Source organism: Cladophialophora yegresii, assembly GCF_000585515.1.
Source record: "Cladophialophora yegresii CBS 114405 chromosome Unknown aczIN-supercont1.1, whole genome shotgun sequence".
NCBI classification, from domain to species: Eukaryota; Fungi; Ascomycota; class Eurotiomycetes; order Chaetothyriales; family Herpotrichiellaceae; genus Cladophialophora; species Cladophialophora yegresii.
This window is the reverse complement of record NW_006913045.1, coordinates 1,283,480-1,349,652: the sequence shown is the minus strand read 5'-3', so window position 1 is coordinate 1,349,652 and position 66,173 is coordinate 1,283,480. Positions and strand designations below refer to the sequence as shown.

General features: G+C 54.2%; 24 protein-coding genes across 24 annotated transcripts in view; 12 read left to right on the top strand and 12 right to left on the bottom strand.

The window, feature by feature from the left end:
- Window positions 1-2,095: 2,095 nt before the first annotated feature.
- Window positions 2,096-4,568, bottom strand: A1O7_00484 (serine/threonine protein kinase; the record flags this gene model as incomplete). The annotated part of the gene is made up of 3 exons (XM_007754525.1): window positions 2,096-3,392; window positions 3,451-4,333; window positions 4,385-4,568. The coding sequence occupies 3 exons, from the start codon at window positions 4,566-4,568 to the stop codon at window positions 2,096-2,098; spliced, it is 2,364 nt and encodes a 787-aa protein (XP_007752715.1).
- Window positions 4,569-4,902: 334 nt separating this feature from the next.
- A1O7_00483 (uncharacterized protein) lies at window positions 4,903-6,340 on the top strand (the record flags this gene model as incomplete). Its single annotated transcript, XM_007754524.1, has 2 exons — window positions 4,903-5,227; window positions 5,466-6,340. The coding sequence occupies 2 exons, from the start codon at window positions 4,903-4,905 to the stop codon at window positions 6,338-6,340; spliced, it is 1,200 nt and encodes a 399-aa protein (XP_007752714.1).
- A 395-nt stretch (window positions 6,341-6,735) lies between these two features.
- Window positions 6,736-8,520, bottom strand: A1O7_00482 (uncharacterized protein; the record flags this gene model as incomplete). The annotated part of the gene is made up of 1 exon (XM_007754523.1): window positions 6,736-8,520. The coding sequence occupies one exon, from the start codon at window positions 8,518-8,520 to the stop codon at window positions 6,736-6,738; it is 1,785 nt and encodes a 594-aa protein (XP_007752713.1).
- A 3,368-nt stretch (window positions 8,521-11,888) lies between these two features.
- Window positions 11,889-13,133, top strand: A1O7_00481 (uncharacterized protein; the record flags this gene model as incomplete). Its single annotated transcript, XM_007754522.1, has 1 exon — window positions 11,889-13,133. One exon carries the CDS (start codon window positions 11,889-11,891, stop codon window positions 13,131-13,133), a length of 1,245 nt encoding a protein of 414 aa, XP_007752712.1.
- Window positions 13,134-13,260: 127 nt separating this feature from the next.
- A1O7_00480 (uncharacterized protein) lies at window positions 13,261-14,145 on the bottom strand (the record flags this gene model as incomplete). The annotated part of the gene is made up of 1 exon (XM_007754521.1): window positions 13,261-14,145. The coding sequence occupies one exon, from the start codon at window positions 14,143-14,145 to the stop codon at window positions 13,261-13,263; it is 885 nt and encodes a 294-aa protein (XP_007752711.1).
- A 571-nt stretch (window positions 14,146-14,716) lies between these two features.
- On the top strand, window positions 14,717-17,315 carry A1O7_00479 (uncharacterized protein; the record flags this gene model as incomplete). The annotated part of the gene is made up of 2 exons (XM_007754520.1): window positions 14,717-14,723; window positions 14,779-17,315. The coding sequence occupies 2 exons, from the start codon at window positions 14,717-14,719 to the stop codon at window positions 17,313-17,315; spliced, it is 2,544 nt and encodes an 847-aa protein (XP_007752710.1).
- A 697-nt stretch (window positions 17,316-18,012) lies between these two features.
- On the bottom strand, window positions 18,013-19,545 carry A1O7_00478 (uncharacterized protein; the record flags this gene model as incomplete). The annotated part of the gene is made up of 1 exon (XM_007754519.1): window positions 18,013-19,545. The coding sequence occupies one exon, from the start codon at window positions 19,543-19,545 to the stop codon at window positions 18,013-18,015; it is 1,533 nt and encodes a 510-aa protein (XP_007752709.1).
- Window positions 19,546-19,840: 295 nt separating this feature from the next.
- On the top strand, window positions 19,841-20,763 carry A1O7_00477 (proteasome subunit alpha type-4; the record flags this gene model as incomplete). Its single annotated transcript, XM_007754518.1, has 4 exons — window positions 19,841-19,864; window positions 19,926-20,110; window positions 20,165-20,583; window positions 20,636-20,763. 4 exons carry the CDS (start codon window positions 19,841-19,843, stop codon window positions 20,761-20,763), a joined length of 756 nt encoding a protein of 251 aa, XP_007752708.1.
- A 1,761-nt stretch (window positions 20,764-22,524) lies between these two features.
- A1O7_00476 (uncharacterized protein) lies at window positions 22,525-22,722 on the top strand (the record flags this gene model as incomplete). The annotated part of the gene is made up of 1 exon (XM_007754517.1): window positions 22,525-22,722. The coding sequence occupies one exon, from the start codon at window positions 22,525-22,527 to the stop codon at window positions 22,720-22,722; it is 198 nt and encodes a 65-aa protein (XP_007752707.1).
- Window positions 22,723-25,141: 2,419 nt separating this feature from the next.
- A1O7_00475 (uncharacterized protein) lies at window positions 25,142-25,924 on the bottom strand (the record flags this gene model as incomplete). Its single annotated transcript, XM_007754516.1, has 1 exon — window positions 25,142-25,924. One exon carries the CDS (start codon window positions 25,922-25,924, stop codon window positions 25,142-25,144), a length of 783 nt encoding a protein of 260 aa, XP_007752706.1.
- A 3,252-nt stretch (window positions 25,925-29,176) lies between these two features.
- A1O7_00474 (uncharacterized protein) lies at window positions 29,177-30,280 on the bottom strand (the record flags this gene model as incomplete). Its single annotated transcript, XM_007754515.1, has 1 exon — window positions 29,177-30,280. The coding sequence occupies one exon, from the start codon at window positions 30,278-30,280 to the stop codon at window positions 29,177-29,179; it is 1,104 nt and encodes a 367-aa protein (XP_007752705.1).
- A 1,190-nt stretch (window positions 30,281-31,470) lies between these two features.
- Window positions 31,471-32,591, bottom strand: A1O7_00473 (uncharacterized protein; the record flags this gene model as incomplete). The annotated part of the gene is made up of 2 exons (XM_007754514.1): window positions 31,471-31,899; window positions 31,953-32,591. The coding sequence occupies 2 exons, from the start codon at window positions 32,589-32,591 to the stop codon at window positions 31,471-31,473; spliced, it is 1,068 nt and encodes a 355-aa protein (XP_007752704.1).
- Window positions 32,592-33,681: 1,090 nt separating this feature from the next.
- Window positions 33,682-34,800, bottom strand: A1O7_00472 (uncharacterized protein; the record flags this gene model as incomplete). Its single annotated transcript, XM_007754513.1, has 2 exons — window positions 33,682-34,324; window positions 34,376-34,800. 2 exons carry the CDS (start codon window positions 34,798-34,800, stop codon window positions 33,682-33,684), a joined length of 1,068 nt encoding a protein of 355 aa, XP_007752703.1.
- A 770-nt stretch (window positions 34,801-35,570) lies between these two features.
- On the bottom strand, window positions 35,571-37,778 carry A1O7_00471 (uncharacterized protein; the record flags this gene model as incomplete). The annotated part of the gene is made up of 1 exon (XM_007754512.1): window positions 35,571-37,778. One exon carries the CDS (start codon window positions 37,776-37,778, stop codon window positions 35,571-35,573), a length of 2,208 nt encoding a protein of 735 aa, XP_007752702.1.
- Window positions 37,779-38,141: 363 nt separating this feature from the next.
- On the top strand, window positions 38,142-39,593 carry A1O7_00470 (adenylosuccinate lyase; the record flags this gene model as incomplete). Its single annotated transcript, XM_007754511.1, has 1 exon — window positions 38,142-39,593. One exon carries the CDS (start codon window positions 38,142-38,144, stop codon window positions 39,591-39,593), a length of 1,452 nt encoding a protein of 483 aa, XP_007752701.1.
- Window positions 39,594-39,762: 169 nt separating this feature from the next.
- A1O7_00469 (uncharacterized protein) lies at window positions 39,763-40,470 on the bottom strand (the record flags this gene model as incomplete). Its single annotated transcript, XM_007754510.1, has 1 exon — window positions 39,763-40,470. The coding sequence occupies one exon, from the start codon at window positions 40,468-40,470 to the stop codon at window positions 39,763-39,765; it is 708 nt and encodes a 235-aa protein (XP_007752700.1).
- A 243-nt stretch (window positions 40,471-40,713) lies between these two features.
- On the top strand, window positions 40,714-41,733 carry A1O7_00468 (uncharacterized protein; the record flags this gene model as incomplete). The annotated part of the gene is made up of 2 exons (XM_007754509.1): window positions 40,714-40,830; window positions 40,882-41,733. 2 exons carry the CDS (start codon window positions 40,714-40,716, stop codon window positions 41,731-41,733), a joined length of 969 nt encoding a protein of 322 aa, XP_007752699.1.
- A 1,814-nt stretch (window positions 41,734-43,547) lies between these two features.
- Window positions 43,548-45,180, top strand: A1O7_00467 (uncharacterized protein; the record flags this gene model as incomplete). The annotated part of the gene is made up of 3 exons (XM_007754508.1): window positions 43,548-44,719; window positions 44,776-44,881; window positions 44,953-45,180. 3 exons carry the CDS (start codon window positions 43,548-43,550, stop codon window positions 45,178-45,180), a joined length of 1,506 nt encoding a protein of 501 aa, XP_007752698.1.
- A 419-nt stretch (window positions 45,181-45,599) lies between these two features.
- A1O7_00466 (uncharacterized protein) lies at window positions 45,600-46,460 on the top strand (the record flags this gene model as incomplete). Its single annotated transcript, XM_007754507.1, has 3 exons — window positions 45,600-45,612; window positions 45,676-45,888; window positions 45,943-46,460. The coding sequence occupies 3 exons, from the start codon at window positions 45,600-45,602 to the stop codon at window positions 46,458-46,460; spliced, it is 744 nt and encodes a 247-aa protein (XP_007752697.1).
- Window positions 46,461-48,507: 2,047 nt separating this feature from the next.
- On the top strand, window positions 48,508-49,464 carry A1O7_00465 (uncharacterized protein; the record flags this gene model as incomplete). Its single annotated transcript, XM_007754506.1, has 1 exon — window positions 48,508-49,464. The coding sequence occupies one exon, from the start codon at window positions 48,508-48,510 to the stop codon at window positions 49,462-49,464; it is 957 nt and encodes a 318-aa protein (XP_007752696.1).
- Window positions 49,465-50,065: 601 nt separating this feature from the next.
- Window positions 50,066-51,613, bottom strand: A1O7_00464 (alanine transaminase; the record flags this gene model as incomplete). Its single annotated transcript, XM_007754505.1, has 2 exons — window positions 50,066-50,320; window positions 50,390-51,613. 2 exons carry the CDS (start codon window positions 51,611-51,613, stop codon window positions 50,066-50,068), a joined length of 1,479 nt encoding a protein of 492 aa, XP_007752695.1.
- An 854-nt stretch (window positions 51,614-52,467) lies between these two features.
- Window positions 52,468-53,964, bottom strand: A1O7_00463 (26S proteasome regulatory subunit N7; the record flags this gene model as incomplete). Its single annotated transcript, XM_007754504.1, has 2 exons — window positions 52,468-53,448; window positions 53,500-53,964. The coding sequence occupies 2 exons, from the start codon at window positions 53,962-53,964 to the stop codon at window positions 52,468-52,470; spliced, it is 1,446 nt and encodes a 481-aa protein (XP_007752694.1).
- Window positions 53,965-55,188: 1,224 nt separating this feature from the next.
- Window positions 55,189-56,128, top strand: A1O7_00462 (uncharacterized protein). The gene has a single exon (XM_007754503.1). It carries the CDS (start codon window positions 55,201-55,203, stop codon window positions 55,588-55,590), a length of 390 nt encoding a protein of 129 aa, XP_007752693.1. The 5' UTR covers window positions 55,189-55,200; the 3' UTR covers window positions 55,591-56,128.
- A 10,012-nt stretch (window positions 56,129-66,140) lies between these two features.
- The window catches only part of A1O7_00461 (uncharacterized protein), a gene marked incomplete at both ends in the record, with an annotated part of 1,079 nt that continues 1,046 nt past the window's right edge, over window positions 66,141-66,173 (top strand). Inside the window, one exon of the mRNA XM_007754502.1 lies at window positions 66,141-66,173. This exon is cut by the window's right edge and continues 427 nt beyond it. Within this exon, the coding sequence (XP_007752692.1) occupies window positions 66,141-66,173 (33 nt within the window).

The window sequence follows — 66,173 nt, the reverse complement described above, 5'->3', positions numbered from 1 at the left end:
ATCTTTACTCAGGATGCCCCTGCCCCTGCTTGGGCGGGTACGCCTTCCCCTGCACCTCGACCAACGGCTTGCACGTACACCAGCTCTCTTCCGGTATCGAGTCCATCACGCCGGGGATGTGTCGTCCGCAACCCCACCACGTTATCTTCTCTGCGCGGATTGATGCCAAGTTAGTGAGTGTTTGTTTGGTGGTTCCTGCTTTGGAGGCATAGGAGGGGCATACCGTGCGAAGAGATGGGGAAAGGACGAAAGCATGACTTAGGGCAAACATCATTGGCATGAACATGGGAGGGCAATGGGGATAGTGAAATACTGTTCGAGATCTTGGGACATGACATGACAGCACCGACTTACGACAGGTAGGACATATCCTTTGCATGCACATCTCTTCGTCTCTCTGTGGCCCCAGCGGTATGTGATATGTGATGTTTGGGGTGCGAGGCGGAAGGCGGAAGAGGGAGGTGATGGATACAGCGCTGTAGCAGGGATCAGGAGGACGACTAGCGACGGCGACGGCGATGGATGAGGGATTTTCTCGTTCACTCGAGTATTGTCTTAATAATCTTGTTGTGAGGCGCTGTCTCTGGCACTGGACCAGGTCCCGCGACGTGGACTCGCGGCGTATATCAACGATACTCTGCGACGACGCTCTGCAACGATTGATGATCGGATCGCTTTGTAATGTCAACGCTGGTCCCTGTCACAAACGGCGAGGGATATATATACATATATATACTCAGCCCGCTCGGGGACCGCGTCTTTGACGCAAGGGAGCAGTGACCGTGTCATGATGAAACACGCCGACGCCGTCTGAGCAGCGGGCTTCAAAACATCAAAGAAAGACAGTGCAGGACGTGATTCGCTAGAGAAACATCACCTGTTGCACGGAAGACTATGTCTTGGCGGGCTGGGGCGCGGGTGAAGGAAGATTATCTACGTAGAGCCCGAGGTCGCCGAGGGGTGGGCGATCGAAGTGGACCGGCTGCATCAACCCGCTTCTCGATTTGCAATCAGAGGCAGGAAATTGTCCAAGTGTGGTGCTGAATCTGCTCTACATAGCCGAGTACGAATCTCGTGGCTTGCCTTGCAGTTGTAGAAGTATGGATGTCGTGGGTCATGGATATCGTGATTGGCAAGCACACGCCGTCCGCGTCCATGCGCATCCTCCATTGCTCATGCACAAGTCGCAATAAGGACATAGGTAACTGCACCTCGTAGGCATGCCGATGATGTTCGTTGTGCGTAGGTCGAGAGTTGAACGCCGTGGCGGTCGGTGACATGCTGCGTCTTCTCCGCGATAATGCTCGAGAGTTCAAGGCGTCAGAAGCACCACATCCCGATCCAAGAGAGAGTCAGTGCTGCAATCAGCATGTCCGATCGCTTTGTCCGTGCAACTCCGTTGATGTTCTGATTCGAGTAGACGCACGCCCACCCCGAGACAGTCCCCGTCGCGCCATTGATACTCCCTCCGCAGCTCAGTGGCCGTAGCGGCGGCTCGGAAGCCCCATTGAGCATACATTTCTGCGTAGTCCAGTCGGCTGAATTGAGCGAAAGCATCCAACCTATGGGACAGCACGTTGCCCAGGCTGTGCCATCACCGTTCTGCTGATAAATGAAGCAGAAGTTCGCTTCGCACAACGAATTCGTCGATGGATTGGGACAGGATGCTTGTCGTGCGTCGAGGGGTCGCGAAACAGCTCTCTCACTGAGAAGATTCATCTGAGATATCGGCTCCGTGGCATTGTAGTGCTGAATTGCTGCTGCGGAAGTAGTCGGATTCCTATCCACGCATTCGGCGATTGGATTCGCCGATACGGCGGGCGCGAGAAACAAGATCGCTAATTGGAGCACGCAGTACCAACGGGCCATGGCGACACGATGCGTTGCTTGATGGAGCGCGCGAGTCTCTACGACGCCAGGCAACAAATGCGATGGATACTGTGAGCCAGTGAGAGATATGGCCTCGACGTTGGCGGGTTATATGCGGCTGACAACCGTGAGGTGGTGGGTGTCGGTAACGGAGGCTGCTGAGTAAGGTACGTGTGGCGCTGGGATTGGTTCGCCAAACCAGCAACCCTCCCTCCCGCCTCTGTTGTCACCTGAGCCTGTTGAGCCTGTCCTGGATGTCGCGGACGTGTGGTGATACTGCTTCTGACGATTTCAATGTCAGTACTGCCGCCTCTTGGGCAATCGGAAGTACCTCCTCCAATGTGCGTCCTCTCGCAAGGCCGGCGATGGCCACACCCAACACTGTGTCTCCGACGCCGTTCACTGACACAATATGGTCCTGTTCCACTTCCATGAATGGGGGAATCAATCGCATGTACAAGCCGCCAAGATCACTGTCGCCGGAGAAGTTTCTCGATAACACATATGGCGCGTTTTCTGGTCGCGAAAGCCTTTCATCCCCATGCCGCAACAGGCACGTCAGTAGACACCCTCGGCGCCCAAGTTTTGTCACCAGGTTCGGGATGAACGGGAGAAGCTGTATGCACTGCTGCGGAATGCCCTGTTCAACCAGTTCTCGCCCAGCGACGGAAACCAACCGTTCCTGGGATCCCGCGCCAGAGAGACCTAACCTGTCGATGACGCTCCACCATTCCGCTGACTCAAACATCATGGCATCTCTAGCAGCATTGTACAATGCTGACAGTTCAAGATGGTTGGGGGATGCAAGGCTGACCACATGGTCCGGTACAACCTTTGCGCTCGTGACGAAGTGGTTGTCCTTGTGAAAGAGCCGTGCTGCCTTTGCGATGGAGACCGGCTCGAATGCAACGAGTGCTCCGTGAGCCTTTGCCGCTGAGAATACCGAGGACAGAATGCTGGGGGACCAGTTCGCATCGACGACTACCCACCTCGGTTTGCTTTGTTCCATCTTCGCCGTCCAGTAGCCAGGTGCCTCCAATTCAGGACGAGCAAAGATTGACATATCTGCCATTGCAACCACAAGGTCTTTGTTGGTGTCGTTTATTGCAACGTATTGAGCAGTCCTGGCACCATCAACGGTTGGAAGTTGCCGAATAGCTGTTGTTTGTAGACCGCACTTCGTGACATGGTCGAGAAGAGAGGAGCCAGCTAGATCGTCCGCCACTGCGCTGGCCAGAACAACCTTTGCACCCGCCAAGTGAGCAGCTACAGCCACATTGCGTCCAACGCCACCAGGTGACTGTGATATGCTGGACGGATTCGAGGTGTGCGGAACAGGGGAGGTGGATTGTGCGGTGACGTGAAATGGCTGGTGGTCGCACATTGTGTCACTTGCCAACGCCCCAGCCACAAGTACGTCCACAGGCTGAGCTGACTGGCTCTCCGTGCTTGGAGTTGAAGTTGACTCCCGTGCCGACGAGCTGGAAGAGCTTTGGGGTATGAAGAGCTTGCCGCTGTCCTCTCTGCGAGCCGTTAGCAGATCCTCTTAACGCGCTGTGCCCAAAGCCTAACATGGCTCACCGCTGAGGTGTAGCTCCGTCGCGCTTTTCGAGTTTCGCAAGTTCTACCGCGACTTTGGTGCCGCGGATAACATTGGCTTCGACCAATGCCGTATTAGCCTTGACACTTCCTCCATTACTCAGTTCCCTGATACGTTTCAAGATGTACGGAGTATTGGCACTTCCACCAATGCCTTTCTGCTCCGCTTCAGAAACCGCCTCCGTGATGATAAAATCGATCTCTTCCCTGAACATCGCTGAATGCTCCGGAACAGGATTCGCGAAGAGCAGACCAGAATTTACGCCAAGCACAGACTGTGCGTAGATGATGGCAGCTGCATCTGCTTCGTCGAGAATAGTCTTGGGGCTCCTGACGCCACTGTCTCGCGAGAAGAAGGCCGGAAAGTCGACGTCGCCTTGCCTGCCATCCGCAAAAGTGCCCACACCTACTCCTTGCGTCTCAAGATACTCCAATGTGCGCGGGATGTCCAAGAAACTCTTGCAACCACTGGATATCACTGTGACGGGCGTTCGTCCAAGCTCGGTCAGATCCGCTGAGATGTCCATGGAGTTCTCTGCTCCTCTGTGGACGCCACCAAGGCCACCCGTAGCAAAGACTTTGATGCCCGCCAGGTGGGCTAGCACCATTGTCCCAGCAATGGTTGTCCCTCCATTGAGCGTATGTCCTCTTAAGCCCAGCCCACCAATGAAGCCAAGGTCCCGTCTGGAGATCTTCCAGGTATTCTTGTGCCCGGCAGCAGAGACCAGGTTTATCAGTTCATCGGCGCCCATTCCCACTAGAGCTTTGCCCCCAAGGATACCGATAGTCGCAGGTACGCCGCCATTCACGCGGACTAAGGACTCGAGGCGCGAGGAGAGGGCGACATTCTCGGGATACGGATAGCCTGGTAAGCGATGAGCCTTCCAGGGTATTCGAAGAAGGCTTCATGCCATACCGTGTGTGTATATCGTCGTCTCCAGCGCAACGACCGGCTTCCCCGTTGCGAGAGCATCTTGTACTTCTTCTGATACGCGGAAGAGCCTGTCTCGGCCGGTGACAATCGTCCGTTTCTGGCGGGAACGTTGTGTCAATCTTCGAAAATACGGATTCAACGACAATGCCCTTCTGTGTAAAGCCATTAATCACTTGCCGCGAGACAGGCACGAGCTTCGCGTTCTCAATGGACAGGAGAAAAGGACGGTCCTCATACTGTACGCTACTGGATAACTCGTACGGTGAGCTCCAAACAACCCGAGCCTGATGGTGTCCGATTGGCTCGTTCCGTGCAACACGAGGCCGACGAGGCTGAACGGCATATCCCGCTCCTACGTCATAACGTCGACGAGTCTCGCAAACTGGTCGCCAACTTCAAGAGGGCATTCGTCCCAGATTTCCCGTCCTTTTCTTCTCTTCTCCAGCTCAGTATCCCTGTGCGCAGCACACAGCTATACTGGTACCCTCGGGTGATTCGTGATGGTCCGAATAGACGTTGGAGGCTTTCCTAACATCAATATCGCTACCACAGATGGCAAGGTCGACATTGGCAAAACCAAGCAACAGATCCGCCAGAGGATGCGAGGAGGCGGCAGATCTGTGCATCTGAGCTGGAACACGACGACCCCGCGCCTTGTCCTGACAAGTGACACTGACGACTTCGACCCGACCATCATATCCCATTTCCAGCAGGAAGGCTTCCAGCTCAGTTACCTCGAGTACGATGGGAACAAGCAGGATTACATGGCCAAACTGCAGCATTTGCAGGACCCCCTAGAGCTGGGGGAGAAATATGCCATAGTAGGTAAGTGGGTTTGATGAAGCCGAGCGATCATTCATTGTAGGTTTTGAGCTCGATGTCGGCACGGCAAGGCATTGTCTGGCACGGGTATTGTTCTCTTCCGGCCGGGGACAGGAGTACAATACCATGCATGACCTTCCCGTCGCAATTCTTTCAGCTCAACTGCTATAAGACAATGCACGCAAGTCAAGCTCCAGCAAGCATGCATTCTCGGACTGACTAACTAACTGGTTGGCGGCAGCATACGGTGACGCCGCGACTCTCGTGTTGGAAGCATGCATGAGACCCATGCCGAAGCTCGTCGCCGTCGTGGCCTACTACCCGGGCCACCCGCCCCGCTCGACAACCAATTTCCCTCCAACGCTTCACGTGCAAATTCACCTGGCCGCCACCCAGAAATGGGACACCCGCTGGCCCTCGTATCGCTATGAAAACACCGAGCCCGGCTTCGCGGAGCACGACCTCGAAGAATTCGACAAGATTGGCGCCTCGCTAGCTTGGTCAAGAACCCTCTCCATCCTCCGCACGGCCTTCGACATCGACGGCCCCGACCTCGAGGCCATCTGGGTCAACCACACGCGGCTCGAATTTGCAGAGAAGGACGCGGACAAGACCATGGCCACCATGGTCGCGCAGCCCTACGTGAACCATGTACCCACGATGACAGGCGGGATCGGGTACGATCAGCTGCGCAGATTCTACGCCGACTTCTTCATCCCGAACAACCCGCCTGACATGAGGATCCGGCTCCTCAGCCGGACTGTGGGCGTTGATCGCATTGTGGACGAGATGTTCGTCTCGTTTACGCACACGACGGAGATTTCCTGGATGTTGCCGGGCGTGCCGCCCACGAACAAGAAGGTGGAAGTCGTGCTGGTCAGTGTGGTTTGCATCCGAGGCGGCAAGCTCTACCGCGAGCATATCCACTGGGATCAGGCGACCGTGCTGGTGCAGGTCGGGCTGCTGGATCCGAAGTACATACCCAAGACGTTCAAGACCGCTGAGCAAGGTAGGGAAGAGGAAGTCGAGAGGCTGCCTGTCTGTGGGAGGGAGGCCGCCAGGAAGGTGTTGGAAGAGGACAGCTCGCAGAGCAATGAATTGATTCCTGACTGGTGAGTCGTCGAAGACGCGAGAAACCAGGACTATCGAGATATTCCAAGGCTGTTATAGTAGACCTGGATATGGACTCGGTGGAGATACCGCAACAGGCGAATGGGATTCTTATAATGCAGTTAATACCACATTACGTGCCAACAAGTGCTCGTAGCAAAGATGTCTCTATAAAGCCCCCAGTAAATCATGGAAAGGATCGTGGTCACAATGACGGCTGCAAGCCACTCAAAGCCCTGTAGCAGCTAGTTCATAACAATATATAGCATGCACCACTTGCAGCTCAGACTAACAAGTGGTAAATCGCGCTCGAACGCAGGACCTAGAAACACAAGTTCACGCAGTGAAATCATACCGAAGTCAGCGGATGGAATACAGCAGGCCCCGGATCAAGCGCTTGTTCACGCCTGTCCGTGCTCCGTGGGGTCGTAGACCTCGCGGCTGCCCCAGATCCGCCTTACCAGCGCCTCCTCTGGTGAGAGCCCGAACTGCTCGTCATCCTGAGCACCATCGAGACCACTATTGCGCTGTGATGGTGTGACTTCAATGTCGTCATGGCTGCTCTGTCGCTGGAAATGCACTCTACCCCCACGGCCCCTGCTGTTCGACCTTGAAGCCAAGGGAGACGACCTCTGCTCCTCAAAACTTCGACTGACTCCTACCCTTGTGTGCCCATTGACAGTGGTGGCACTGGGTCCCCGCCGACTCGGCGGCCTACTTTTGGAGGCAGTTCCGGCGGATGCGGCCATGCCAATGTCTGGGGGTAGGACATTTTTGTCCTTCAATCTGTTCAGGCTTTCTATCATAGGACTTCTGAATCTCCTGACTACCATGAACTGCTTCATAGCGGTCTCGTAGTCTTGCTTGACGGCTTTGATCTCTCCAGCCAGAGAGCGGTTGCGGTTTCTCGATGCTGCTCGGCTGTGCAGCGAGGTCGCCGACGCCATGGGGACACCCATCCCGGGTGCAAGGGGAGCGGTAGGCGTTGCAGGTCCAGCTCTGGAGATCTCCCGTTTCTGCAGGTCAAGTTTTTGCTGCGTCCTGGACTGCATCTGTGATATCCTTGCTTTATGAAGGGTCTTCGTCTTCTCCGGCGACTCCGACGGTTGTGGCTTGTAGTTGGAGAGAAAATTGGATGGTGAGTCTCCGTCTGACTCGTCGACGATCTGACGGAAGGTGCTTGCTGGTGTATCTGTCTGTAGGAAATGTGAGACTCCACCCTCCACCGAGGAGGATGTCAGGACTGGGCCAGACACAGTGCTAGGGGATACACCTGTGTGTTTTCCTGTTGTGCCGGCATTTGCATTCGAAGAAGCAGCGTCTGCATGCGAAATGTGGGTAAAGGATCGTGTCGAGTCACTCCGCACCAGTTGACTTGGTCCAACATGCGCTGATACTGTGGACATAGCCGGAGGGGCGCGTGAAGAACGAGGGTATTGTTGAATCAATGCAGGGTCAGCCGGGTTCTGTCCTTGCGACATCACAAGCACGTTTTTTAAATTCGGTGCAGACCGATTCTTATTCTTTAGAGACGGTTGGGGAGGGGACGAAGTCCTCTGCTGGCGATGAATCTCCTGTGCTGCATGCTGCGGAGGCGCTGGGTCCCCATTGGGGGTGTGTGCTCTTACGGGTGTAGAGGTCTTCGAATTGCTTCTAGTCAACTCGGGGGATTGAGTGGTTGAATCTTCCCATTCTCCTTCCTCTTCATCGTCCGACGATCGGTCTCCAAGCTGGAATACTCCATCCTTAGCTTCCTTGCTTTTCTGCTTTACTGCCGGTGTAAGACCAATCTTTTTGAGAGCTGCGTGGGAGACGTTTCGAGGCAATGCCGTGGCTGAATGGTTCTTCCGCAGATTGCCGAACGACGTATTCTTTGCCAAAGCAACGTGGGAGCTGTTGTGTTTCACCAGCGGCGTCCTCGGGCTATGAGGTGGCGTGGTACCCCCCGACTTCTTTCTCTGATGGTGTCTTTGGGCATCAGCGTTGATGCTGGCTGTAGATTGTACTTTGCCCAACTTGCTAAGTCCTTTGCCATGAGATACATTTCTAGAGTGCCGAGTGACCGCATGCGGGCGGTGGACCTTATGAACGGTTGTTTGTCTGCCCGGTGAACTCTGAGACTGTACAGAGGAGTTGCGTTCGGTCAGTGAGGGACGCTTGATCGGAGAGGGGGATGCGGAAGGCATTGTGTCGAGCCCATCGATTGCAAGGTCGGGAGAGGATAGATAGTTACTGTTGCTGTGGTTGTAAGGTTAGTTTCCCATATCAAGTGTTGATGGAAAGTTGAATGTGAGGTAATTGTGAGAGGAGCACGAGCGCAGTTGTTCCTCTCGTGAAGATCGAGGATCGACCTGTTGGAGATGCTCTCGCCGTTGCCGACGGCGGCTGAACTTTTGCCTACCAATCAATGGCGGCAATTGTTAACCTAACGGGCAACTTCCTGTCAAATGACTTTCGGATCAGCGAATAATGGCTACCGTGACATGGCAGTGAATGATTTGGAATGCAATCGGATCGGCTATTCAAGGGAGTGGCTGCTTGCTCAAGAGACCGATGCTTTCAGCTTCAGCTGAGCACCTGGTTTTATCCGTCCGGTTGCACCTCCACGAGGCGACCTCAGGCTTTCTACACTATCGAGCTCTGTTCGCGTTGCTGCTCGCGACGCGGTAGGGGTAGAAGGAAAACTCCATTCACTGTCCAGTTTCCGCACATGTGATGTACCGAGGGCCTTGTTAAAGTTGAGAAAACCAAGTATTCGCTTCCTTATGCTCTATCCAACTGACACTCTTCAACTCTCAGCCACTTCACCACGCTCCAGCGCGACCGCCAATACGTCCCAGGCTAAATCGTGACCTCTTACAGTGCTCCTCGACGGTTTCAACTGCCTGATGACTTTGGTGAGTGGTTCTGCTCGTAGCAACGCGAGGACATCTGCAAAATGTGACATCCAACAACAGGAACTTGGACGAGATGAGGCGCTCTGGCTCATCACACCGCCGCAACAGGGCACCCAAAGACGCTACCCTTCAGATCACTAGAATTGGTAGAGGACGAGGTATGATAACAATGCTTGATATGTGAGCTGACCCAACCATTCACGCAGTGGCGTCGCATACATTTTCGCGAATGTGAAAATCCATGATTGAAGACCTTTCTAAGAAAAGGGGAGAACTCCCTCTTGCGACCCTTACCCTGCAATCTTGCCTCTTCGCTCGTCAGGTCTACACCCAGACACCCTGGCTTACGCCATAGCATTGGCACGGAGAAGTGACCACCAACGCATCTGGTATCTCTGGAAGCCCCTGTCATCGTCAAGCCTTCGGCATATTTTGGTTGCTATACTTTCAATTGGGTCTGCCACTGGACAGTTTGTTTCGGCGGTGTGGATGGTTTCAAGCCTCGATGGTGGCCGGCTCCTGTGCTTACTGGAGCAAGATGTGAAGGTCCATTCAAATAACTCCAGTGTGCCTTTATCGGTAGCCTGGCGAAGTTCAACGCCCCGAAGCATGCCAATAGGATGTATTGCGCGACCGGTCAACCCTAACTCCGAGCATATGATACAAAACTACCGACTTGGACACTATGGCATGTAAGAGGCGGACTGCTCATTTGGCAGCAGCCAACATGAAAACCAGGCAAGGCGTGGCGAAGCCCACGATGTCCCTTAGGTAAGCTGAAAGCGTGCATCGAAATAGGTAGTTCGCGGCGCTATCGTCGTTATCTTGCCAGCTCGGCCTTTTCCGTTGACAGACAGCACACCAGACGCCGATGCTATGCGGCCGCTCGAGGGCGGTCAGCTCGGCGAATCTCAACGGTCAGGATCCTGTATGCTTGGCTGCAGCCAGCCAGCTGCATATCACTACTTGTTCCTGTTGGACCCAAGATTCCACCGCTGGATGTGTTTCATTCCTACAAAAAGGCATGGCTGCGTTAGTAAGAAGCATCTTCTTCCGAAAGCCAGCTATCAGCTACATAGCCTGGCATTTCCACACATGGTTCTTGCGGCATCGATGATTGGTGTTAACTCCTGCCGGCATACTTCTCGACCGTTAAAGTGGGCATGTCAATAGGAGGAGAAGACTTTGCACAGTGCAGTGTGCCGAGCACTCTCAGAGAGCCATCTGCTCGTGCTCCGTGGACTGGGGGGGTAACGAAAAGGGCGAGGTACTATGAAAGAACAAAGGGAGATCGCCAGAGTTGTCTGTTTTCAGACAAATGCCCCGCAGGAGAAGATCCAACCAAGGATGATAGTGTGCTGTTCTCGATGTGACATACTACACTGGACAATGTACATAGATGTACAGGTGTTAGCTGGAAACCATATGGCTCGGGTTGGATGAGTTGGACCGTAAGTGCGAATGGTGAAAAGGTGGAGAGATGGACGTGGTGCTGCCGGACCCCATGCATTACTTCGAGTTAGAGTTATGGATGTAGTTGCAAGACTCGTGCCGGCGATCGCTCTTGTGGGTGCCCGGAGAACGGAACCATGCGAGCACCGTTACAGAGTACTGGTAGATGACTGGGTGCGAGTATTATGTACACAGTAGTGCATGTTAGGAGCAAGATGTCAAGAACTGGACGCCAGAGACCCTTGCATCGGCCGTGCCAGGCACGCAAACAGCCCCACCGAATGTGCGAAAATATTCCGCTTGCAGATCTCGAAGGTTGCTGCCTTTCTGCCCTTGAATTGCGCCATCGCATCGCCAGCAGTGAACGGCTTGTCTCAAGGCCTCTTTGGTCTCTCTGCTCTTCACCAGTTGGCCTTGTCCCTTGAATTTGGTCTGTTTGTTGCCGACTTTCCGATTGCTCACACCTACACAGCATGCATCGTGCGGTGTCGGGGTGCCAATGACTATCTTGCGGTCTGCTTCGATCAGCCAATCCTCCTGCCGTGTGGCATTGACAGGATATCAACCTTATCTCACTTCGACCATCTTTCGAGCTAGACAAATCGAAGCCGGGCAAACCCACTCTTTTCGAGTCCGCCTTCTCCAAGCTTCCAGTCGTCCAGTCCTTGGCTGATACGCACACGCGGGCGCCGAATAAGTCGTACCTCGTCCACCTGCGGGTGACCAGGGTATTTGGCAGGAGCCGAGTTCTAGCCCTGGTCCAGCCCTCGGATCCCTGCCGGAATTTGTCCTCCCAATCTCACAATGATCGCTATACTTGACTGAAGAGAACCCTTTCGATACTATTGTACTCTCTTCCTCCCACCTTATAGGCATCCACCCAGATCATACGCTCAGCTGTTCCCGAGACGCGTTTCGTCTGCCGCCTGTCGCCTTTGCACGAAGTCTATGGCGTCATGTTAGCAATACGCCTTTCTTGCAACCTGAGGTGGCTGTCCGATATCCGCTGATCATCAAACCTGATGTGAGAGTCACTGATCGGAACTTTATAAGAGCAACTCAAGCAATCGAAATTTGAGCCGACGTCCCCATTGTCGCTGCTAAAATTCGTTGAAAGGGTTGCAATTCTCTGGACGCTGGCTGTTGCACAAAACTCGACCTTTAGAAATATCCGCTGGCATCTTGGACTACTGGAAGGGGTAAAGATGGCATATACTCACCAAACCTATCTTCCAACACCACTCACCCCTTCAATGCCAGTATGCGGTCCCCTTGCCGATCAATTGGAGCCACTGCCGATTACACCCCCAGATATACCTGCAGCCTTTGACGAAAGGTCATTCAAGCCGGACAGCAGGACAATCAGGAAGGCCCTGCACGTGCTCGCCACCGAACGGCAGGCTCTGTCCCATCTCGAAGACCTATACAGCACTTCTGCAGAGGCACAAGAGTCTCTCCTTCGAGCTGTTAACCAGATCATCAACTCCGAGGCTCGACACGGAAAGACCATCTTCACAGGCGTCGGGAAGTCGGGGCATATTGCAAAGAAGCTGGTCGCGACATTTGTGTCACTAGGCATCCATGCAATCTTTCTACACCCCATTGAAGCTCTCCACGGGGACCTAGGAGTTGTTCGACACACTGATACAGTTATTATGATCACATTTTCCGGGAGGACACCAGAACTCCTGTCACTTGTACCGCATATTCAACATTGCATCCCTCTGATTCTCATGACGGCGCATCTGAGCCCCATCACCTGCCCGCTTCTGTCGCACACGGCAAGACAAGGCGCTACGAATATCCTCCTTCCAACGACGATCCACGAGACGGAAACTTCGTCGTTCGGAGTCTCGGCCCCAACAACTTCAACGACGATCACCCTGGCCCTTGGCGACAGTCTGGCACTCGCGGTCGCAGACGAATTGCACTGTTCTACTGGCGTGGAAACACCCGCAGTCTTCGCGTCGAACCATCCTGGCGGTGCGATCGGCGCCGCATTCAAGTCATCGACTCAGAACGTCCCGAAAATGGCCGATCTAGCGACCACGGTGTCGCAAGTGCCCATAGCTTCGCCGCAAATGGGTCAGCCGCTTCTGTGCTTCAATGTCCTTTTAGCCGCGGTGAAGTCGCCGCGGGGTTTCGTCCGGACGTCAGCCAACCACATTATCGGCCCTCGACGGATACAAAACCTACAAGATCCCACTGCTCCAATCTCGGCTGTGGAGGATGAATTTGGCAGAGTGGTGGTTGAGAGGACGGACTGGATATCCGTTCTCAACTCTACCACCGTCGAAGAGTGCAGGAGATGGATCCACCAGATGCGAAACGAGGGCACTGGTCGAGGCAGAGACTTCCTCAAGCGAGGGACTCTGCTTGGCATCGTCGAGCATAACGAGGTCACGGGTGTCGTGGAGATTGAAGATGTTATAGGCGAAGACTTTGCATGAATGTTGTCGGCTCCCCACTGATGGAAGCCGAATCACGACCAATACATTATAGAACAGCATCAGGGTGGTTAGCGCTTTAGCGGGCTCGCCCAGCGTCGTATTTTCCATTTTGGATATCTCACGAATGTTATGAATACCAATCGTCCTCCTCATCCTCGTCCTCCTCGTCCTCCTCGACTCCGTTGGTCGCTGCTGAAACCACAACCGTAGCAATTGATGCTCCGTCAGTCGTTTGGCCTGTATCGTCCCCAGGCTTCGCAGCAGTTCTCAGCGCGTCTCTCTTCGCTCTCAGCTTTCGAACTCGGTCCTCCATCTCCTCCATGATATCGAATTCTTCAGCCAACTTTCCCAATTCGTCTTCCTTCTCATCCTCTGCCTCCATTTCCAGTCTCCGTCTTCTATCCTCGTCTTGCTGTGCCGTGATCTGATCGGCCGTCAGAGGGGCAGCCGTGATAGTGGCAGAGGCATAGTCCGGTTTGGGCTTGTCTGCCGCGAGTGGTGCTACTTCACGTTCGAAGGCTGCCCATTCGTCTTCGTTAACGGCAGGAGCAGGTGCGGAGGGTTCCTTCGTTTGTACTGCATCGCCCGTCACCGGCGATGGGGCCCGCGTCTGCCCTATCTGTTGCCCGGGTACTTCCTGCTCTAGGAGAACTGGTCCTGCCTGCTCTTCGTCTTCGTCTTCCACAAGAGTGCTCTCCGGCCGTGATTTCGGCTTCTTCCGTGCCTCAGATTTCTGCTCATCACGCTCCGGTGATACTTCATCAACATCTTCAATTTTTCTCTTAACGCCCTTGCCTGAACTGGACTCTAAGCTAGCCTGCCGGGACGCTTGAGTGGCGACGTTCTTCCGGTGGTTTGCACTTTTCAAGTGTCCTTCCCAGAGAGCCTCGGACTTCACGTTGAGATTGCAGATATTGCACAAGAGTATGCCGGATTTCGTGTATGAGAGATGAGGATGGGTTATGCGACGGGACTGACGCTCAGCGGCGAGGAGGGCCCGGACATCAGTCATCGTTGCCCGTGGACTCCGACTGCCTTTTGGGAAGGAAAGAAAGCGAAGACGCGCTCAGCTGAAACGCGGTAACACTGATGGTCGCTGTCTCTGCCACAGAATCCAATCCGCTGCCACACTGCCTGCGAGAGCGTGCCAGCCTGTTACGTTAATGCGTGTTGCCGCTTTTCCGGCCTGGACCCTTCTTTCGCCCTCCATCCAATCACAGCACTCGCAGCTCTAGTCAGGCCATCTCCGCTTTTGCTGCGCTTGAAGTTCCTGCCGCCGCAACTCAAGGTTCCCGCATCCATCTCTCCGTTCAATTCTACTCCTACCCTCGTCGCGATATCACCTTCGACACGTTTACCCATCTCTTTCATTGCGCGGAGCTGCTGCGCTGACTGTGGCGCGTGGCGCGGAGTTTAGCTTAATCGAATCTGGAGGAACAAGGCCGCAGCTCTGGGTTGGTCTCGTGGACACTATCTCTACCACTCCCACCTGTCGTAGATCGCGAATAGACGTGATTGATGACAAACATCTACGCCTACGTGTATCGCGCATATCGTAGTGTCTAGTATCTTGTACCGTCTCCATGGCTGGTAAGCGTCGCCGTCACCCACGTCACCTTGTTGAATCTTACTAATACAGTGGCAGATGAACCACGACGATCAGGTCGCGCGACCAAAGGACAACACACTAAGGAGCGCGACGGCCCTGAAGATGGATCTACCAAGAAAAAGGGAAAAGGCAAGGCTGCCAAAAATAAGGCCGTGGAAGAAGATGAAGAACCCGAAGAGATCATTCGATGTGTCTGCGGGCAGTACGAGGAGGAGGAAGATAACCCTCGCACCATGATCTGCTGCGACAAGTGCTCAGCATGGCAACACAACAGCTGCATGGGCCTGCCTGAAGACTACGAGCCTGAAAAGTACTTCTGCGAGCAATGCAAACCGCAAGACCACAAAGCACTGCTTGCCGCCGTTGCGCGTGGAGAGAAGCCGTGGGAGGCAGCAATTAGACAGAGGGAGGCTGAGTTGGCTGAGAAGGCAAAGAAGAAAGGGAAGAAGGGGAGGAAATCTGCTGCTGGACGAACGAGTGAAGTTGCGTCGCGCGCCTCTCAGGACGTCGACGAGGGCGCTGGCACTGGCTCTGGCCCCGTATCAAACCCGGCTGCCACTGGACAGAAGCGCAAGCTGGAGGAGTCACCCTCTGTATCTGAAGTTAAGGTTCGTCTATTCCTTCCGCAGAGCGAGAAGCATACGCTGACATTATTCCAGAGCAAGAAGGTTCGAGGGGCTCCTGCTGCTGACGCCAACGGTGGTGAAGCAATCAAGACCGAGACTCCTTCCCGGCAGGCTTCACGATCAGAGTCCGTCTCGGGAGTTGCAATGGATGTAAAGGAGCTGACGAACGCTTCGAGGAAGTCAGCCGCGGCGAATCTGATTAAGCTCATAGAACAGCAAATCAAAGCCGTAAAGCCAGAGGAGTACACCACGCCCGCTGGCAAGACTGACACAGAGGTCGCCACCCAGCTTGGCCTGCGTGTCGAACATGGCATGTTCAACGCCCTGTGCGGAGGGAATGGCGAACCCAACGACGCCTACAAGAACCAGCTTCGGTCGATCACGTACAACGTGAAGAAAAACCGCGCCTTAGGTGTACATCTACTCAACGGAGACCTCACACCACACACTCTCGCAACCATGGACCCCAAAGACATGGCGACCGATGAACAGAAGAGCAAAGAAAAGGCTATGATCAAAGAGATGGAGAGACAACATACCATTGTGGAAGAGCAGGGGCCAAGAATTAGACGAACACACAAGGGTGACGAGTATGTCGACGAAGCTAGGCAGGTCGCAGCCGAATCTGCCACATCCAACGCACCTGTCCGAAAGCCCACTGCCGCCGCTGAGCAAGACGGAGAAAGCAAGAGCCCTGGAGTCAAGAGCCCCTCTGAGACGCTACCAGCCGCAGCCAGAGGGAGCAGACCTCGAACGTCGGTCGACACGATGGCAAGACGTACCTCCTCCGCCAATTTTGACATAGACAAAGTCTGGTCGAATGTCCAAGGCTCACCCGACGGCGAGCCCCAGCGATTTGGCGACCTTCCCCAGGCACATTCACCGACGGCAGCCGTTCGAGAACCAATGGCCCCAGGCACAACGGCCGACGCAGAAATTGACGAGCTTCTCAAGGATGAAGACGCCGAGTCACCACCGTATTCACCCAAGGACGCTGCGGATGCTGAAGGCGTCGTCTGGCGCGGTGTCGTCAATGGAGGCAGTCTCGGTCGATTCCACGCCGTCGCAAGACACGCTGCCGGAGCTACACCTGACTCTGACACTCTGCGCATGACCTACAATGATCTCCTCCCGGCAGAGATCGACATCGGGGGCCGAATCCAGCCTGCCCGAGCGGACGAATACCTGTGTGGCCTGGAGTACAGTAACTCCTCAGACTTGGTCATCGTCTGCCTGCCCGAACCCACCAACTCGCACGATCAAGAACAGTTCAATAAATTCTTCCGATACTTCAAGCACAAGGATCGCTTCGGTGTGGGGCTGCAGTACACAAACCCGGCCATCAAGGATATATATCTGATTCCTCTCGAAGTCGGTGAGGAATTGCCCACGTTTGTGAAGAAGTTGGAAACCGACTTCCCGGATCCGACGCAGGAGAAGATGCTGTTGGTACCCATCGTTATTAAGAATAGCGAACTTCCACACAACATCGATGCTGCTATGGCTGATGCATCCGCGACAAATGCTCGGAGTCCGACAATGCCGGGAGGATCGATTGCGCAGACGCCCATCACGCCTCGCGATGGTGTCTTTCCATACAGCCAGTCGCCCATGCCAAACCCGTATGACATGAATGGGACACCTCAGATCCACCATGCACAGCAGGGCTTTGTACACACACCCGCACCACCATCCTCGTCCTCCCCACCAAATCAATCTACACTGTATGCGCAGTCTATCCTTGGTCCCGAGCTAGCATCATGTCCTAGTGTGGTCCAGCTCTGTTCTCAAGCCCCTAACGCAGGCGAGAACGAGTTCCGCATCGTCAAGGAATGTCTGCAGCAAAACGCCGAGGCGAGAAATGATTTGTCAGTACTCACAGTTATGCTCCAGCGAGTAATGCAGCAGTCGAAGGCAGGAGGCGCGAGTGATTCACCGAGGACTTAGGAATTTCCAAAAGCAACCAGTCACATTGACGAGACGGAAGCGGGTTTGTTGACGGTACCTGTGTGCTCAAAGGCGTTTGAGGCTTGGATAGTGCGGTACAACCAGGGCCACAAGGAGGAATGTGCTTGACCATGCTGCAAACCGGTACAGATGGTTGTTTGGTGTGGTTATTGTCATTTCGAATGTGCTAGCAGTAACGTGATACCCTGAGCGAGGACATCGGATCGGGCTGCTGTACTCCGTATGTGCTTGAGGAATTACGAGCTCATCGACACATGCGACGGGTAGTGGTCGTGCTATAACGGATGGGTAGACCAGCCCAGGGGCCCAGATACCAGGTACTTTAGAAGCCAGGCGGGCTCGTCGAGCTCTCGTTGTTTTCGAGGACAATCAGCACGTCGGTGTGTTGCAGTCTTGGTGTTCTTGAAAGCTGATGTGGGTGGTCGCCAGTCGGCACAAGGCAACGAGCATGTACTGTGTGCCCTTTGTCAATCCGATCAGAAGAGGGGACGTTGCAGGTTGAACAGGCTAGTCACTAAGGTAGCCGGATAGTGAAAATGTCTCCTTTGAAAATATATCCTGATGGTCTTTTCACGTTGCGTGTGTGCCTTGTGGTGGTCTTCAATGCAGTGCCGTGCGGTGCGGCACGAAGAAGCTGCTGTTTGGGCTTCTGGCTGGCTAAAAGCTAGGTAGTGTACTATAATGTCTCTAGGAACGTGCGCACAAGCTCGTCTCTTCGTCGCTCCTCGAGGGTATAGAACTTTACATCCCTGAGAACAGCGTCAGGTAATTCGTCCACCGTCATCGCCGGTCTAAAAGCGTCCTTGTCTTTCTGCGCCGTGTCTTTCAACAACCCCACCAATTCCTTCCTCCTCTCCGCCTCCGACAGCTTGAGTCTGGCCACCAGGTCACGGAACATCTTCTCGCGTTCCTTGTCGTGGAGATTCCGATCGCCCATTTCCGGCGCCCGTCTGAACTTGCGCTTGAACTCCGGCCAGTACAGTTTCGGAGTGGCATTCTTGTGCAGGAAGCGGAGGTATTCGACCCGGGGATCTCGCTTTCGGGCCGATTGTTCGGATTCTTGTTGAGCCTTAAGGGCTTGGATCTGCGCGATGCGATCTTTCGACCACCCCGAGAATGCTTCCCTGCGGGCGGAGGTGGTGGGAAGGGACACGTAGCGCTGGTCTTCCACCACATGGACGTCCTCGATGAGTTTTTCGAATGTGGCGTAGGGTGAGATGCCCGAGTCGTCGAGGAGCGAGCGGAAGAGCGCGACCGTGTCCTCCTCGGTTAGGGGCAGGCCTTCCTCGTCGTCTTCGCCGGTCGGATTTACATCGTGACCGTGACCGTCTGGGTTGACGTAGTCATCCTCGACGTCACCTTCAGCTTCGGCTTCCATTTGCGCGAGTTGCCAGGCTATGTCGTCTTCGTTGAATTCTAGAGGCCCAGGTGGGGGGGACGGCTGTGCCGAATGAGAGAGGCGGCGTCGTTTGGATGGTTCGTCTCCCTCGTCATCGTTCTCGCCCTCGTCGTCTGTGACTTCGACTTCTTCGTACGAGTCGTCGTTGTCGTGGTCAAGATCGTGCGGTCCTCCTACCGTCTGAGTTGGCGCCCTTGTCCCCGGTGTGCTCGCGCGATCATCCGCCGGTTGTGACTTCTCTCGCGCTGGCTCCTCCTCCTTGTTAAGAATCCCGTCCTTCTCGGCCTCGGCCTCGGCCTCTGCTTTCTTCTTAGCCTCCCACTCCATCCTGTCCATCTCAATCACCGCCATCATGACGTCCTGCGGGAACTTCCACAGACTCTGTTTCGTCTCGGTGTTGTGCACGAATCGTCTCCCCAGCTTGGTCTTCACAAGGACCCACGGCGCACAGTTCGGGATTGGCGCCTTCGACTTCGGTCGATCGCCTTGGTTGCCTCGCCGGCGCGAGCGATCCTGGTAGCTTTGTCCGCCTGTGAAGTGCCCAGTGGCATCGTTCTGGCTCTTGTTCCTGTTGAATTCGTCCATGGCTTGCATGGAGGCGCGCATGACTTGGTCGGGTTCGGTGGCGCCATAGTCGATCTGCAGTGGCTCTTCTGAAGGACCAGCTGTTGGGCGTGTGTAGGTCGACTGCCCCGTCGAGGCATTGTAGTAGTATGTGTGTCCTGTGGGTGCTTTGTGTTCTGTCCAGCCTGTTGGGAGAGAAGAGGCCGCCGGCGTGGGCGCTGCAGGCCGATACGTTGACTTGAGCATTTTGATCCAGGTATAGGTAGGCCCGGAATCAGCGTGAGGTACTGCTGTTACCTAGGTCGAAGTGTACTGCTTAGCAAAGTGCTTTACTGCATGGTGCTGTGCTCGTCACAGCCATGGAGAAAAAGTTGGTGCAATGTGATTGGCTGAGCGGGCGACGACGCGTGAGGGAGCCGTGCCTGCGTCCGTTACATGTACTGTGCAGTCAGTAGTCCTCTCCTACCGACCCTCACGTCTGCTTTACTTTGAGCTCTCATCCTCTCGCGCGGCCCGTATCTTCCTTTCGCCGACCCCCATAATGTCTCGAAGATACGATTCAAGGGTAAGTCCATCGTTCCCTTGGGAAATGTTTGCTCCGCCAATGCTAACCTACAACTCCGCAGACGACCATCTTCTCCCCAGAAGGTCGGTTGTACCAGGTCGAATATGCCCTCGAGGCTATCTCGCATGCCGGCACAGCTCTGGGAATATTAGCGCAAGATGGCATCGTCCTGGCCGCGGAGCGCAAGGTCACAAGCAAACTACTGGAACAAGACACATCGGCCGAGAAACTCTATATCCTCAATGAGTATGCTGCCAGTGCGTTGGGAGTGTAGAGCAAACTGCTGACATAGTCTGACAGCAACATGATCTGCGCGGTAGCAGGCATGACTGCCGATGCCAACATTCTCATCAACTTTGCACGACAAGCCGCTCAACGCTACCTCCTGACCTACAACGAAGACATCCCCTGCGAACAGCTGGTGCGTCGTCTGTGCGATCTGAAGCAAGGCTACACACAACACGGTGGTCTACGGCCGTTTGGTGTCTCCTTCATCTATGCAGGCTGGGACCCGCAGCGACAGTTTCAATTGTATCAGAGCAATCCCTCGGGCAATTACGGTGGGTGGAAGGCCACGAGCGTGGGAGCCAACAATGCCAGTGCCCAGAGTCTGCTCAAGCAAGATTATAAGGAGGACTGTGATCTGAAGGAGGCGTGCGGCATGGCAGTAAAGGTGTTGAGCAAGACCATGGACTCGACGAGGCTGAGCAGTGAGAAGAGTGAGTGACAGGAGAACGCACTTTTCGAGCACATACTGATGTCTGACGACAGTTGAATTCGCCACCGTCGGCAAGACGAAAGACGGCAAGATTTACCACCATCTGTGGTCTGGTGACGAGATCATGACGTTGCTCAAGGAGCACGGTCTTGCTAAGGAAGAGGAGCAAGAGACTGGTTAAGAGCAGAGCAGATAGCGGGAACGGTGGCCACACGTCCAGTACGCCCTGAGTCGCATTGGCTTGGATTCCGAAGCAAGGCAAAATGAAACCTTCGGGGAAAAGTGAATCCAAAGATGAATTGTGCGATTCAACTGCCCCGAGTCTGGCGTCATGTACTTGACCAGGTTACCCGATACTACAACAGCATGAGTGTCGGAGTCTGGGCGTCAAGGATCACATCGGGTACCTGTCTGCGAATTCTGGACGGGGAGTACGGCGAGTTGCTCACATGTACGTTTTGTTTTACAATACAGAAAAGACAAGAAGGAACTATTCGAGGCATAGCATAGCACCGGCGTTTAAGGTGGAATCCCTTACAGATTCCATGTCTGAAGAACCGTGTGGTCCTGATTCCCTGTCACCGTTTCTGGCTAACAAGCAATACCTGCCACCACGGCCCCGGATATACTAATAAGGTCTCCTCTGCCTTGGTGACTCGCCGGATACGGAGACAAGTGCTTGACGATCAATCCGTAGGTCGGAGCACACAGCATAGCAGGCAGAAATTACGGCAAGGTACCAGCGCTGGATTGCGTTAGGATGTCGCGATGTCCACGGATGTCGTGTTGTGATTTCTCTCTCGTCGACCGCGAGACCGTCTCAAGGACAGCTATCCTGACCTCAACATCAATGTCAACATACATTTCAGTCGTGAGACGGCATACTTGTCGCCTGCAAGAATCGGTATGCCGATAGTGTCAAGGGACAGCGTGATCTTGAGTGAAGCCCGATTGCTAGAAAATCAGGACATCGAATGGCATCAATCATCAATGGTGGACGGTCTGAGTTATGCCACTGCTAGCACCACGACTGGCTCGGTGATTGAGCCTTCACAGAGTAGACAGGTCAACAGATAATTCATGCCAGGATGAGGACCTTTGGAGTCAAGGGTTGCTCATCGTCGATGGTAAGGGCGACTGCATAGAGAAGACCGCAGGGTTAAGCAGCTGGAGTGGGCAAGAACTAGAGATTAAAACTATTGACATTCAGCCGATAACACCGAACCCAGCTTCTCATCGAGCCTCAGTAGATTCGGCATCATCCACTGGCACGCGATCTCGTCCGTCCTTGGCCTCGTCTACCGGCGCAACGACGTCCCACCCTCCAGGTTTTGCGACAAACGCCACCGGCTCATCGTCCTCTTCTGCTTAACTACAGGATTGCTGCTCAGCCTTCCTGGCCAGCTCCTCTACTACCTCCAACTATGGCGAATGTCTCGGCATCACCGAACGTTGAGACCACCGTTATGAGATCTACTTCCTTCGGCAACTGACTGACAAGGCCCATTCTGAGGCCCTCGGCGGTGCGTTAGATCTAGCGGTCACGGGCCGTGCCACATGGAGTCCAGACCAGCATTACCTAGCCAGGCGTGAAACTGGCTTCAGGTTGCGGCGCCCTTAGCAATAGCTGTCCTCCAATTGTCTGGCAACTGGCTGAGACCAGAATGGCAGGGCAACGACATCTCCCTCAGCAAGAGCTGCGCTAGCCAGCAGCAGTAACCCGAAGCCATCAGTCTGTCCAGCTGGATTTTCCTTGGAAGATCTCACGCCAAAGCGAGTGGAGTACGACCGTGTACGTCCAGCAACACCACAGTTCTCTTCTACTTCCATTAGGAGTAGCCCTAGTGACACTTGCATTGTGCCAGAGTCTTACGTCACTATACTTGCATGACGAGCACGCTGATCTCAGTGCGGATCTTGCGAAGCTAAAACAGTGACGAGAATGCTTCTGCACGTTGCCAGCGAATTCGGCAAGTCGTATGCCAATGTTGCAAAGCGGTATCTGGGATGGCAAGTTTCACGACTAAATCTGGCCAGAAATGAGGGTGATGACAAGAAGATTCAGAGCTCAATCCACGAGAGCGCGGTATACCCCCTTATTCAGCGCCTCGGACATTTTGAAGGCTCACTGGAGCACTAGGCTGGGAGAACAACAAGACAATGGCCCCCACGAACAGGCTACAACGAACCCTTCGCGCGAATCTATATGCCAACAGATCCATTACTCCACAACGGCGGGTTTTGTGGCTAGTGTGGATTCTGGCTCGAATTCAGTGGGAAACGTCAGTGTGACACATGATGAGAACACACCTGTCCCACAGCAGTCGCGGACTGAGTCTTCTATGCCAGCTCTCCTCGATAAGACATCCGGAACTCCCAACCACCTTAACCACTGGATAGATCTTCTGGCGGCGACCCAGCTCGGTCGTATCGCAATCGAGAACCCATGCTGGACGTCTTCTGACATTGAATGTCCTGCTGTCGCTACCACGGATTTCACTTAGGACAGAAAGATTATTTCCCGGGTTCCTATCAACATAACCTCTTGTAGATGTTGCCTTACGCTGTCGTTTTCAGCCTTGGCTTCGTGTTGCACTCCCTGCTTACATACCTTCAAGACCCATGGGACTCTCACCACCGAATTTATCGACGACACATACAGATTAGTTGATACCATGCGACCGCTTGCGAATACAATGCGGTGAAGCCAACGGATCAATTAACGCGGGGGCGAGCAGGCAGACAGACAGGCACACAGCACCGAAGGTCCCACCTGATCGGACGTGTGTCAGAGCGTGAAAGATTGGGGTAATGATGCATGCATGACACTGACAGCATTCGGCTTTCCGGTAACTACTCCGTACTGTACACGCGAAACAGGGCATGGCAGACAGGCAGCACGCCCCAGCGTGGGCTACGGAGCTGTAGTCACGAGAAGCAAAATCGCCTACACGCGAGTACTTCGTACCACTTGCTACATGCATTCATTCCCGTTCCTAAACACCGTATTGCCATTACCGCCGTCAACATCAACACCATGATGTGATTTTGGTGTGGTGCGGCGTGGTACTAACATAATATTAGCAGTGGCCCCCACGAACAGGCTACAATATGTGCATGGGGTTGCCAATGCTCGTCGCAGGTCAGCAAAGAGGGCACTTTGAAGCTCTTACGCACTCCTCGGTGATGCAGAGAATACGACGGAGGCCTCATAATACCATGGTCTCTGTATCAAAATCTCTCCACCACTTGTACGAGGCCACCCTCCCTCCCTTCCCACCCTCCTGAGTAATCTCAGCCTCGTCTCGCGCTCAGCCTCGAACACCGTAGCCTCGGAACCTGCGCCACGCCCGCCACGGCCCGCCGCCACATCAGGCTTCCTGCGTGCCTCCGTGCCTGCGTGTGCGCGCAGTGGTTTCAGAGGAGTGTCTCACTCCACCCCTCCACCCTACCGATTCCGATTTCGCCATTACTATGTACGGAGTACTCCGTACAAACCAAAGTCCTGCAGTTAATATTAGCTCATGTGTCAAGTCTTACGTAGTGAGAGCGTAAGGGGACACACGCCACATCTTAGCATTTAGGGCCAAAGCACAGTGGCGTACGAAATTGACTTTGGTGATGGTGAGTGGGGCTGAAGGACAGGTTTGGAAAATACTTCTCTCTAGACTCGTGACGCATCACATGCACGGACGAAAGCGGAAAGAGGGGGGCAGGTGAAGCGCGAGTCGCCAGGGGGAAGAGGCGGGAAATGGTAAGCAATGGTGATAGTAATGCCTTTGTGGTAATACTCCATTCTCGAGACCAAAGTCTCAAGTCAAGAATAATACACCATAGTCTTATTGACTGTACTCTACTATGGATAGCGTGCCAAAGGACCCAAAGGCCCGAAGTCCCCGCTCATTCCCACCTGATGATCTCCATCATCTGCCCAGCCTCCCACGCGTCGCCGAGGCTACATACATGTACCTCTGCGCGTTCGCCTCCATGACATCTCCACCTTGTGGTGTCATCATGCCATGCCAGAGCGTGCCATACCGTCGCTTTGCTCACAATTCGGCCCCGTCCATGTGAAGAGGCAAAGGAAGGGAGAAAGACTCGACTTGCTTGACCTGAGACGGACAACCCAACCCAAGTGCAGTAGTCCCTTTTCCCGTTTTTTTGGTGGTTGAATTGTAAGTTGTGTTGTCATTGCTTGCCACGATGCGTAAGACAGGTGAAGATCAAGTACTTGGGATCCAGGTGCCCCAAGTCAAAATATGACGTGTGCACGACAAAACGACTCGATGAAGCCCCGAGCCCCGACTGGACTGCTGCAAGTCGTGCTCCCCTTTTCTGGTATCGGTTCATCGCTGGACCGTTCCGGCCTTGTTGTGCTCGAGGCTTGTGTTGGACTGTTGCAAGCCGAGCATCCTCGTTCGTGTGATGCAGGACCATCCATGGGGTGTTGTGGTCGTTGTCATCCATCTATTGGTGTCATATGTTTGTACATTGATTGAATCCATCATGTTGGAAAATCCGTAAAATTAAATCCGTAAACTCTGAAACGCCAAACCCATTCACCTGTCTCGATCTCGGTCTCGTCGGATGGTATACCGCTGGCCCGGCTCGGCCACAATCACGACAGGTTGTCGCTCAATGTGCTGTCGTCGAGACTTCTCTTCGACGTCCTGGGGGAACAAGCTACCTTTGCCCTCATACACCAAGGACTTGGGCCTCTCTCGTCGGGGTTCGCGTTCACGTTCACTCCTGTAGCGCTCCTCCCGTCGCTCGTCGCGGTAGGTTGTTCTTTCTCTGCGGTCGTTGCGGCTCGAGTAAGGCTTGATCTCGACAAACTCGTAGTTGTCGTTGTTGATGTACCGCCTTTCACGCGGCCGTTCGTCAACGTAGTAGTCTCTCCGCCGTGAAGGTGAGATGGGCGAAGCAGGTGTGACGACCTTGATCGGTCTCTCTGTGGTTTGAAGTTCCCTGGTGTTGTCGACGACCACTCTCGTCGAGGTGGTCTTCATGCCCTTGTCGAAGGCCTTGATCAGGAGCGAGACGGCCTCGCAACCCATGGGGACTTGGACCTGGACGCGGTCGCCGTTCTGTCGGTCAATGACCGAGAAGGGCTTCCCACCCTTGGCGTACAGGTACGTGGCGACGTCCCGGGCATATGACAATCCGCGACTGCACATGGGTCGATCGTTTCTCCAGGCATCGTATGGGTTGCGGCAGTGTTCGCACTTGGCGGCATGTTTGGCAAAGTGCTCCATGACGGAGAGCTCGTCGTCGCGTGGGGCACGATAGGAGTCGACCTCCTTCGCGAACTCCACGTTGCGGACACTAGTGCCTTTCGCCATCTTTGCGACTGGGGTCGACGGCGACCTGGTGATGGGGGTGGTGGTCCTCGAGTAGCTCAATTCGGGTGTTGACGGGGGCGTTTGGATCTCGGTGACCGTCCTCTTCGGCGCGCGGGCCACGGTGATGTACTGGTAACTTGGGGTCAATGGCTCTGAAGCATCGACCCGCTTTGGGTAGTAGTAGTAGGTGACTGAACGTGGAGTCGACAGCGTGACGACTTGGTGGTGTATGCTGGTATGGTGAGCTGGCAGCCCTGTAGACTGCGACGGCGACAACTGCTGAGAGATAGTGTTCGACTACTTGAGGTTTCTGTGATCCAATGTGAATGTAGTGGTGGAAGGAAAGAAGTCAATCGAGGGGGGGGGATCGAGGAGATATAGCCTCTAGGTGGGATGGGCCAATTGCGACAAGGACACATTGGTGCAATGTTCAGCATTGGAGATGGGTTCCTTTCGACGGGACCTTTGGTTGGAAGCCTGGAGGAGGGCTAACGGCAAGAGGCATGGGGTGTGGACGCCAGGGGACCAAATCGCCAGGCTGCCACCGGGCCAATAACTCGTACAGGCATCAGGACATGACTGACGAACAGCCGACGTGACTCATGATTGGAGTGGGCCATCTGGCCATGGTGGAATGCACGTCTGCGTGCAATCACGAAGACAATAGGCCACAGGGCAGTGTTGCTTTACCACCCTGATTGTCCCGACTGCCGCGTCCCTCGAGGCCGGCGTGTCGCGCAGAATTGAGCATGGCCATGGGGCATGGGGGATAGAACAGGCACGACGAACCTTTGTTTCGGGGCCAAAAGCGTGGAACTTAGGCAGGATGATGAAAGAGGCATGTCCTACCTCACTGCGGGCAGATGTTTGATAGAGGAGGGGAGGGGCAGGAGGACGAGGAGGCAGTGTTTGTTACTGCTGCTTCGCCTCGAGGCGGCTGAGGCTGATTGGCGGATATGGGGGGGTTGTTCTCCCCCGGCCAACGCGGCCAACCACCGCTTAGACAGACTCGGGAGAGTACGAACACACCGGTCACAGAAGCGGAAGATGCAGAGCTGCAGCTATGCATGCCACCTGCATCTGCTGCAGTCATCGCGAGGAAACAAAACAGTCATACCAAGGTTCCACGCTGCAGTCCAGGCCTGGCAATCGTCACGCCCGTGGTCATCACGATAATGATTATCAAACACATCTCCTTGTCGCCTGTTCGTACCATGGTCAGCTGAAAGCTTCGGACCTGAACATACTGTGTACAGTACCTCGTACTTCCCCTCCTGTGTGCTCTGCAAGTGCCTGAGTGCGCCTTGCCAGAATGTGGCCGGCAAGCGCGTGTCGGCTCAGCACTGCCTCCACCAATGCCCCTACCGCTGCCCCCCTCTTTCCCAGCGATGGCCTCTCATTTGTCCCTGCCCGTGACCCTTCTCATCTTAGCCATCATGTCTCCTCTGCTGCTTGCCCCCTGTCCTGCTTGCAAGAGCCAGGCCCCTGTCAAATCGGAGAAGTTCTGCAAAAGTCCCCCGCTGACTACCGCGTCCTCCGCGTCTTTCCTCGGCCATGCAAGGGCCTCATGTTTCCTCTGCAGCAGTTCAGGTGATGCATGATGTCGTACTCACAACATTTGCTCCGACGGCTCTCGTCTTCCTAGTGCTCGGCCTCCACCTTGCGACGCCCCGTTGCACGGATGTGATTGTTGTTCCTACAGTTTGCAGCGTGGAACTGTCCCTTCGAGAAGTTCTAGTGCCAAGCTATCGTGTAAAGCGATCAGCCGACGTCTCTGAGGCTCTGAAGAATGCCCCGGGACGTTGCATGAGCATGTTGTGTCTGGGTTGCTGCTTCGCCTTGCTGTGCTACGAGGTACAAGTCTTTCCATCCGGAGCCTCGTCTCGGACAGCTTCTCCGGCAAGTTGGCAATGTCACCCACCTGTTGTGAATTGGCATCTTCGATCGTCGAAGCCATGAATGCTCAAGGTGGCAGTCAAGGTCGACGTAAACTTCCTCTGGCCTCGGCGGTCACTGCCCGTGCCGACCATGACCTCCAACCCTGGACTCCAGGAGACGTATACGGTGGTCATGCGCGTCCCATCTACCTGGCATGGTCGTATACATGGGGGCGATAGGGGCGATAGCGTCTTGATGATGACAAGGAACCCTCTGTAAGGACGCTGCCTGTGCAAGGGTTTACGTGGAGGATCTCTCGAGTGCACCCGGCTCACTTCACATCATTTCACAGTCGAACAGTTCGAATATACCTTGCGCGCTTTGACCAACTGTGCAGTCCTACGGTTCCTAAGGTAAGTGCAGGCTGAATAGAGTTCGGACGATATCAATTTCTGCCACACCACTGGGCCGAAGAATACCTCGAGATTTCCTATATGCTGGAGAAGACATTTTGCGAGATCATGGGAGAGGAATCATGCATTTCATGCTCTTCGTCGAGTGTGACGTTGCCAGCCTTCTCAACCATCTCATCGATGATCCAAGGTTTACATCGCTGTGGACGCTGTAGGAGGCGTTCCTACCTCCAGAAGTTATCGTCTTGGCCCGCAACATTTACGATCATTTCAAATCTCCTAGCCATACAATGACAGCCTCACACAGTTCTCAACGAGTCTTGTGGTGTGGGCGGGGGATCATTCGGGGACAATCCCTGGCAGGACTGTATTTTCTGCACGAGTTTTAGCAACCTGGACTGCGGACGACAGTCATCTTCGGCTGCGACGGGATCAGATGATTCCTGTGATATTCTTTCGAACCAGACATCACGAGAACTGGTGAAGCTGGGCCCTGCTGTTTGTACAAATCGCTGCACTCCTGCAACATGGCAGATGTTCCCGGCACACACTCCTGGCCTGCCGACGCCATCAGTTGATGCCGTCACTGCCCACTATCGGACGAGTACTTCCGGAAAGTGACGGACAATTTGGCAGTAGCCTCACATCCAGCATGCGCCTGACTACCCCCCGCGCACTCCTCGCAGACAGCCCAGCTTGTACGATGTTGCACTTGTATTCGTGTTCCTGCAGCCTTGGACTTGGCTTGCCCTTCCTCCCCGTTAACACCCTGGGCAGATGTGCTCTCGCCGTACTTTGAAACAGTCCCGTGACCATCTCTCTCAGCAGGGCGTTGCCTTCCGCGCCATTCCGCGCGTGCGCCCGGGACACAAGGTGAAGCACAAACACACCATAACCGGCGCTCAAGCAGCCAGGCGTTGTAATTGCTGCTGGCGGCGAGCATTCCTGCATGGGCCACACATCATTCCTCGCTTAAGACAACCACAATCTTTCCCTTCGTCCGCTCAGTCTTTATCTTCTCAAACGCCTTCGGGGCGTCTTGCATGGGTAACGCCTCGGCCACCACAGGCCTCACCTTCCCATCGGCCATCCACTTGCCGATCTCCTCGAACTGCCTAGAGTCATTCCCAACGCCCAAGAACTTGAACTTCCTCTTTCCCCCGCCCAGAAGTCCAGGCCACAAATACTTCGTTGCCATCTCCCAAACCGTGTGCAGTCCTATCGGAGCCCCGACTTGGACGTATGTCGCCTTGGGGTTCGTAAAGCGGTGACACTGCCAAAACAGTCTGCCATCACCGCCTACATTATCGACCACGAGATCGAACTTTCCGTTCTTCGCGGCACTTTGCGTCAGCGCCTCGATCACGTCTGTGGCAGCGTAATTGACGACTTCGTCCGCGCCTAGATTCCTGCACAATTCCGCATTCCCGGCTGAGCAACTTGTCGCAACATAGCATCCCATCGCCTTGGCAATCTGAATCCCAAATGTGCCTGTCCCGCCACTACCGCCATTGATGAAGACCCTTGCAGTATCGCTACCATCATCTTGCCGCTTCACGCGCGGCAAGTGCGGCACGATGCACTGATATGCCGTGAGGCCCGCGGTGCCCACGCACGCAGCATCTTTGGGACTGACTCCTTTAGGGAGTAAAGCCACACCGGCCCTCCTAGCGAGAGTATACTCGGCCAGCGTGCCGAACTGTGTCGGTCCGTCCAGCCGGCCGAAGACAAGCTCACTAATCCCAGTTTTTGGGCTGCTGGAGTCTCCCTGAAGTCCCTCGCCCACGGCAACGACTCTGCCTGCAAAGTCCAAGCCTGGAGACGCTGGCGTCTTGATAGCGAATCTGCCGACGAGGGGGAGTTCCGCGATCTTATAGTCGACCGGATTCAAGGACATGGCCAGGACTTGGACCAATAGCTTGTCTTTGCCTAGTGAGTGGGCGTCATGCGGTGGGAGAGGTGCCGCGGTGTTGAGGGTCAGATTCTTCTCCAGTCCGCCGTGAGTAGAGCTGAATTGCCAGGCGCGCATTGTCGACGGAATGGAGGCGGCTGAGGCTGTGGCCATTGTGCTATTGATATCCTGTCGGCGTCGACGTCGGTGTCGGTGACGGTGCTGCCTGCGTTTTGGAATAAGCCCCCGCGTTTTAGGCGGTGAGTTGGTGGGCTCCCGACCGTGAAATAGTACGGGAACAGGTAGGGATTGCACAGGAGGGAAGTCAACTTGAGCCTCCGGCTTTTCCAGAGAACTATGGGCGAAAGCCTTTTGCTTTTCGGGGATTCTCGTGCCTACGGACGTGTGTGCCGCTGTGGTCTGATCGTTGCAAGTTGCCAAGTGATCGGCTTTCTGCATCTCCTGCTCTTTGGGAAGTTTCACTGAGTCGACAGGAATGATGATGGCATTGACCAGTGACGTGCCGTCGCCTAAGTCTTAGCGTGTGGGTACACTATGGCCAATAGGAGTCTGAGATTGAGCAGAGGCCGGTAGTCACGGCGATTCATTCACTTATCCATCACTCTCCACTCACCAAGTTACTTTGTACTCTCTCGCTCGTCACTATATTTGTGATTGTAGCTTCCCTTGATAGAACGTACCACATCGCAGGCACTGAAGCTGACAATTGTACGCTGGGGAATAGGGAGGGTCGATCTGTGAGGGCCTTGCCGCACAAAAGACTTGCATCGTCATCGCAGATGCCGCCTACTGACTCGCATCTAATTACTCGTCTAGTCAGGATATCGCAACTCCACGCCATCTCCATCGGTGCAGTGAACAGGTTATTCGGCCCATCGTACTTCCCTTGGATATTCCAGCACTAATGCCGCAATTCACACTCGGTAACGTTCTACCTGTCGTACAGGGGAGGATCTTGCTGCACAATATATTTGCCAACCATCCGCTACCAGCTCTTGAAAGTCCTGACTTGACGCCCCTCCCTCACCGCATCGCTGGAAGGCGACAGCTTGGCTTGCCTTCAATCTCACCATCGAGTTGAGCAAACCAAGAAATGGGCGTGCCGGGCCGGCCCTAGTACTGCGCTGTCGACATCGTTTTTTTACAGTTCTTCACGAGATTATAGCTCCTGCATTCCGGCCTTTGTTCTTTCAATGTCGGTGCGAGCTGTTCGGTCGGAGATGCTTCACTGGCCACGCGACTCCCTTGCCCTGCAACTGCCACGCAGCAAACGCGCACTACTGACATGCAGACGGTACAGCATGACACCGTGTCCACAGTATGGCCACTCCCACGCCAGCGAATTAGTCGCTACGCACTTTGACCACGACTTTGCCCCGCGCACGTTTCGTGGCGATGCGCTCGTAGGCACTCACACCGTCCTCCATGTCGAAGACGGAGTCGACAGGGACGCGCAGGCGCCCCTCCTCGATCAGTGGTGCCAGGTACACAGCGTCGTCACGCGCTGGAGGAGTGCTAAACATGATGTAGCGTCGGGGCACACCGCCTAGCCAGGTAGGTAAGCAGGTGTTTAACAGCATGTTGCGCACCGTCACACCGATACCCTCGAGCGCGCCAACGTTGATGACAGCGCCCTCGGGCTTAAGATATGCTGGGGAGTTGACAAAGAGCGCCTGCGTGCCGACGCAGTCGAGCACAAAGTCAAACCGCTTGTTCCCGTACTGCTGCGCCAGGTAGGCCGGCAGCGGGTCGTGCTTGCGGTAATCGACGAACTGTGCGTGTCAGTCATCTTCTTATGTAATCAACCGAACAATCGGCGGCCAACCTCATCTACGCCCATGCCGCGCACCATAGCCTCGTTCCCGCCGCTGGCCACGCCAACCACCTTGGCGCCACGCAGCTTGCACAGTTGCACAAGGACCGACCCGATCGACCCGCTGGCCCCATTCACGAGCACTGTGTGGCCCTCGCGGACGGCCGCCGTGCGGATTATCTTCAGCGCTGTGCTGCCGGAGCAGATAATTCCCGAAGCCGATGCCATGCCGAGCGAGGCGTCGATACGAGCGACCTGGCTGCCGGGTAGCCGCACATACTCGGCCAGTACACCGTGGCCCAGGAGCAGAGGCAGCGGCACACTCTGGAAGGCGACAACGTGCGTGCCCAGCTCACGGATCTCGGCTGGCGCGCCCTCGCCGGCGGCCACCACCTCACCGGACAGCTCGATCTCGGGAATCCACGGGCCGGAGAAGGGCAGAATAGGCACCGTCTTCATCACCATTCCGGTAGTGAACTGTAGCGAGACGTGCGATACGCGGATCAACACGTCGGACGACAAGCGGGTCGGCACAGCGGGTGTAGGAAGGCCAGTAGCCAGCTCGAGGACGCTACGCGCTGGGCCGCGCCGCCGACGTACCCAGGCGCGCATGGTCGGCGGTATGGCCGGGGCTTGAGTCGTCGGGGCCATTGCCTCTGCTCTCCGGCAAGCGGCGAGGAGTTGGTACGGATGAAACCAGGCGTCCAGAGAACGAGATCCAGGGGGTTTAGTGTCGAGTACAGTCCAGTACTTCAGGTAAACAGCGAAAATAGCGGTCGTCAGCTATCAAAGCTGCGGGCTGAGGAGAAACGAGCAAGTCCCGGCAAAGAGGCCAACATCAGGCATCTCTCAAGCCAAACGAGAAGGACCTGGTATCATATCATTCATAGACCTACTAGTAATGCATACTGTGGCCTTCGAGGGATGGGGACATACTTAAAACTGGTTGCCTGTTGTTAGAGGCGGCAGTACTGTACGTACCGAGTACCGAGTACGGACTACTGTAATTAGATGGTATGTACGGAGTAGCTGGCCCCGCTTGCCGAGGGTCCTTGCTGGCAAGGACGGTGGAAAGTTTTAAATTTCCCGGCCGCAAGTTCTAAGCTAAGCCAAGCCAAGCCTAAAGGTCCTGGTACATACTCCGTGCCTACGGCTCATGGCAAGGATTAGCTGCAGCAAACTGTCCTTGGGGTGCAAAGGACGTTCCAGGCCTACATGCATAGTATGTACCCTTTTTAGTTGAAGCGTTTCTTACCGAAAAATTGTACCCAGTACGGAGTAATTCAACGAGAATGCGTGGGTCGCGTCAACGGATTTCCGCCGGACAAGACTCCTACCATTCATGCATGCATGTCCTACCGAAAACATACCGGACAGCCCTTGAAGGACGTGACTGCTCGGAGACAAAACAATGGAAACTGCATCGTTGAAGTTACGAGCGGTGCTTCTAATAATAGACTCGGCGGTACAGGTCTTCAAAGAGGTGGAGTGTAGGTATGTAGGCTGCCATCCATCGAACTCTCCTGTGCTGAGTAGGCCAACGGAGCGCGAAAAAGAGACAACCGGCCAGGAACTGTCTATCCATGCCAGCGAACCGGCTCAAATGCTCCTTTCACGACATTGCGGGGCCGACTGCTCTCTCTCATCCTTTGGCCACTAACCGAAGTCGGCATTCGCCATGTATCAACTCTTGGGCGGGACGCATTCACAGACCTCCCCCTCATGCTAAGCCATGGCCCCACTACTGATTCGTACTCGCAAGGAGAGCGGCACACTCGTCAATCCTCTTGTCAACCTCCGCCATCCTCAGGTACTCGTTCGTGTACTCGATTAGTTTCGGAATCTTCTGGTAGTCGCCCAGATCGATATCCTCATTGCCCGTCGACGCATTGAAGCGGAAATAGAATATCTCCTTGGCCGGTCTCCGCCTGTTGTACTGTCTTATGTTCCGATCAAAGTCACGATGTTTGGCTTCAGTATTGGTTACAAAGGCCACCGTTTTGGTGATTGTGTTGAGAAACCTCTGGATCCCCGATCCGACTCGCGTTTGTTTATTGTACTCCTTGTGGGACGTTCCCAGGCTGACGATGCATTTGATGCGTGGCAATTGTGCATCACGCGGAACCAGATCGTCTCGACTGTCCCATAGTTGGACGATGGGGTTATTGTTCAGGAGACCGCCATCCCAGAAGTTCAGACCTTGGATCGTGGCTTGCTTTAGATAAGTAGGCGCCGCAGACGTTGCTCGAGCCGCTTCTTTGATGGTGATTGTGTTGACATCGAGGTCTCTACCCCCTGTGGAAACCGGAAGGGCAGGAAAAGGGGGATCGTAGTTGCGCAGCAGGATACTCTCCCCTTTATCGGCAAGCGTTGCACACATGAACCTGGGCCACAGTCAGCCCCCGGCCGTGAAGAGCTGCTAGGATCAAACCTACATCTGACCCTGGCTCCGCTTGACAAGTACAGCATCGCCCTTCTTTGCTCGATCGTCATCGTCAAGAGGAAATGCGCCGACCACGGCATCGATTGCTCGTTCGAGTGGCCTGTGAGAATACTGAGAGTGACCAGTCAGGACCTTCACTGTAAGCCAGATATCCCCAATGAATTTCCCCAGGCCTCCCAGTTCACTGAGCTTAATCGTCCCCAACATCGGGCTGAAGACCATTTTCGCCAGGGTGTCGTACTGTGTGATCACGTCGCTGCATTTCATTTCGAGCCGGAACAGCATCAGAGCAATGAGGCCGCCTGTGCTCGTCCCGGCTGCGAGGTCGAAGTAATCAACAGGCTTTCGTTCCTCAAGATCCGTCGGTTTGCCTTCCAGCATATATGCTTCGTTCTCGATTTCGCGGACTCGGTCCATGACTTTATACAAGTCAAGTCAGCCTAAAAGCTCGCCCAGGGTACAGACAAGCTCGCAAGTATGTATTCTGGCGAGTAATAGAGGCCGAATGCATCTGTTTCAACCTGAAAGCAGGGAGACTCACTCTTCTTGAGTATGATCATCGACGAAATTCCCTTCACACCGCCACCGTCCAAAGCTAAGAGATTGTACGCCTCGGTCGACCCGGATTTTGGGCGAGGAATGTTTTGCCAGGGGTCCTCTTGAGGGGCCATATCGTCTGCGTTCAGTCGGTCAATTGGTTTTGAACTTGCGATCGTTCCGGCTAAAACGGTTCAGCTTGTATCCGGGCAATAATGCTTGGATTCTGAGAGGCTGTTCTGTCCAACTGTATAGGCCTGATTCTCGGTACAACGTGTGGATGGTGGAAGGTGCGAGTGTGTTGAAGCTGGAAAGGCTAGGGAGCCTTGCTTGTGCTCAGAAATAGATGACTGGTAGGGCGGTACTGATGCAGCAGCGGAGGGTTAGCAGTAGACAGGGGCACACCGAAGATACTGATGGACGTAAAAGAAAGGGTTATGCAGGCGCTGTGCAAAGTTGAGATGTTGCCTGCAGACAGGCCTTGATGGTTGAGGAGCGGCTTCGAGTTGTAAAGTCGCAGCTTCCAGTATCAACCTTGCAATGCTTTCCTCTTCCGCTGAAATGCTGGCAGGTGGCATACCATCGAAACCGTGAAATTTGGATGCAGTCTTGGGCCATGCAGCTCTTGGGCGTGGCCACGTAGCTAGTCATCAGCGACTGAGAAATGCTCCATCCATCCTACCCTCGAGTAGTGCTTCCACATCAACCCGTCCGCCTGCAATGTATCTTTCGCTGACTCCAAGGTTGATTCTCTTCTTCAAGAGCGTGTCAAGTTCTGACCGCCATTCAGAGACTTGATCTTTGCTGATCGTGGCATTTTCTTTTTCCTTCTTTGCCCGCCCACCACCCCGTCCCCTCTTGCCTCTTTGCCCCTGTGTCTCAAACTCTTCACTATCATACTCCACACCAAGCTCTTCGGCGGCGGTTTTCAACCATCCGTCCTTGCTCGCGGTTTTTTCTTTTGCTTGAGTAGCATCCGTGATTTTCTGGGCTAGTGCTACGCGCGGCTCAAGTTGTTGCACTAGTCTTCCATCCAGCTGAATAGTATCTGGCGGCTCGTCGGTCTTGTGTACTTCGCTGATTAATCTTCTTACACCAGCGACTTCGTCTGGCGAGCAAAGCAGAATGGATCGCCCAGAACTCTCCGCCCGAGCTGTTCTTCCAGATCGATGCACGTACATATCTGCGGTCCTGGGTACATGGTAGTGAATGATCAGCTCGATACCTTTAATGTCTATGCCTCGGGCTGCAACATCTGTGGCTACAAGCACCGTACTCTGGGCTGTGAACTTTTCGAGTGACCGCAATCGCGACTTTTGTGGCATTGTCGAGTGCAAGCCCACTGCAGGCTGCTTCAGACTTTGGAGAAACGCAGTTACCCTCTTGACGGCTGCGATACTGTTCGTAAACACTAAAGTCTTTTTGCCAGGATTCTGCATCATGATCGAGTAGAGATAGAGGTCCTTCTTCATGGCAGCGCATTCGACAATGGATTCGGAGAGCGCAGTCGCCATTTGCGAGGTGGGATTGACATCGATAAATGTGGGCTTCTCCTCCCGAAAGGAGAGTTTCCGAAGCAGGTATTCCATCGACTGTTGGTTGCTCAGAAGATTGCTATCCGACCGCTTTCCAGCCTTCTGCTTAGCGGCAAGCTTCTGCTGCAGGCCTCTGTGGAACGTGGCAGAAAACACGAGTGTTTGCCTTTCAGAGTTCGGTGGCTTCTCTGCTGCCTCCCCGTCATTGTCCTCGTCGATGAGTTGTCGGTCCAGCGCGTCGAGGATCTCCTCAACCTCTTTGAAGTGGCCTTCACTCAACAAGCGGTCTGCTTCGTCCACGACCAGGAACTTGATCTTCTTTAGCCGTTCGACCAGAGCATCCACGTCTTGATTGGTAGAAGCATCATTCATCACCTCCCAGAACCGTCCTGGTGTCGCGACCACAATGTCTGCGTCTTGGAGCTGTCGTTGTTGTTTGTAGATGGACAAGCCGCCAGTCACAGCGATGATCTTCGGGCGTCTCTCCAGACCGATGCACAGCTCGTTCAGATGTTTGTTCAATTGCAAAGCTAGCTCTCGCGTGGGTGCGAGGATGAGAGCCAAGATCGCGTCATCACCACTGCTGGTGCCTTTCGTTGGTTGATCTTCACCGGACAGCCACCTCTCGAATATCGGCAACCCAAACGCAAGGGTCTTTCCTGATCCCGTCACAGCCTTGCCAATGACATCGTGACCCTGGGTGATGGCGGGGATACTGGCTTGTTGTATTGGCGTGGGCTTGCTGAATCCTAAACGTGAGAGCTGGGAAAGGGTGACGGGCGACAGCTCGAGGTCCTGCCAAGCTGAGACATCAACCTTTGACTCCTCCGACCGCTCTAGGAGGACATCGAAATTCATATCGCCAGCAATCTCTTCCATCCTCTTGGATTTGGGCTGGGGCTTGTGCTCAAGTCCTTTCCCCGATTTCGAGTGCTTCGCTCCATCGTCAGTAGAATCCGCTGACAGAGCATCCGGCAAAGGTGCTGGGTTTTCTCCCTTATTGTCGTCGTCAAACCCCGACCATTCTCCAGTGCCTTCGAAGTCGCTACTGGAATTATCCACGGCGGCCGCCGAGATCGGCCTGAACATGACATGGTTGTTGCTCTCATCTCGGACCACTTCGACATCGTCAATCTCCTCCAAGCCGTAGAAACCTTCTGCGTCCTCCAGCCTCTTCGGCAGAGCCACCGTCTTCCATTTCAACGCGTCGCCACGGATAGATGGGCCTTTATACGCTTGAGCCTTGCTTTGGACGGACACTTTTTGTCTTTTGCGGGGCTTTTGAGGCGCCGGAGGCCCTTTCCTCTTCTCTGACTTCGACATTGAGGTTGTTACTGATGCGACTAAGCACCGAAGCCACGATGCACGGGTTGTTGGAGTCGGTGGAAAAACTTTGGTCGGGTAAATTTTGGCGGTCTGACAGCGGAGAAGATTTTATGGAGATTGCTTCCGGTGCTTCTCCGTAGCGAGCGTCACTAATATGAAAGTCCGGATGACTCCGGCGCTGCCCTCGAACAGATCAAATTCACCTGTCAGACCGGGATGGCATATTTTGCCCGGTTGTCTTGGCATGAGCGATATCTGCAACTTGGTTTTCTCAGGACTCGACTCTGGCGCGGTACAACTGATCTCAAGTATTGACATCCTTTGATCTCATCTGTATTGCCAGGGTGAGCCATCACCAAGATGTCCTACGACACCTGGCAAAGCCCCCTCGTGGGCCGGTACGCCAGTAGAGAAATGCTCACTCTGTTCTCACCACGCACGCGGGCTTCAACGTGGCGTCAATTGTGGATTTGGCTAGCAGAGGCTGAAAAGGAACTGGGTCTAGATGTCACGGAAGAAGCAATCACGCAGATGAAGGCCGCCAAGGTCATGACGGACGATGACTTCCAGGTCGCTGCTGTGGAGGAAAAGCGACGACGACACGACGTGATGGCCCACGTGCATGCATTCGGTGAACGGGCCCCAGCTGCTGCAGGGAAGATACACTTGGGAGCTACATCTTGCTACGTGACGGACAATGCGGACTTGATCTTCCTCAGAGACGGGCTTTCCATTCTGCTGCCAAAGGTCGCCAAGTGCATCAAGAGACTCTCGGACTTCTCGGTCGAGTACAAAGACTTGCCATGTCTAGGCTTCACCCACGGGCAGCCCGCGCAGCCCATCACGGTCGGCCGGCGGGCTACGCAGTGGGTGGAATCTTTGCTCATGGACCTGAGAAACCTCGAACGCGCTCGAGGAGACCTCGTCTTCAGAGGCGTCAAGGGTACCACGGGAACACAAGCGTCCTTCCTGGAGTTATTCCACGGTGACCACACCAAGGTCAAGGAGCTCGACAAATTGGTGACGAAGAAGGCTGGGTTTGACAAACGCTCCATCGTCTCAGTCCAGACTTACAACCGGAAAATCGACTTCGACGTGGCCAATGTTCTTGCCTCATTCGGCACGACATGCGAACACATCGGAACCGACCTTCGCCATCTGGCAATGCTGAAGGAGGTGGAAGAGCCGTTTGAGAAGGACCAAATCGGTTCGTCTGCCATGGCGTACAAGCGCAATCCTATGAGATCCGAGCGAATGTGTTCCTTAGCCCGCAAGCTGGTGACGTTGGCCCCGGGTTTCGGAGCCACATACGCCCACCAATGGTTTGAGCGATCTCTGGACGATTCAGCAATCCGACGGATCGATATACCAGAAATGTTTTTGATAGCAGACGCACTGTGCATCCTCCTCGACAACGTATCTTCTGGCCTCGTGGTATACCCTCAGGTCATCACTTCCCGCCTTCTCCAAGAGCTTCCATTCATGGCCACCGAGACGATCATCATGCGAATGGTTGAGAAGGGGGCCAGCCGACAAGAGACACACGAGCAAATCCGGGTGCTTTCGCACCTAGCAGGCGCGGTCGTCAAAGGCGAGGGCAAGGCCAACGACCTGGTTGAGCGCATCAAGCAAGAGAAGTTTTTCGAGCCGATATGGAGCGAATTGACACCCGGGGACCTCCTGAACCCGTCGAAGTTTGTCGGTCGCGCACCTGAACAGGTGGACGAATTCGTCGAAGAGGCCGTGGAACCTGCGCTTGGACCGTACAAGGAGCAGATCCTGGCCAGTGGCGTTGCCGAGATCAACGTTTAGTTGTTGAAACTCAAGAGGGCGCCGCTCGCTCAATGCGTGTCGTCGACCTCTTGTCCTAAGAGAGGGCATCGTGAAAGATTCCAACATAGAGGCGCAACGGTAGAAACCCGCAGTCAGTCGTCATACCCTGCAACGGGCAGCGGTAGTCAGAATCCCAGCAGTCATTCCATCAAGTCATATCCTGAATCTGTTTCCATAGGTTCCGGTGTTTTTCCATCATCTGGTCATGGGTGACCTCGTTGTTCGTGCCGGCGTTCTCTTGAGTTTCAACATATCCACTTTGGCTGTCGGCTTTTCCCAAGTCCAACAGAAACTCCTCGAGACTCTCTTTCAGTCGATCACACTCGTCAATCTCCCTCTGCCCATCCTCGAGTATCCCTATGAGCATGTCCTTGACACTCTCCCGAGCTTGATGAGGTCTGTAAATGTTGATCACAACATGTATATTCAGAACCAGCTGTCTGATGTCCGCTATCTTGTCCTCGTGCTTGGTGGGATCCAGAGACAAGATGCTTGTCAGTTCGAGGAAATTCAAAAGAAGCGACTTTGTGAGCTTGCTCAAAAGGACGGCATGGTTGAGGTTGGGTTCATCTGGGTCGAAGAGCAGTTGGTCTGTAGGCAAGGATGAGGGCTTGGTTGGGTCAATGACTTGCTTTTGGCCGAAGGTTGTATAGAACTCTGCGGTGGCTGGAGGTGGAGGTGGAGGACGGAGGTAGGCCAGATGTAAGGGCAGTTTCTGCGGCGTCTGGCCTTCAGGTGCAGACTCCTCGAGCTGTCTCAGTTCTTGTTCGTTTGCGAGCGTGAAATGTCGCCAGAATGGCAGTGGCGCCGGATAGGCCGCCTCTGGGATCTGCTGCGGATGTTCTGGTTCTGCCATGGTGATGCTCAAATTGGCGCGGTGACATAAGATGCGAAAGATCGAGGGACGCGCGAAGTTGGTGTTGTCGCAGGCTGACCAATCAGAACAACCAATTTGCGGGATTCGACTCTGCTCCTGTTTCTCGTTCTCTTCATTGTCTCCTCTCCGCTTTCACCTCACCTCAGATCGCATCTATCATATATCAGCGTTTACGTGGCTTTAGGGGTTGCTAAATCGGCGACAAAGTCCCCGGGACACGCGATGAGGCAGGCGAACGTTGACGGGTCCGGGGTGGTCCCCGCCCTTCAGCGGTTCTGGCAGCGGTCGTATGCCGCTGAATATATTGGAATCATACTGCTTCTCCTTGCAAATGTTTGGGTACGTGCGATACTATTTCGGAATGGGCTTTGATGTTGACGCTATCTACAGGCAGAGTTCTTTCTTGAGCCGGTCCACCAGATGTTCCGTCTGGATGATCGCGCGAGACAGTATCCACACGCCCTCGTCCAACGTGTATCGTCCTTGGAAAATGTCTTACTTGCTGGAGTCGGCCCTCTGGTTTTGTTGATCGTCTGGGCCGTTGTCTTCAGGCCAGGCGTACATAAGGCGCATGTTACGATTCTTGGACTTTTCATCAGCTTGTTCCTCACTGTTGTTTTGACCGACATTATCAAAAATGCCATTGGCCGCCCTCGGCCAGATCTGATAGCACGGTGTAAACCCGAGCGAGGGACACCCGAGCACGATCTGATCACCATTGACGTCTGTACTGAGACAGATCAGCACACGTTGCACGACGGATGGCGCAGTTTCCCGAGCGGTCATAGCAGTTGGGCCTTTTCTGGACTCGGATATCTGAGTCTGTTCCTGGCCGGCCAGTTGCATGTCTTTCGATCTCACGCAGATCTAGTTCGGGTGCTGATCTTTCTTGCCCCCCTTGTTGGTGCTTCATTGGTGGCAATGTCACGATTGGCCGACTACAGGCACGATATCTACGACGTCACGTGTGGAAGCCTCCTGGGCATGGCGGTCGCATATACTGCCTATCGACGATATTATCGGCCACTGAGGCATCTCAAATGCGACTCTCCATATCCTAGTCGGGCAGACTATGCTTTGAAGGAGGCATCCAAAACCAGATCCAGGGATTTGGAGGAAGCTGCTGAACAGTTCGAACTGAGTCTGAGCGATGTGTCCGACGATGAGCCTCACTCGTATCTTTTGACAGGATCGGGTCAAGCGGACTCGAGGCAACATGCTGGCGCTGCAGAGCCGCCATAGTATGGTGCTTGTGCAGAAGAATACTATCTTTCGCAGCTATTATCGCCATGGTCTTAGCAATCCAGAAAGTGTCGTGGTCTCATGTCCCCGCCCTCCGTTATGAATGTCGGTGATCGGTCGATCTTTCACGCGGTGAATCCCAGACCCCGAACGGCCTTGCACCTGTTGTGTGGCATTTTCCAAGCATCTCATGTCCACCACCCATCAGCATCTATCTTCATGCCCACCACCCCTTTGCGCATATCCTCTTGCCATGGCATCGCGTTTTGACAGCAAGTCACATGACACTGCACGGACAAATGAAGCAGTCACAAGAATAGTCCCCGCAGTCGCATGGAATGCATGGCTTGGTCGGACCCTTGACACCCTTGGTGATGCTCGAGGTCGACGAGGTAGAAGGAGGCATTTTGAAAGCTGGACGAGGCTGAGCTGCTATGGAGAGTATGTCAGTTCTGACGAACAGTGAAGCCTCGAATACTGGCCTCGGCTACGCACCTTGCAGGACGTTTGGGCGAACTGAGTCAGAATGACCGTGTATCTGCTGGTTTTGGAAGAGGATTGTATGAAAGGTGAAAACTAGCGTGGTTATCAATCGCAGGGCAAGTTGGATAGTCGCCGTGAGAGCCTCAATTGAAGTTGAAATGAACGTGACGTCTTCCAGCTTCTTATGGGGCGCATTAGGGGCGGTACCCCACTGATCAGGTCAGTTTTAGGCATGAAACACGCAAACTGGGCGGCGCTGAACCACGGCGCGTTGCCCGGAAGTGAGGCTTGCCTCCTGCCGATTGGCTGGCAAATTAACGAAACACAATGCCTGGCCTGGTGGGTGCCTGGGCCGAAGCAAATCCTGTTTCGTCTCTAAGTTATGGTTGGAGGTTGTGCGTTGCGTGCTTCTGTCCTGCACCGCCTCTCTGCGTGTGTACTCAATATTCGTACGGAGGAGGACTTTCTATCTTCAGAGACAGTCCAGTGTGATCTGAGTTGATCTCTGCGTGTACACGAAATGTCACGTCTGATCTCTTGCAGGTTGGTGCGCCCTTGCGGATAGGCTCGAGCAACACCACTTGACGTTGCCATGGGAAGCAAATGTCAAACTCACGGCTCACCTATTATCTCTTCGCGAGCCACCTTCGTGAGGCAGACCATCAATGCCAACTACCTCGCGTTCGCAATGCACTTGATACTGAACTGCTGCTTCGTATTTGTGATCTTCTTCCGAACTACATCTTGTCTCTCAATTGCACCTGCGACAGTCTCCGTCCTGGGTACAACTGGTGGTTCGCCAGCAGCTACAACCTGGAATGGACCGTTGATGCCTTCGAACCGCAACTACGGCCTTTTCGACCGCCCGATACCACCACCAATATTCCCTGGAAATGGGTTACAGCCCATTGCCAGGTGAGGGCATCGTGAAGTCCTAGTGGGGGACTTTGATCGGGACGGATAAGCCACCTTGCAATGATTCTCCCTCTACCAACGAAAATCTGTGGGCTGTCTCCTGCGAATAAACACTACTTCCGAGTTGTTTAAGCAGCCTCGTCAACTTCCTTCAGCCCCATTCCGCGCCAAGGGACAGTAGGCGGATGTGAGGCTGGGAGATTTTCACATGCTTCTCGAAGATTTGAAAACCTCCGGAGTTATCCACCAATGACATCGTCAGCGGGTCAAGCAGGCACAGTGGACCATGAACGAGTACCTGCATGATGACGCCCCCGGCTGTGAAGGACTCTGTTTTACAGAGCCACGGCATTCTTGAGAACTTCAGTCCTTCTCACTATCCATAACTTATTATTCTGTATGCGGACGCGGTCAACATGGCCTTTAGCCCGGTCTTCTGGTTCTATACCCTCATTCAGTGGATCCTCAACAAGATATTCTCTCCCAATCCACCGCCTCCCAATGCGCACTTGCGCCGGCCTAAAATCGCTATCATCGGTGCTGGGCTTACGGGAGTAGCGGCAGCAGCCCACTGTGTCGGTCACGGGTTCGAGGTGACATTGTTCGAAGCCGGGGACGAAAAGCATGTTGGCGGCATCTGGACGGATGTCAACACTACTTCCGGTCTACAGATCCACAGTGTCATGTACCGATTTCACCCTTCCGTGCAATGGAAAGGAGGATACCCCAAGCAGCACCAGATTGTCGACCAGGTGCGGCAACTCTGGCATCGCTACCAACTCGACGAGAGAACGCACTTCAATACAAAGGTCGAGAAAATCTACAAAGACAAGCTCGGGCGCTGGATCATCAACAATCCCTCCAATGGCAGATTCGACGGGATCATCCCTGCTATTGGAACCTGCGGACCACCGAAAATGGCACATCTGCCGGGCCAGGAGACATTCAAAGGCGACATTTTCCATTCCTCTGCCTTGGATGGTAAGGAAGCCAAGGACAAGAGGATTCTTATCGTCGGAGGCGGTGCAAGCGCTGTTGAAGCACTGGAGTGGGCTGTCAACACTGGTGCCGCAGAAATAAAGGTTCTTGCAAGGTCTGACAAGTGGATCATTCCTAGGAACGCTTTTGTGGATGGACTACTCGCCTTCAATATCTTCGGCCAAGAGACCCTCTTGTCTTGGATCCCTGAGAACCTGCTGCGTCTCTTCTTCTACCGCGATCTGAGAGATATTGCGCCTGCGGACCAAGGGCTTTTCACTGAGACACCAATGGTCAATTCGGAGATATTCCACCAGATCCGTGCAGGCAAGGCAGCCTGGCTGCGTGGTGACATCGAGGAGGTGCGTGAGAATGGTATCTTCTTCAACCATCGAGCCAAGGGCGTGCCCAAAGGTGGACCTGGGCGACATAAGCTTGTCGAAGGTGATATGATCATCATGGCAACCGGCTACAAGCGGCCCAGCCTCGACTTCCTGCCCGACAACTGTTTTGAGGAGGGCTACCAGCCGCCGAGATGGTTCATCCAATGTTTTCCTCCTGCCGAGCCATCGATATGTGCGATCAACTCGACCTATGTCTCGGCGGTCGGGTAAGTGACTTCTAGATCTCCTGCCGGGGAACTAACTGACCCTCTCGGTGCGATAGGACTGTTGGCAACTACCACATCGGCATCTATACTCGGATGCTGCTGATGTTCCTCGTCGACCCGCTTACTACACCGCGCACCTGGTGGATGAAAAGATGGGTAGATGTAAGTTCTGTCCGCTGCCATTATTTCCCTGCTCCCCTATCACCTCGATGCATGTCCTAATAGCTCTATAGTTTACCAGCGCGATCAAGTCGTTGGCTCCGACCAAGGCATTCGACTTCTTCACCTATTCGGAGCTGCTTTACTGGTTCTGCTTCATCACGTTGATCAATCCTTTCAGGTGGAAATGGGCACTGTTTGTGTTCTTCGGCATCGGAAAGAACCTGCCAGCGAGCATCGTGGAGCAGGAAGACAGGCTGAGGAATGGGTTAGGATACACCAAGGCCGATTACCACGACTAGAGGGGACAAGTTCTGAAGTCCTGATGTGGAGAATCTTCAGGCGGCTGCAGAGTCGTCATCCGCGATAATTCGTGTACATAGAAGCTCAGAAAGCGAGCTGGAAATAGTCCCCCACGTGCACGGAATCTCTCTCTTCTCGCACAAAATGACATCATCGGGCGGACGCGGGTTCTAAATTTCCGAGTCTGTCGTCAGTCTATGCTGAAGGCGCTGCAAGGAACCGTAATGGAGGGACACGCTTTGCGGGCTGTCGACTTGGTCGAGGCGCGGCTTCCTCCAGGAGCCTTTTGACTTGCCGAACGGAAGATCGAGATTCCTCTTACACCGTCCAGAGTATCACCTCCATCACTACCACGCCACGACGAGATATCTTAAGCAGAGGATAGATCTCGGTACGGCTCAGCTGTTAGGGATCCAATATGGAGAATCCTGGTATGCCCAACGTGCCTCCCACTATCCTCCTGGAGGCCACGAAACTCTGACCCCTCGTCACAGTGGCGGAGATACCGCGAGTCATCAACTTGCTTTGCACAGCTCCGCCCGATGTCCAACGAGCAGCAATCGAGACGTACTTCACATCGACTGCCTCTTTTACCCACCCTTTCTGTCGGACAGGCAGCTTTCCTGGATCGATATGGTTCATTGTAATGATATATCGGTGGTATAAGATTCTCAGTCCACATATTGATGTTGCGGTCGATGGAGTCGGTATGTCAATGGCGTCACAAGCTGAGGGACAGAAATCATTGACCCGGACAATAGCATTCGATGAGCAGCACCTGCGCCTCTATGTCTCCCTGCATCAGAACTTCAAGCTATGGGTAGTCCCTTTCTACAATGCGCCGGTCAAATTGGTTACCGTCCTCCAGCTGACCACGGATCGTAATCCGACATCTATCGAGCGCAGACAGTCCCTAGAGCCTTTGACTCTGACCGACGTTGGTACAGGGCAGACCCCGAACGCAAGCAATAACATAAGCTTCCACGCCGACGCCGGAAACGACGAGCGCACCAAGCGACAGGGTGACGACGAGAAGATTCACTACTGGATTCAGTCACAGAACGATCTCTACCAGACCACTGAATGGATCAAATTCCTAATCCCTTGGGGTGTGGGAGTCCTCCTACTCGTCATATGGCAGTTCTACAACACGCTGCTTTGCGTGGCTGGCACCCAAATATACGATACATTGGTCTGGATTCCGAGAAAGCTCTACCGGCAACATTTCGAAGTGTTCGACAACGACACCAAAAAGCATCCACACCTTGGCGCTGATTGAATGGATCAGCCTAACCACAGTTTGGAGCCGCTTGTCTCTCCGAGAAGAATATCATTTGGCGGTATCATCAGGCGATACTGCCCAGAGAAAAGGCCCGATACACCATGATATAAGGTCCACGACCTTGGAGGAGGTCAGGAGTTCACCTCGCTAGTTGCGAATGTCACCATCCCGGAAGTAAAGTGGCACATTTTGGATGACGCCAATGAATGGCGATCAGCAACCACTTTGAAAACTTACTTAGCTTCGACTGCAAATATGCCTATGAAGCCCAGGACAAGCCTGGCACGACTGTGAGAAGGGTGCGAAATTTGAAAGGTCCTCCAGACGGAGCTCGTTTGCCGTCAAACTGCAGATGGTGAGGTTGCCTACCTAGGTGGGTGTTGATTCTGGCCATTCTACCAAGTACAGGAACACCAGGAACTGTCGTCTGTGCCACACCGGGTGGCATTCGATTAACGGATACGACTTGGACTCGGACGAATTCGGCGACAACTTCCGACAGGGGTACAGGGTGTTGGCATTTCCGCAGAGGGTGATATTCTTGTGACGACCTCGATAATGACGCCCACAAACACAGAAACACGCACAAGACACAACAGGCCCTACCCTCGTCCGATGTATCATGACGGATCAAAAGAACCCGTCGTCCTTCACCATTAGTATCATTTAAACGTCAAACGAGTTGTTCTGGAGTTGAAATCTCGCATATTCCTACTGGGTAGGAGAACAGAGACTGATCCTTCAATCTGCTGTTTCAGATTTCAAGCTGCAACATGTGTGCATGTACTGAAAAAGGGTATTCCATCCATTTCCACAGTGGGCGCGAAAGTCGCGTGCGTTGGCACCCACTCATGCCTCGGTGCAGCACACTGAAAGCGACTTCTACGGTGATGTGAGGGCACGGGCTCGTCGCCTCGAATTACAGCGAAACTGCTGCGCGTCGCGAACCTCGGCGTGCTTTTGGTTGTCCCTTCCCTGTCTGGACAAAGCGTTCGTACATCTCGAGATGCAGCTGTCGACGGCTCCAACGTCTGCTCTTCTTAGCGGGTACGCGCGCGCATTTCTCTGTGCGTGCTACAGGCGCGAGTGAAATTCGTCAGGGCAACTCGCTTTGTGAAAAGATCCCCAGTGTGGATGGCGAAGGTTAGAGCCTTCGATCCCGCTCATCAGCCACGTCGTATAATGAACACATTTGGCACAAACAGTCCTCTGCCTGAATGACCTACTGACTACGAAGTGCCCCTGTCAGTGTCAGTTTCAATTGCATTGCGGCTCCAAATCCAATTCCAGATCGCATACGAGATCCGAGGCTCTAACTGGCGGCAGGTTTTCGAGCCAACAGCCTGATGTCCTCGGGGCGAAAATAGATGTTTGCCGAAGATAAGGTAAAGGCGAGAGACGGCGATAATGTCCAACCACAGTAGAGTACTGTCAGGGAGGGCCTAGGCTTTATGCGGGGAGCCGAGGCGAGGATACGACTCAAGTGCACGATACGTAGCAAGTCAGGGAGCGACATGGCGAGCATGGGCATGCACACATGGTGGGCTATGCCCGTGATGCGGGGAGAGCATGAGGCTCGGGGCTTTGCCGGTAACGATAGTTGAACACATACCGACGTACGGCCACTGACACTGACATGGAGACTCAGGCCCAGACCCAGACTTAGACTCAGACCCAGTGAGCACATGTACCGTATCTATTGACCATACCGGTCGGTGGAAAATCCTGATTCACTTCCCTGCAAGACATCTCGTGTAGAGCCCTCATCGCAATTAGAAGGCTCATCTTGTCAGTGGACAGTAAGTGAGCCATATTCAGGATCAATTACTACGTCGACTACCGTCCCCAGATCCACTCTCTCACCACTACGCATCCATTGTCTCTAAATAGTACTGTGTACTGTGTCCGTGTTTGGCCAGGCGGGACCATTAATCCAACGACACCTGGAATCATATTTAAACCGACATAGACCTGCCCTCTCCCGGCCGCTGCTTCATACCGCACCACTTTCTCAGCACCAAGCTCTGGAGGTTACACCGGCGCGATGTCATCAGGACGCTTCCCACCCAGCTACGGCATGGAGTTCACCAGCACACTGCACCAAAAGGCCGAAGGACCGACACTGCCCGAAAACAACCCCTCGCCAGGCTACATCGTGGTTGTGACGGGCGCGGGCAAGGGGCTCGGCGTGTACATTTCCCTGGCGTACGCGCGCGCGGGGGTCACGGGGATCTGCATCTCGAGCCGGACCCAAAGCGACCTGGACTCACTGGAGAAGCAGCTCAAGGAAGTGGACCCCAAGCTCGAGATCCTCTCGTCGATCTGCGACACGACCAAGCCCGAGGCCGTCAAGCACCTCGCGGAGCAGGTGCAACAAAAGTGGGGCGGCCGACTGGACGTCGTGGTGGCCAACGCGGGCGTCATCTCAAAGTACGTGTACGACGTGGACCCAACGACCGGCGACAAGTCGAACCGCCGCCTACCCAAGGGGATCGTCGAGGATGACGACTTCGCGCGCGTCATCGACATCAACTTGCTGGGGTCGTACTACGTGGCCAAATACTTCACGCCGATGCTCGTCGCGCCGCAGAACCCGAGCACCGTGCGCAGCTATGTTGTCATGAGCAGTCTGGCGAGCCAGCTGACGCAGAGCAGCTTTGTGCCCACGGCGTACAATGTCGCGAAACTGGCGAACAATCGCATGGTCGAACACATGGCCGAGGACCACAAGGAGCAGGGCCTGCTGGCGTTCGCGGTCCATCCTGGGGCGGTGTTGACTCCGCAGACTGAGAACCACTCCACGCAGAAGGGCGACGCGTGGGATACGCTTATGAGTGAAGATATCGGGTTGTGTGGTGGGTGGTTGACGTGGCTGACGCGCGAGAGGAGAGACTGGTTGAGTGGGCGGTACCTCTCTGTCACGTGGGATGTGGATGAGTTGGAGGCAAAAAGGGACGAGATCGTCAAGGAGGACAAGTTGAAGTTCAAGATGACGGTGTAGGAGTGTCTTGAGGGACTGCATCGATGGCGGCCGATGTAGGCCACTGCGCATAGAGGTACGATTAGCGAACCTCAAACCGGGACCAATATTGAAACCGTTAGCAGGTTGTCTGGCTATAGTATCGGGACGACGTGGTCTCATCGAGGGTCTGCATATGCTGTCTTTGTCGATGTATATTTGTACGCAGAATCGTTCCCATCTGCTGTTCATTGGCGCAATGCAAACGTATTCGACGCTGCCGAATGGCACAGCGAGCAAGTCAAGGGAGCATCGAGAATGCGGATCGACAGGATGTAGAGCATTCGAATTGTGGCTTCAGCCGGCATGGGTCTCTCCTCGGGTTTCACGACCATTGCGCGGATCTTGTTAGTGAGCTGCTCAACATGAAGGAGAGGATGCACTTGTAACTGCGAGCATTGTGAGCATTGATTTTGATAGGTTAACCTGGACTGGGGGTTATACAGCCGACAGAACGAATATAATTGACAATACCAACGGCCAAGGCTGACTGAGCGGATACAGACGCTATTACGGCTGCAACAGTCTGAACTAACCCAAATCGCCAACACATTGTCGTGTCGCGCCGGAACGGTAGATCCAACTATCTGTATTTGTCCATGAATTTCTCGTGGAACTTCGTCCATCTCCCAACCCAGTCGGTGCCAGGTGCCAGGAAAGTTGTTCGCAGATGTAGTGTGCCTGGCTTTTGGCCGAAGCCTGAGCCGGGCACGACACAAATGCCTGTCTCGTCGAGCAGACGGAGGCAGTAGAACTCATCGGGCGAGCGCTCTGCTTCTTTGGCCGCCTCGACTGCTTTTGGAGGGACAGTGATGGTTGGGAAGAGATACATTGAGCCCTGCGTGGCTTTTGTTAGCACGTGGTTTTCGGTGCCCTGGACATGAAATGTAAAGCGACAAATGCTTACCTGTGGCTCTCCCACCTCGACGCCTTCCATTTGCTTGAATGCCTCATACAGGGCAGTCGCCCGCTCTTTCAGTCCATTCTTGACTGCGTTGTATTCCTGGTCGTAGAGTTCAAAGCTGGGGTCGCCGGGTTTTGGCGGGTTCACCACCATCTCTAGGAGACACTGGCCGATGACGGGCGGGCATAACATGATACTGATGAACTTGTATATCTGTGCCTGCACTTCGGGGTCAAAGCCGACCAGTTCAAAGTAGCCTGCCCGGTGACCGCATTCGCCCACCATGCCCTTGGATACCGAGTTGAGCGAGGCCAGCTCGACGTTGTCGTACTTGCCTGGCTCCTTTTGCTGCAACTTCCGCAACACGCCCTTGAAGGAGTGGAACTCGCCGACGAAGACGTTTGTTTGGTAGACTTCATCAGCCATGATGACAAGCTTCTTCTCTGCAGCGAACTTGATCATGCCTTCCACGTCCTTCTCGGATAGCGAAGCGCCGGTCGGGTTGCCAGGGTTGATGATGACAATCGCGCGGACATCAGTCCCTTCACTGTCTGCCTTGTCGTATGCTTCTACGATGGTGGCGAGTTCCGTGCCCCAAGCTTGAGACTCGTCGAGGTAGTACGGGACACATCGCGCATTGAGGACAGTCAGAGTCGCCGTATAGAGAGGATACTGTGGTATAGGGACGAGTACTCCCGTCTCTGGTTTGGAACAGATAATGTGCAGAAGAGTGTTGACGCCTGACGAGGCACCCGCAGATAGGTAAATATGGTCCTTGTGCGACGGAAAGCCGTCCCGTCGCTCGATGAAGTTGGCCACGGACTGCCGTATGCCTGGAGCGCCAGCAGACTGTGAGTATGCTCCTACTGACTGCACCTCTTTCAGCAGCCAGCGCGCACGGTCGACCGCATCTTGGTTGTACCCAAGACTCGACTTCAAGACGTCCTCATTTTGTAGCAGCGCGGGATACTCCAGTAGGGCAAGCACCTGGCGGAAGAATGTGATGGGCTTCTGGTCGAGTTGCTGTGGGTTGCCGATGTTGGCAGAGATGACGGTGTCGAAGGGCAGAGGCTTTTCTGGGGGAGTAGGAGGGTCCCCTTTCTTCAGCTGTGCGCGCAACTCCTCTGACTTGATTGCAAGCTCGCCACGAACGGCGTACTTTGCTTCCTTCACATGAGGATTGATATTGTCAATATTGAGGCTGCGTAGCCGGGGCGTCGACGACATGTTGCGGCGGCGGGAAGAATGAATGTGAGACGCAGGAGGAAGAGGAGAAGCTACGTAGTCGACATGTTAGCTTCTTGTGGTCTCGTGATGCCCTGATATGAAACCCGAATGCGCAGAAGCAAATTTGCTGGTCGAGTCATAAGTGGTTTGCGACGGTTCCGACTGCGGAGATCGCGACTCGCTCTTCTTACCTTGTAATGGGTTTCGGCGCGATAGATGGCGTGAATTGCGGGTAGCGTTCGCTGACCGCAGTGCTCTACAGGCAATGGCAAGTTCACTGGACAGATCCTCGGCTCGAAGGAATACAGATATTGTCTTGGGCATTGATGATGTTCGCGTGGCCATCTTGGTGGAGGGATTGAGGATGTCCACAGTCAGAGTCGTCAGTGGGGCGGTTCGACGGTGGGTTGCGCTGAGTAGTTGGAACTGCTCCGTACAAGCACACGAATGAGAGTCTTATCGTCAGGCTAGAGCCGAGTCCTCGTAATGGGGATCATGATGTATGGGTGACGGGAACCACAAACAGCCAGATCAACCACATACCGCGTAATCGTCATGGCCAGAGCTTCCTCGTCTATCTTATCACCAGATGTGGGGGAGACGAAGTCGTTGCTGCAGGGGTGCGAAGCCGAGAGTCAATCATTGGAGCAACCCGTTTTGACCACGGATTAGTTAATGCAGCCTCGCTCCCACATGTCCCGTTCCTAGGAAGACATAGAGGACATCTGTGCCTAAGAGTATCTATGGTACCAGCGCAGTCGGCGCAGTCTCGTGCTCACATCGCCAGAACACCTTGCCGCCGTAGGCTTCATTTGCCAGCTTGCCATGCAGGAATTAAACCCAGGAAATTGTATTCAAGCTCGCTCGCTTCCTCTCAGCCTCACTGCCTGGCCGTACTTCTGCAGCTTCGTAATCAGGGCGTCGCCTTGTTTCACCACGTCCGCATATTGTTTGTTCTTGTCGTCAGGACGTGTTGTCTCGATGGTCCCTTGAACTCGGTCAATCGTACAACTGACCCGACCACCAGCAATGAACTTGGCCAGATCTCGGTCCAAGAAGTCAACGCTGACACCAAACGCCTGTGCCATCGTCGCCAGTCCGACCACTCGGTAGGACTGCAACAGTTGCTGATAGCCTCGCAGTCTCATCTCGCGGACGAACCATGCTCGATGCTCGTACAAGTAGCGGTCTTGCGTCAAGAAGTTCTCCTCAACGGCGGCCAAGGCCAGGAAGAACTTCCGATAGTTGCCGGTATAGAGACTGTTCACCAGTTGACCCAGAGACGAGACATCCACTGGGGCCTCGGTCTGCGACTCTACGGCACCACCCGTTCCAAGGGCGTTCACATTGACCAACCCGCTGGCACGTTCTGCGGTCGAAGCAGACACATCCTTCATCTCTTCATCTCCGCCTTCTGCTTTGTCTTCGGTGTCCCCGAGAATGGCTTTAATTTCCGGAGCATCGACGACTTTGGCCTTGAAGTCAACTCGATTCAGCGAAAGTGAGCCCGCCAGCACGGCATAGACAACCAGCGAGGAGTAACTGCATAGTTCGTAGCTGGTGAAAGTGGAGAGACTGTCGAGGAGCAGTGGTGCAGCAAGGTTGTAGGATCGGACGGTGAGGAGATGCAGGCCCTTGTAGGCTTTCAACCGATTTCTTCGATCCCAGTCTCCACCACTCTCTACCAGGATGCTTGCGCGTTCTATCTGCCTCTTCGCGAATGCCTTGTCGTTGAAGAAGATGCCAATTCGGATGATGGCGAGGACAATGTCAATCTTCGTCCCTAACGGGCCGGTCTTGTCGAAGACTTTCTCGTAGGCGGCGATAGCTTTGTCCTGCGACATGTTAGATCGATGCTCTTGCCGGGTGGCTTTCTGGTTGCCTACCTTGTCACCCACCCGAGCCCAGAATTCCGCACGCTTGCTTCGGGCCGCTTGGATCTCTGTTTCTCCCGCCTCCTTCTCGGCCTCCTCCTCCTTCTGGAATTGCTCCAGCTCTTTCTCATTATCCGCCTTCAGCTCTTTATAGAGTGACTCGTCCCATGGCAGGATGCCAGAAGGTACAGGTTTCTTGGGCGGTAATAGATTGCTTGACACTAGAGAGGCTCGTCGAGCAGGAGGTTTTGACGGTTGTTGCGGCGGTTGAGCTGTACTTTCGCCTACAGCGTTCAGCACACCTTCGGTGGGGTGCGCCAGGTGCCGATATAGCGGCGCCATCTTATGGTCCTTGATCGCATTTTGAAGATAGGTCAGCGACGTCGGCTGAAGCGCCTGAGGTGCATTGGCGAGGGTGAAGATATGTTGAGCGAGGGTTAGGTCGGGGTATTTGGCGAACTGAGGATCTGAGCCCATGGCTGAAGCTTGAAGGTCTAGGAGAGGAAAGATTCCAAGAAGGGCGCGCGAACAGAGACTGGGACAACTCAAAGGTGACCGATGTACGGAGTAGCGAATATCAAAACCTCAACTTTGGAGACGCCGCATCGGAGACGCGCCAGTTGCCAGCCTAGTGCGCACGAGGACAAATGGTCTGCCGCGTTCACTACGGTGGTTCGCAAAATGCTCTGAAGCTCTTTCCAGTCAACGAATGAGACTCTCAAATTCAATGCAGATTCGAAACTCCAGAGCTGCAGTAATCAAGTGTCCCATTGTTACTCCGTGCTTTGTAATTTCTTTTTCTTCAATCTCTACCCAGTCCTCTATTTGCGTACTGAAGGTAGCGCTGCGAGCTGTCAGTTCATTCTTTCACTTGAACGTCGAATATGCATGCAATGGCTCAAAGAATGTATGGAACAGGCCGCCATTGGCAGGATGTCGCTGGCACAGCTGCATGTTTGCCTTGCTGCAGGACATGGCTGGGCTCCTGATACAAGCTGCAATATTGGACAATGACCGCCGGATACTCGAGCGAGGCGGGGTCGAGGTCAGCCTCAAGATGGCACAGTAGCCTCAGCCTGATCCAGTTGGCAATATGAGTAGGAAGAGTGCTGTGGGCGGTCCGGGTTCAAAAGTATGCTCATGGGACTTTTTAGACATCTGTTGCTTCTGCCTCAGCCCCATGTCCCACTTCAGGTTGACCTCAGCCGCCAACACTTCACTGTCACAATTTCACAGCGCTTACCTCGACCAGGAGCTCTCAGAGGGAAGACAGGAGCCCCGTAGCCTTCGCTGATTGCAACATTACTTCGCACTCTCCTGGCTTACCTGTCCTTTCCTCGTCTTCCGTGTTTCTTCCTTGGTTCTAACACCACAACCACTTCGCTGGGACCTTTCGTGTTCGCTACTGAGGTGGCCTTGCTTGCCACAACGGCGCCTATCAAGGTCCCCCTGATCCCGCCAAAGGGTGATAAACTTGACCTTGCTTTGCCATTCGACAGCGGAAAGTGACCTCGCTGCCAACGTCATACATCGTGCCTCTTAAGTATCGCTCTTTGCCTTCCGCTACCCGGTACGACTCGTTGAAGCTCTGTCTTGGCTCCGATAACGGCCACTTGATCGAAGCAGACGACATTTTCAAAGATGTGATGACCACCTCTTCGGATATTCTTTCATCACTTTTCTCGATGGCACTCCAGGTAATCAGACCGTGGCATGGCTGCGTTTCTTGCCTCGCTTCGAGTCTTCTCGCATGTTATCGGACCTGAAGAGTTCGACGACTATCGTCAGAATGGAGTACTCAGGTTCTTGCATGTACCGACTCGCTTTCCACCAGCCCTGAGAGCAACCCATATCCTCATATATGGCAAGACACTTGCGCGAAACGAGAGTGCTGCTCTCGTGCAGTGTATTGCAGCTGTGATGGAAGAATTCATACCTCCAAACATCATTTCGAATGACATACGGCGCGGCTTGGAGGGTGCGAGACTTGTCTTTGGGATCGTATTGTGCGGAGTTCGCGGCCCACCAAGTCGCCAACATGAGAACACAGATACCCAGGGTTCTGTTTTCCTTGTATTACCGGCTACTATACATTCGATGTGAGGGATGCAATGACAACGGAAGCAGTCACTGATCCTATTTTGGCCGACCTTGGCCTTCTCAACAAGAGTGTTTTCAACGCTTTTTCTGTCTCTGCGATACTCAAACGACAGTCCTCAATGCTACCTTAGGGGCTGCGGTCGGAAGGATTTCACGCGACTCCGAGTGGCTCTGCTTTACGGTGAGGTGGCACCAGAGGCTTCCTATTATAAGGCCGACCTGCTAGGCGCGGCACTTGAGCAGTATGCAACAACAGTACACTCTCAGTTTCTCGACCCCAAGAGCTTGTCCTCTGACGTCCTCTTTCTCGCATCGCTCTGTGAAGAGACGAAGCTTGTGGTGATCGCGCCGCGTCAGCTGTCCAATGCCAAGGTTCCCAGTTTTGACGCTCGACCGACACGGATACATGGCCGTCTACACCGGAAGAGCTGCCTGCGCCGCGCCGGGCCAAGACCATACAGTTTTCAATCCATTGACTGGTGTTGAGGAGAATGTGTGGACGTCACGATCATTTCGCAATGTCGGCTTGATCACTTTCGGGACTCAAGCAGGGATCTCACAGAAGTGACTAACGTGGTCGAGAACTTTCAGCAAGCCGTGGACAAAATGAAGGAAGACGGCGCCACTGCATTGTGGGACGCACTTGCACTGGCGGCAGACCCTCTGGTTGACACGAGCCGTGCATATCCGCAGATCAAGAAGAGAATAGCTTGCCTATCTGACGGCGTGGATACGAGCTCAGTCAGAGACGTTGAAGGTGTCTGTCGAACATTACTCCAGCGTCAGATTGTCGTCGATTCGGTCTGTATCGGCGGCCAAGACAATCGCGCATTCAGAACTGTCTCATACTTCACTGGTGGCTACAGATTCGCGCCAAACCTCAGTAGAGGGAAGCATCTGCATTGTGCGAACCCGAACCTGTGCTATTCATACATGAGAGGCCACCAGTAATATCTCAAGCGATGTCTGGTTCTAACTTCCAATTCGGACACTTCGGTTCCAGCTCAACAGTCACACCAGATCCGGTCCCGAGGACAACGAACAAGCAGATCCTCGATACAGTCTTTGGCCTCCTTCTTGTCCCTGAGTTCAGCGACCCCATCAATACCGTCGTGACCCTCGATTACTACTGGGATGAGGTTGCTTTCAAGGAGGAAGTCGAGAAACACACATTCAAAAGTACGCCAACCGGACCAGATCTCAGTTGGGCGATTCGATCTTGATGGTAGGGTAAAGACAGACGGTAACAAAGACTCAACCGCTTAGCCTCGCCGTTGTGCAGGTGGAAGTGCAGTAAGATGGGAATGGAGACAACGCGAAACAAGGAATGAGTATTGAGCGCAGATAGGCGACGTGAAGCGAGCCACTTCGAGCAGCACATAGTAGACGGTTGTCATTCCTTCTGCCGGCAGGCAGCATTGCCACCACAGTGTATGCTGGAAAGCACGAAGGAGGACGGACCGGGGGGGTATTCTTTAGTGGGTGCGATGACTGGAAAGAGAGCGGTGCGGATATGTACTCCGTACTGTACTCCTTTCGCTGTTCAAGAATCAAGACTGCCACCCTCCGCAACCCCAGAAGCTGTGCTGGCTACAGTAACCACGATGAAAGTAACGTGATCGCGCGCCGACGCTGTGCGACGTCAGAGGCGGGGTCGCGTCTGCACGATTTGCTGCACACAGTACGGAGTAACTCATACGTAGTTACACGAAACCCATGCAAGGATATTAATGGTTGACTGGTCTGGTGCACGGGTTGGATTCCCAGTTCCAGTGGTACACAGTATTCACTACCTATACATGGTATGGCTCGTGTATCTACGCTGAGACCACTGCCTACACCCTCTCGGTCTTAACCAGAGGTAGTGTCCACGGTGATCGCTGCCGACCTCAGTCTCGTCTCTCATCGCCAGGCCATGACACACATGTGAAGGGCAAGAAGAAGCCTCTGCACAGGCTTCGAAGCCAGCTTCGTGGAGGCACAGGGAAGGTTTGTTGAAGCGTCGCGAAGAGGCTTGGCGCAGCTGAAAACCGTTCAGCGAGTCCGGGAGCAGCAGAACGAACCAAAGAGAGCAGAAAGTGCAAGGAAAAAGTCGCTTGTGTTCTCCCACCGCACTGCGCAATGGAGGGAATGTAGTGCCGACTTCACCGTCAATGGTCCGCTGTCGGTCTATTCGATCTTTCGAACAAGAGGCCGAGGACTGCAGATGCATGATTTTGCGTTCAGGCGATGTACTGGTGGGACTTGAGGACTCTCCATCTATACGAATGAGACATTTGTCGAGGTGAGCGGTCAGCACCAAAGGATCAAAGAGTGACTCGGGCGGATGCTTCTAGCTATGCAATTTGACGACAAGTCTGGAACAGTCTGCGCCATGCCGGTCTGGTAGAAGTGAACTTTGTCCAAGGCTTGTGTGAATTTTGCATACCAGTGGTATTCTGCATCTTAACATACGGGCTTTCGATAGAGGGGACTGCGTGCCTCTCATTTCTAGAGTATTTTGTGTGACCAGTCCGGATTGCTCTTTTCGCCGACGGATCTAGGGAGCATTGCGACGACGTAGTGCACGAGAATAAGTCAGCTGGGCTCGACTAGCAAAGTAGTTAGCCACGGCGACCCTGAGACAAGGACAAGCCCAGCGGTCCCGAGTGCAGGTCTCCCATGCTGATGGGACCATGTGTGGGAACTGAATGGACCGGGCGTGCCTTGCCGGTTCCGCGTGGTTCACGAAGAAGCGGTGTGACTGCAAAGTTTAAGGAATTGCACCCAAACAAAGAAACACCCAACATTTTCGAGCTTGAGATGGAATCAGGAACAGCTACCGCGAACTTCAATGTTGGTCGTCCGTGTAAGCAGGATGAAAATGGCCATCACATTGCTGCGCCTCATTTTGGTGACGAGGCGGTCTCCGAGTCCCATCGGAGATACCACATCCAGGCTTGACCAAGCGGCCCGAGGCAGGCAGCCTGCATAGATCATTGGTGTAGATCATAGGACAGGAGGCTATCCACCTGTCAACGGCTCAGTGGTTGTTGTGAGGTCGATAGACCAATGGCGAGACCTGCGGACTCGATCTTCTGGCAAGGCCACGCGAAACAGGGATAGACTCAGTACCTACGTCCATAGTATCAAGCATTAGTGCCGACCAACCTGACGCATAGTAGAGTATATAGCAGAGACTTCCTCTTGCTACTGTGAGAAGCAGCTCGCTTTTTGAAGTGAAGCCTTTCAACTCGCACGATTGTTGTTGTACTGCACGAGCGGTGCCCGGAATCCCTCTGAGCCATTCCATGAGGACCCATTCATGGCCGTGATGGCATTACCTGATTTCCGGAATTATTCTCTGCTGAACGTACCTTGCAACGAAATGCACAGTTCCGAGAGGTCGGCCTGGAGAGGCACAAGATGTCATTCGGCACGGAGGCTCTCTGGGAGGCACAATTATTCCGAACAATGGTGGCACAGCAGCAGTTTTGTGTCACCATGGCAAGGCTTTCTGCATGGTAGTTAGTTCATTCCTCCATTATCCTGCCTTCTGATGGCGGCGCCGGGATCTGCCTCGTTTCAGGCAGGAACGCAGCGCCCGGCGGTCCAATGCGCATGTGGGGGATATCTTGCCAGTTGGCGTAAGGAACCCAGTGCTAGCAGTGGTGCGACAGGGCAATGTGAAGGTTCCGACTGGTGGCAGTGTGGGAGTAAAGGTGGTGATTGATCGGCTAAGACGTGGCATTTGGGTCATTGGGCGTCGACCTTGCCGAAGCCGCGTGACGCGGAGAACATGCGGCATGATGGAAGCCTGGAAAGGACGGTGACATGGGGCTGACTACTATGCTTGTGGTGGACCACGCTGTTGCCATGCAAAGAGCAATTTGCGTCCATTGGCGCTCAGGTGCAGCGTGTCAGAGCACCGAACACAGTGACAAAGAAGTGACGAAGAGGTGAGTGGAAGCGAGCGCGAGTTACAAACGGGAAACTGCGGGCGCGTTGGATTTGCTCGGCACCGGATGGGAAACTACAGGGGGGGCCATGTACCTTCCGTGGCCTGCGCAGTCTGGCCTACCATTCGACCTTCACTCGCACCACGTTTGCCATATCAAAGCTGACGACAATTCGACCAGAGTCGTCTATGCAGCTGTTACTGGTTATCCATGCCCTCCACCAAGCGCGGAAGTGATAGTTGCCCGACATCTGCCTTCACTGCCGCATTGGAGCTGCAACTCGGTAAGTCCTCGTTGGCATCCGCCTCGCCGCCTTGCGTGAGGCAGGGGCTGAGCCTCTTGTGATGGTCCAAGTACTATGAGAGGCCGCTCTGTTATGGGTGATCGCTGGCTGGAGCCTCGGGCTCCTGGGCTGACAGGACTCAGAGACATCGCCTGCGCCTCTTCTTGCGCTCTCGGCATCGATTTAGGCTCGTTGTGCTTATTGCAGAGCAGCCATTGTCTACATCCTGCTTCATTGAAGAACCAAAGAGGTTGCTGTCTCCAAGCATCGGTGCCCAACCTAATAACATGGCGGTGTCTGAGGATTCTCCCATTTGCTATCACATTGCTCATTGGAACATCTTGCAAATGGGATTGAGAGCCGTCACTGTACACAACTGGTGGCGTCCATGGGCCCTCAGTATAAGTCGCGGAGCATGGGAGCTCCTCGAAGAGCTAGCTCTATTAACACCCCGAGTCCCGACTAGATCGCACTCTACGACCTCAAGAGTTTGGTCCAGGTCTGCCCACGATGCCCTCGAAACCAAGGACAAAACTGCATGCGAGTGAAGAGGTTGGCCAGTCAAGAGGCTCGACCAGTCCGCAACGCCAAATAGATAGGCGTGTGGCAATTCGTGCAGGTGATCGAGTGCAGGAGAGGCTCCAGGACAACATCACCCCAAGACCGACCACCGCAAGACCATCTGCATCAGCATCGGAACGTTCAAGTGGTCACCGGGGAATGGTCTCCACAACCACACCCCTCCGTGTTGCCAATGACCAATCTCACCAGAGACGCACTGACTTACAACGTAAGCGCGCTTTCGCCAACACCTGGGAAGGATGATGCTGACACAGAGCAGGAGTGCCGGGAACACCATTCGCGAATCCACCCGGAAGCCGAACCGGTCCTCAAGACCATACCCTCAATGACGGCTCAGAGGCTAACCGTGAAGGTCGAACCAGTAGCACCCAAGGGACATGGGCAGGGTCTGAATCACCACGAGCAGAGCGGAGACCTTCCAACCCTGCCACCCAACCCATCGAGCTCACACATACAATCTCGAATGATCTTCCAGGTATCGGAAGCATACATTCTTATGGTGAGCAAGCTCGGAACTTGGTCGCAGGTGCAGACAACGTAGCATGGCTCGGGCATAATGCAGGACAAGCGGGCAATGATGGGAGATTTCCCGATAGCCCTCGATCCGGTTTCTTGTCAATCTCCGACGATGACCAAGACCAGATGAACCAGGCAGGATAACAACAACACCAGCCAACTGCACCAAACGAGTGACACCACTGAGACATACCAGCACAGCATTGCTGCTGACAGCCCGCAACAGTCGGCATTCCACGAGTGTTCCTGTCGCTCAAGGCATCCCAGAACCAGTCTTGTTTGGAAGATGGAATTGTTTCTACTTGGTGAGAGAATTGTTCTTATGGTTGGATTCCCTGCTTTGGTTTGGATGTCTTACTGTATCGTTCGGGGCCCTCTGCGTGACGATTCCACCGGAGTTACCAGTATGGACAAGACGACCTCGCGGTCATTCTAGATGTACCCGGCCATGGCTTTGGTGGCGGATCCCCCGACATATCGATTTGATATTTTTCGTTGATATAACCATAGCTAGTGTTTGGGACTGGATGTCTCAAACCCTATGCTAGCAGTCAATCAAGCTCATGTTTGCATCATCAGAGGGACCACAATGTCTCCGAGAATGACAAGTGATTCTTCATTATCGCGAACTAAGACCACTTCATCGGATCCGCCCCGTTGTGGTCTCAACCTCGGACCACGCCATGCGGCGATCTATTGCTTTCTCTACAAGTCGTGTCAGGTCGTTTCTTTATACCGAGTCCAGCATGAGCTGGGCGGTCGTTGCCTTAGCATGCACGTCTGGACGTGAGACATTAACAATGTAGCACAATGAATCGAAATGAGACGTACACTGACTGTCTAGCGAACACCTCGCCCCGACAACGATTGCATTGTCTTCTCTTCACGACGCTGTTTCTGGGGATAAAGGTCGGCTATCATCCCTCAATGCTTCGCGGTGCGGATGCTGCGCAGGAGCAGTTCCATTGCGTTCGCTCCCATGTCACTGCACATCCCTGCTGACCATACTGTCGCTTCGCGGCGTCTCTGTCTCGAGCATGAATATGGCTGTTCTTCGCCCTAGACTTTGATCAATCCTCCATAAGTACCTCCCCACTCGTGACAACGCGGCAAGACCAGATCAGATCAGATTTATTCACCAAGCTTCAGTGACCCAAAAGCCCGTCCATCACGGCAACCCTAGGTCAGATTCACCCGCGAGCTTCGCAGACCCCATACCCGTTCGTCACCACTGAGCTCACACAAGATCCATACTGAGCTTCAAGGGTTCAGTCACCCGAAGAATCGCTCGCTACCGACGTCACCGACGTCACGAACGTGAAGGACTCGTCCGTCGCAGGCCCAAACGTCAGGCAAAGTCAAGCAGCCCAGACCGGTGCGACCCGGCCCTTGGTCCCCCTCCTGTCTGCCTATCGTGGTCCAACTCACACGATGCCAGACGAGAGCATGGTGGAGAAGCAGGACGACGAGGTCAACGTGGACGAGAGATTTGAGGCCCTGGTGCGGCAGGGTTACAAGTGCATGTCTTGCCAGGAGTGCGTGTCCGAACCACCGTGCGACGCATCAGTGATATATTCCAGGAATGGGAACGTCTGTGCTTGGTGCTCAAAGGACCTCTGTACTCTGCAAGGCGAAACCGTGCATGTCAACAAATGTGGACTGGACGAGCGACGCCAGTCGAGAGCTGATGCACCTCCCCCAGCACACGACCGAAAGTTCTCGGTAGACATGGCGGCCGGGACGATCAATTCTTCGATGTGGAGAGCTGGGGGACTGGATATCTGAGGGCCACGAGCCAAAAGCTGCAGCAGGGTAGGAAGGCACCACGGGCAGCAACCGTAACAGCAACAGCCGCAGATCGACGCTGAAGCCAAAGACACAAAGGTGACACAAGGGTTACGACTGTGTTTGACAAACACTAGCACCAGCGGCTCGTTTGGCACCGGAGAAAAATTCTAGTCAGGGTTGTTTCCGGTTTGAAGGAAGGCTTCAAATGTGTACACAGTACACTGGTATCCAGAGGCGTGTCCTTAGGCGTATTCATAGGCGAGCCTCTTGGGTGAGGCGGGCGCGACTGCAGAATAGGCCCAGTCAGACTCAAAACAGCGTGTGTCCCACTCGCCCTTCGCTTTCTTCAATGATCGTCCGATTCAAGTCGTCCTTTTGTCCTCGGCGCGCGCCGCATACTACTCTCATTGACGTCCAGTGTATCTCCCGTTCAACTTGTCTTCGTATTTTCAGTCTACGTTCCGCTCAAGGCATCCGTGTGTGGGGCGTAGGTGTCTTTCATTTGTCCATTTGTCCATTTATCTTTTTGATTGGCGTGTCTCGGAGGTTCCAAGATGCTGAGCAGCATGACTGGGGCGTGATATTGTGCATGGTGGATGGTCGTTGGCGAAATGGCATCTACTGTAGGTCGAGCAGTTCTGCAGTGGTACTTGGTGCTCGGTACTTGGGACTTGGTACGTGCTGGAATTTGCCGAGTCTTGCTTGCCTCACATAGGACAGCCATCGCCGGTCAAGCTTGCCACGACAGCCGCCAGAGCTTGCTAAGAAGCCTTGGGCGTTCGAGCCACTCGATCTACCCGTATCCGTTGTCAATGGCATCTCGTACCTCCGCCCTTCCTCTAACGACCATCATCTTAGTCGGCCAACAGAGTCGCAGCTGCTTCCGCGTGCCGCAAGATCCGGCATGCAAGATCGATCCGCTTCTCCAGCCAACCCGGCACCCCGCGGGCCTGCATGGGCAGCTGTCGGTTGTGATTCTGCCGGCAGGAGCCCAAGGGAACCCCTGTACTGCCTGCACGAGTACCACGTCTACCGAAGCCTCGCAGTGGCCAGATCCAGATCGCGATCCAGATGCGGACGCGGGGAGGAAAAGATTTTTGCCTGACAAGAGGATGTCTTGCGTATTTCGGCATTGTAACAAGCGGATATCGCCTCCGACAAATCACCGTCGTACATCGTCGATATACCGTGGCGTCGACCTGATCACACAGTCCACGTCCGAATTTGCGCATAAATCTATCCATGCACGATCCGCACGTAGTTGTCTGGCTGCCCTTGACTTCGACAACGAGCTGGAGCAAGATTGTGGGCGGCGCGCCTAGACATAGTCCTGCCACGAGCATAGAGATTGTTGCAGCGACATTGTTCGTGAAGTCCGTGGTGAACCACACACAATGAGCGCGCCACTCAACAGCATTTCGGTCTCTCTTCTACCCCTCTGGCGCAACCATGTTTCTGGCCTCTGCCTCCTCGTGTAGGGGTGTACCATCTGCGCGGATGTGTCCTCGCACTGGTGAAAATCGTGCCTTTCGCAGACACCTACTTGTCTTTTACGCCAGCAACGGAGGGATATGCCAGGTTATCCGGCCCTTGATAACCTCGAAAGGCACGAATGAGCATGTCTGTGATCTTTGATTTGAGGGAGCCTCCTACTGTGCGATGGTTCACGGAGCCAAGGTCGATGGCCTGATGAGGCCTTGCGGGCGAGGCTGGGAACTTGAAAGGGTGACCAGGCGGTTGTCGGTTTCTGCGGCGACTGCGCCTCTCGAAGGTATGTCAGTCGACTGATTATTGTGATGGGACCTACTGTACCTGGCGCGCTGGGATCTAGTCTGAGGTCCGACGGGTTCCCGGTTCTTCAAGCCCGGCTCAGTTGGCGCCCGGCCTGAGACGACAAGGAAGCCTCCCCACGGTTGCATCTGCTCAATACCTAGGTATCCTTCGACGAGTCCAGCAAAACGCTTGCAAAGAAAGGAAGCGGGAAAAAAGGGAAGTTTGTGCACGGTCTCACGGCTGTTCCTTCCTCCCGGAAGCGTTCTCCGGAAGAGAGTTCCATATATTCGTATGGACAATGCCTAACCTGATTGGAATCCAGCCTGCGGTCTTCCTCCGCCGGGCGACTACCCTGTTCCCAAAGTCGCGCTTGCTGTCCTAATTGCTGCCTTGGACTTACACAGTACACCGGCTCCCAGCGAGAAGGAGCATTTACCTCGATCTCACGTGTCAGGAGATAGCACCGTCCACTCTGACTTCATGCGGGTCTCTCCGACCAAGCTGCCATCCCAGGATCATCTTGTTCGCTTGCCTGTGCCGCCACCATGGCCTTTGGAACTTCTTCATTGCTCATGTTGATGGCGCGGACGGTCACTTATATCTCATGTTGGCTGATTGATCTTGTCTGCTCTGACTAGCCGGCGTCAGATCCTGCCAACCCTACAGGAACGGCACTTCGAGTCGAGCAAACGGCTGACACAGCGATTTCATATCTAACCTCAGTGGCCTGCGCCACAAGGCAGCTCTCGGGGTCGATATGCCTTTCTCCTGGGCTACCCTCTCTCTCACTCTTCCAAAGTGTTGCACGAGGCTTCTAATGCTAATGTATACATGACAGTAACCTGATCTGGATGAGCTCTTATCACATTCCCCCCACTCACGCGTTCCGTCGAAGCGAATCTCCGCGTTTGGATATCTGCCAGCGTATAAATAGTTCCCTCCTGCTTGGATATTGTCCAAAGTCGTGGTAAACGAGACCATCAAGATGGAAATTAGACTGGAATATGCTCATGCAAATTCACATGCACGTCAACGCAGCCATGGCCCGTCATTTCTGCCTTGTATATCCCTATCCATCCCACAAGTCGACGATTACATTTGGCAGAGTGAGGATCATCGCGTGAACGTGGAGCAAGTACTTTAGAAGTTGGTACTTACTCAGACTAAGGCTACAGGTTACAGGAATAACAGATCTCACGCAAGTCGTCGACCGCCAGAAAGATCTCTTGAGCAGTCAGAAACTCCGAAGACTGAAAGTCTGGCCGGCTCCCGCGGAGCAGTTGCACAAGGTTTCGACGCATCATCATCATCTTCTTCTTCTTCACAGCCTTATCCCGTGTTTACCCTGAAGGAGTATTGCTGGTAGGCTTCATCGTTGGCATTCGGATATGGCCCTCTTTTCGTCCCAGACAGGGAGGCCGCAGATGACTTGCAATCATATGAGGCTACCAACTTCTGACGGGGCCGAATAGCAGACTCATAGAGCTCATCGCCCTACTCCACTGTCTGCGAAGTATACCTCGGATGATCAGTATTTCCGATTTCCGGAACGAGTGGGTCTTGACATATGTGGTCGTCATGACTCGTGCCCACGGAGGTATTTGATGTGGAACGATGAGGATATTTGGATCTTACCAATTTGCTATACGCAATCGTTGGTATTCGTGCAAAGGATGTCGACTCAAACCAGGGAAAATGTTGTGGGA

Coding starts and splice junctions, on each gene's coding strand:
- A1O7_00462 (XM_007754503.1), top strand. CDS start 55,201: ATGGCTGCGTTTCTTGCCTCGCTTCGAGTCTTCTCGCATGTTATCGGA.